Source organism: Acomys minous (assembly GCF_964271855.1).
Source record: "Acomys minous genome assembly, chromosome: 7".
NCBI classification, from domain to species: domain Eukaryota; kingdom Metazoa; phylum Chordata; class Mammalia; order Rodentia; family Muridae; genus Acomys; species Acomys minous.
Window position 1 is genome coordinate 102,209,142 of NC_140488.1, and position 72,089 is coordinate 102,281,230.

General features: G+C 40.8%; 3 protein-coding genes and 1 pseudogene across 4 annotated transcripts in view; 2 read left to right on the forward strand and 2 right to left on the reverse strand.

Annotated features, from left to right (window-relative positions):
- The window catches only part of LOC311601806 (uncharacterized protein), a 7,084-nt gene extending 2,523 nt beyond the window's left edge, over positions 1–4,561 (forward strand). Inside the window, exon 3 of the mRNA XM_084789537.1 lies at positions 3,835–4,561. Coding sequence (XP_084645663.1) covers positions 3,835–4,543 — 709 coding nt within the window. The 3' untranslated portion in view covers positions 4,544–4,561. The remainder of the gene's footprint in view (positions 1–3,834) is intronic.
- An 8,274-nt stretch (positions 4,562–12,835) lies between these two features.
- On the reverse strand, positions 12,836–39,670 carry LOC311602032 (ubinuclein-1-like; annotated as a pseudogene). The gene is made up of 3 exons: positions 39,602–39,670; positions 16,230–16,956; positions 12,836–15,919 (listed from the first exon to the last, which is right to left on the reverse strand). The product of its transcript is annotated as a ubinuclein-1-like (transcript).
- A 258-nt stretch (positions 39,671–39,928) lies between these two features.
- On the forward strand, positions 39,929–41,754 carry LOC311602033 (uncharacterized protein; the record flags this gene model as incomplete). The annotated part of the gene is made up of 2 exons (XM_084789738.1): positions 39,929–40,043; positions 41,091–41,754. The coding sequence occupies exons 1-2, from the start codon at positions 40,015–40,017 to the stop codon at positions 41,752–41,754; spliced, it is 693 nt and encodes a 230-aa protein (XP_084645864.1). The 5' UTR covers positions 39,929–40,014.
- A 12,237-nt stretch (positions 41,755–53,991) lies between these two features.
- Positions 53,992–60,828, reverse strand: LOC311602470 (uncharacterized protein). Its single transcript, XM_084790600.1, has 2 exons — positions 60,740–60,828; positions 53,992–54,718 (listed from the first exon to the last, which is right to left on the reverse strand). Exons 1-2 carry the CDS (start codon positions 60,766–60,768, stop codon positions 54,010–54,012), a joined length of 738 nt encoding a protein of 245 aa, XP_084646726.1. The 5' UTR covers positions 60,769–60,828; the 3' UTR covers positions 53,992–54,009.
- Positions 60,829–72,089: the final 11,261 nt, after the last annotated feature.

Below are 72,089 nucleotides of genomic sequence, written 5' to 3' on the forward strand. Positions count from 1 at the left end.
GGACAGGTGCTGGGACTTGCTGCTGGACTCTGGGTGGAGCACTGAGAGTGGTATGAAAATGGGGGAAATGGAAGGACCCATAGGGTTGAGGAGCCTCACAAGAAGACAATTACGGCTGAAGATCTGGTCCCACGGGGCCCTGCACACACCGATGCTCCAACTAAGGACAATACATGCAGTGAACCTATACCCCTTCTTCAGATAGAGCACATGGACAGCTCATTCTACACAGTTGTATGGAGATCCAGGACTGCATTTGACTTTAACTCTGGTGCTCCCCGTTTGATCACTTCACCTTGGTGGGGAGGCTTGGTGGCACAAAGGTAAATGGGAAGCAGACAATGAGAATAAGACCTGATAGGCTGTGTCATATGTAGGAGGGGGTAGGTCTCCTCCTGTCAGAGATCCAGGGGAGAGGAATAGGGGAGAAGAGGGATGGAGGATGGGATGGGAAAGAAACAGCCATGGGTTAACAATCCGGATGTAATCTGAATAAACTATAATAAATTTAAAAAGCTGGCAGAGACAGTCACCACACCCCTTACTAGAAGATCCACATGAAGCCTGAGCTCCTCATTGGTTACATCTTTGTAGGTGGCCTAGGTTCAGTTTATGCATGGTCCTTGGGTGATGCTTCAATCTCAGAAAGCCCTTCTGGGCTCTGGTTAGTTGGCTCTGTTGGTCTCCTTGGGGAGCTCCTGTCTTCTCCAGGCCCTCTTTTCCTTACTCCACCCCCACACTTCCTCACTATAATCCTTAAACTTAAACGATACCCAAAGTTTGGCTGTGAGTCTCAACGTCTGTTTCGAAGCACTGCTGCGTGAAGCCTCTTAGAGGACATCTCAGGTATGCTCCAGTCTGTAAGTGTAGCAGAGTATCATTAATAATGCCAGGGGTAGGATTGGTGAAGATCTTTTCCCAATCTGTAGATTATTTCATTCTATTGACAGTGTTTTTTTTTTGCCTTACATTAGCTTTTCATTTTCATGCAGCCCCATTTATTAATTGTAGGTCTTAGAGCCTGAGCTGTTGGTGTTCTGTTCAGGAACTTGTCTCCTGTGCAAAGGAGTTCAAGACTCTTTTCCACTTTCTCTTCTAATAGTTTTAGTATATCTGGAGTTATGCTGAAGTCTTTAATCCAATTGAACTGGAGTTTTGTTCCGGGTGAAAACTATGGATCTATATGCATTTTCTACACATAGATATCCAGTCAGATTTGAATCCAGTTTCCATTGTATGGCTTTAGCTCCTTTGTCAAAGACTGGGTGGCCATAGGAGTTTGGATTGATTTTTGGGTCTTCAATTTTATTCCATTGATCCATCAGTCTTGAAGTCAGGGATGGAGATACCTCTAGTAAGTTATTTTATTGCCTAAGATTGTCCTGGCTATTCTGAATTTTATTGTTTTTCCATATGAAGTTTATAATTGTTCTTTCAAGGTCTGTAAAGAATGTTATTGTTATTTTTGATGGTGATTGGATCTGTAGATTGCCATTTTTAGTATGGAATTCTACCTATGCACAAGCATGGGTAATTATGCCATCTTCTGATATCTTTTCCAGTTTTTTCTTCAGAGACTTGTAGTTCTTGTAATATAGGACCTTTGCTTGCTTGGTTAGATTTATATCAAGATACTTTACTTTTTTTTTTTTTTTTGCCTATTGTGAAGGGTGTACTTTCCCGAATTTCTTTCTCAGGTCCTTTGTTATCTGAGTACAGGAAGGCTACTCATTTTTAAAGTAATCTTGTATCCAGCCACTTTGCTGAATGTGTTTATCAGCTGTAAGTGTTCTCTAGAGTTATCCTGATAGTCGCTTATTCATACTATTATATCATCTGTGAACAGTGACACTTTGAATTTTTCTCTCCAATTTATATCCCCTTGATCTACTCTAGTTGTCATATTTTTCTAGCTAAAACTTCAAGGACTGTATTGAAGAGATAGGGCAAGAGTGGGCAGCCATTTCTTGTCCCTGATTTTAGTGGAATTAATTTGAGTTTCTCTCCCTTTATTTTGATATTATCTTTGTGTGTGTATATTTTAGAATGTTTAGGTATGGGCCTTGTATCCCTAATCTCTCCAAGACTTCCATCATGATGTAGTATTGTATTTTGACAAAGGGTTTTTAAGCAACTAAAGAAATGATCATGTGGTTTGTTTTTTTTTTTAGCTTGCTCATATGGTTTATTACATTGAAGGATTTTCATATGTTGAATGATCCCTGCATCCCTGAGATAAAGCCTACTTGGTAACAGAGGATCATATATTTGGATTGCAAATACTTTATTAAATATTTCAGCATCAATGTTCATGAATTACATTCTCTTTCTTTGTTGAGTCTTTCTGTTCTTTATGTATCAGGGTGACTGTTGCTTCTGAGAATGAGTTTGGTAATGTTTTTTCTGTTTCTACTTTGTGGAATATTTTGAGGACTGTTGGTATCAGTTCTTCTTTGAATGTCTGGTAGAATTCTTGCTAAAAACCATCTGGCCACCTGGTTTTTTTCAGTTGGGAGGCTTTTGAGGATCGCTTCTATTTCCTTAGGGGTAACAAGATGGTTTAATATGCTTGCCTGATCTTCATTTAACTTTGGTATAAATAAAATATTCATAGAAAATCACCCACTTCTTTTAGATTTTCCAATATTGTGGAATACAGAGGTTTGAATTGATTTCTTAAAATTTCCTCTGAGTTTGTGGTTATGTTCCCCTTTTGTTTTCTGATTTTATTAATTTGGATACTCTCCATCTGCTTTTCTGTAGGTTTGGCTGAGAGTTTATCTATCTTGTTGATTTTCTCAAAGAACAAGCTTTTGGTCTCATCGATTCTTTGTATTGTTCTATTTGTTTCAAATTTACTGTTTTCAGTCTTGAGATTGATGTCCTCTACTCCTCCTTGGTGTGTTTGCTTCTTTTTTCTCTAGAGCTTTCAGGTGTGCTGTTAAGTTGGTATTGTGTGATTGCTCCAATTATTTTGTAAAGGCATTGGTACTATGAACTTTCCTATTGTCACTGCTTTCATTGAGTCTCATAAATTTCTTTTTGTTTTTAATTTTTTATTAATTTATTCTTGTTACATCTCAATGGTTATCCCATCCCTCTTATCCTCCCATTCTTCGCTCCCTACCTTTTTCCCCTTATTCCCCTCTCCTATGAATGTCCATGAGGGGGATTTCCTCCCCCTATATATGCTCATAGGGTATCAAGTCTCTTCTTGGTAGCCTGCTATCCTTCCTCTTAGTGCCACCTGGTCTCCCCCTCCAGGGGACATGGTCAAATATGAGGCACAAGAGTTCGTGTGAAAGTCATAACCCACTCTCCACTCAACCGTGGAGAATGTCCTGTCCATTGGCTAGATCTGGGTAGGGGTTTAAAGTTTACCACCTGTGTTGTCCTTGGCTGGTGCCTTAGTTTGTGTGGGACCCCTGGGCAAAAATCTGCCTATCATAATGTTCTACTTGTAGGTTTCTAGGACCCGCTGGATCAACATGACGTCTCCAGTTTCCAGGAGTCCCATAAATTGCAAGTATTCAAATTCATAACCAACAAAGAGTCACACTGCAGCAATGGAAGAACTTGAAGCTGACTGTGAAATTGTTGTTCAAAGTATCCTACAATCTACTCTTGCCACAATCACAGATCTCAAGGCTTCTTATACATCCTTAACTAGTTGGTAGAAGCCTAATATGTATATAAAACAATTTAAATTAAATGTTGAGACAGTAGGGACCAGTGTGAGTATACTTAGTACTCTGTAACCCATGACACATTCTGCTTTCCGCCCTTACTTTGTGTTCCCAGCTTTATGCTATACTTGTTCTATCTCATCTTCAGGTTTGCTTGGATGAAGGAGTGGATCTTCAGACTGGCTGGCTTCCTTTTCAGCATCTTATCTTCAGGATGCGGAATAATCGTTGCAAGCAGCAAATACTGGCGCCTCTGGGAATTCGACAATGAGAAAGTTCGGCTTGTGTACATCGGACTCTGGGAAGCTTATTACTATCAGGAATTTAACATCTCCAACACTGTGACCAGATTTCTGGTGCACATCCCTATTAACTCAGATTGGACCATGTCACCTGAATTTCGATGTGCCCAGATTCTGATATTCCTGGCAATGCTGATAAAACCTCTTGTTGTGATTCTTAACGCAATAGCCATTAGGATCAGCAGTAGCAAAGACCCAGTCCCTAAGAGTCCAATACTGTTCTACAAGTGCTCCATCTTCTTTCTGGTTCTCAGTAGCCTTTGCACCATTATTTCAGTGACCTTGAACCACATAGTAGATCTCTATGGCAAAACCACCCTAGACTTTCCACACACCTTCCCAGTTCACAAAATAGACCTGATAAAGAAGCACAGAACCCTCATGGTCCCATTAGGCTTCCTGACAGCCACCTTGTCACTGCTCGGTGTGATTATGCTTCTTTTTGAGATCAGGTCATTGAAAGCACAGTATAACATGAACGCCAAGCTTCCTTCCAAACCGGTCGACCAAGGGCCTGAAATAAGAGTATTGGTGTTCGCAAGTGGTGGCAGCTGACTTAATGGCTAAATTTTTATGCTGACATGATAACTCCTGTAGTTATCTCCTCATTTCAAATAAAATATCACTTTGATTTTGAGGCTGTGTTTGAATCTCCTCTCTTCCAGTATCCATTGATTGTGTTTCCTCTTTAAAGCTCTTCACATCCTAAACTCTGCTAGACAAGATGATGCGCTCAGATAGTACTAAATTTCTACGGCAAACAAAAATACTGGTAAACAAAAACAGTAGAGTGGAGAGTGGGATATGACTTTCTCACATACACTGGTGCCTCACCTTTGACCATGTCCCCTGCAGGGGGAGATCTAGTGGCACTCAGAGGAAGAACAGCAGGTTACCAAGAAGAGACCTGATACCCTATGAGCATATACAGGGGGAGGTAATCCCCCTCAGTCACAGTCATAGTGGAGGGGAATACGGTGAAAATGGGAGGGAGGGAAGAATGGGAGGATACAAGGTATAGGATAACCATTGAGATGTAACAAGAATAAATTAATAATGGAAAAAAAAGAAAAAGAAAACAGCCTAAGTCAAAGGTCCAAACCAAAGGTGTAAGTTTGGTTGTTAAATTGAAAAACAACACACAGGGATATAAGCATGTACCAGGTTGGAGGCATTTTCGCCGTAAGGTGTATTGACGACACAGGAGTACTTGCAGACATTGGCACCGCTGAAAGTTCTTCTGCTTTCTCAGGGGCAGGAAGGGGAACTGTGCACTGAGGATGCTTCTAACCTCTGAACACATATTAATGTATGGGAGTAGAGGAAATGTCCAGACATTTCTAGTGTGTTCTGATGTGCAAAAGTGATCTCTGTGGGAGCACAGAGTAGGATATGAGCATGGTTGTGGTGTGTGGAATCTCTATGAGGGTTTGACGACTGTACTAGTTATGGCTAAGGCCCAAATGATATCCTTGATCCACACAGTCCTTAAGAGAAACAGGTGTTCCCATTGAAACAATGAAACGCCTTTTTCAAATTGGAGAGATCATGGGGGAGGTGTTGTCTGGAAGCCAGTGTCTGCATCTGCAGGCATAGCTTCTGAATCTCTACGGCTTCCCAGGTGGTAGCTGGAAAATAGTGTTTCCCTAATGGGTAGCTCAAGCACTGGACGAAATGTTCCCTTAGAATGCTATATTTTTACCCTGGTCTTTTCCTTAGTCCCGGTTTTCAGATTTATGTGTGTCATGAGACCTTAGTTAAAGAAGAAGTTAAAGCATCAGCTAAGAAACCTAATGATGAACATGTATTAGACATCCATGCAAACAAATTGGGGAAGCCATGCAGACCAAAGGAGCACGGATAAAAGTATTTGTTGCATGCTAGTGTTGTAAATGAATTTTAATGCCAAACCCCGAGCTTGTGCTGCATGTGAAGATATGAGTGACCTCCCTTCCCCACACACCAAGAAACAGATGAATCATGATTGAAAAAAAATCATGTACATCATATACTAGGATCAGGAAAAATTCAGTCATCCACTGATCCCCAAACCATGCTGTGAATAGAAATAAGTGCTTTAGTTTTTTAAAAGATAATTGATGGGTCAAGTAAACAGAAAGTTTGTATCCCTAAGGGGTTCTTTTTTAGGTGAGGGCCTGCCCATATTTTCTCATATATCTGGTGATTTTTATCCAGAGCAGACTACTTGGATTTTGGATGATGGATGCTCTTAAGTATAAAATATTCCCAGGCAAAATTATTGCCTTCCTTGCAGGGATGATATCTCTTGGTGTAATACTGATTTTCTTGGGACCATAAACAAGCATCTTATGCTTGGGCCCAATGACCTGATATTAGTCCCTACCTGATGGTACAAATAATATCAATTGAATATAAATTGTGTCTGAGTAGTCATCTTTGGTGCCCTGCTCCTTCAGAAACCAGCTGAGTAACCTGGCTTCTTCATGTTTGTATGTAAGCTCATTTCTGGACCTTTTTTCCTAGAGATATCAACTGCACATTTGCATATCAAGTTTCAGTAAGGCAAGGTAATTCCCTTCATGTTAAGGTGGGACGTTAGGGGGACAGCGCTCCCAAGTTAAGTCAAAAGTGTTAGAAATATCCCGCCACATCTCTTAGGAGTCTCACCAAACACCAAGCTACACAACTATAACATGCATCAAGGTCCTAAGTTAGAATCAGATCGTCTCCCTGATTGTACTGTCAATCTCAATTCAGCTATGATCAGTGCAGGATTCTTGATTCTGTGGTGTCCTTGAGCCTCCTGGCTCCTACAATCCTTCCTCCCCCGTCTTCTGCTCAGTTCCATGAGCTCTGCCTCATGTTTGTCTGCGGGTTTCTGTGTTGTTTCCAGTAGTTGCTGGATGAAACTTCTTTGAGGACAATTGGGATGTGCACCAATCTTTGAGTATAGCAGACTATTATCAGGAATCATTTCTTTGACATACTTTGCCAGTTGTGTTTGGTTCTATCCTACGTCTCAGGGCCATATGGGCTCTGGTTTCTCATATTCCAGGCAGTGATAGTGATGAGATCCCTCTTTTGGTTGTACAGAAAGAGATACAGTTTTTTTTAAAAAAGGAAATTGATTAAGACATTTTTGTTTTAATTGAACAAAGCAGTTGAGACACATTAGCCTAGTATTCTTGTTACCCATATACTTGGTTCTATCGTCAATTATTTTTTGTAGTTCACACAGGTCTTAAGCCCACTCGGCAGTATATCCTTTTGAGTTTGGACCAGAAGTAAGAAAACCTGAGCCCCCACTTTGGGTGAGAAGTCCATTTGTAATGAAGGAATGACTTGTGAATGCAAGGTATTTGATGGACTTATGCTATTATCTTGAAGAAAAATTGAAAAATGCTTTATGGACATATCATACCTGATATTATTACTTTTGGCATTGGAGAAATGAGACATTATGATTCTTGCTCTATTCAATGAGAAAATATTGGTGTGACACCTTCAACAAATCATGTGTATGTGATGGTCCCAGAATCCCGAGAGGCTACAAATTCCAGGAAACAGGTGATGTCCAGAAGCCAGGGCTCTACTACACTCTTCCCCTTCTTCTATCACTTCTATTCTTTCCACTTTTTCTACCGTGAAAACACACAAGCCTTGGACGGAGTAATACATATGTCCCACCTAGGCCTGTGCATTCAGTGCGCTTTATCGTTTTCCCTTCAACCAGTTCTGAAACTCCACAGTAAGTAGAATACACTACAAGAAGAAGCCACTCTGACAAAATCACAGGACACTTCTACTATACGGAAATAAACATCACTGCTGTGTAGTGAGCAGTCAGCCGACATGCCATCTTCATTTAGTGGAATGGTCTTGTAACATTTTCACTAGGTCCAATTACCTATTCATTCTCAGAATTTTATTCAAAGGTTTGGCACTGTATGTAAACTGACTTCTGTGCAGCTGACCTGAAATCCAAGCATAAAAGGGACGATTATCCTGTTAATGGGCATGTTAATATTATACTAATGGAGATTTTTTCTTTTGACTGAACAGTCAGGGTTATAACCATAGGTGCCTACCTCCTGCATAAATCAGCTTGCTTTCCTAGGCAAAAGAGAACCATCTTTCCTGTCTGAGGGTCAACACCCACCATGACCCTGGCCATCACAGATCAACCATTATTCAAGAGAATGCAACACAGACATCCTAACAGGCTCAATTTAAGGTTCTCTTATCTAAGGTGACAATAATTTATGTGATTTAAAAAAAAAAGTAACAAACACAGTCAGGCTTCACCACAGTCTGCCAAAATGCCAATTTAGCATGGTGTGGAAGGTATTGACAGAAAGGAGAGATACAAGGTTATAGTCGTTATAGAATCTTGGACCAACATGTGCGGGAGCATCTAAGGACTGCAATTTGGTTCAGACTTGACATTCCTGCAAGGAGGTTTGAGAGGCCACTGAATGACGCTATGGATGTGAAGTATATGCTGCCTATGATATTGGATATGACAGAAAGAAGATAGGTGCCCTGGCACTGAAAGACTAATGCATGTAATGCAGAAAGCTCGAAAGTGAGCTTGCATGATAGATCAAGTAGAGCTTTCTGGAAAACCATGGCTCCTGGAGCCCTTTGAAGCCAATAAACTTCCATCGTATCACTACAGGTCATATGGGAAGCCTCTGTATTCAGTTTATCCTGATGGGTTTATGACTCTTTTAGTCTTATCCTTCCTTACTATGCTCACAAAACTATGTTTTATAATAGTAACGTTTATACTTTACCTTCTTATGAAAAAGTACTTTTTCGGTTTAACAAGCTCCCCCAGTTTAAAAAGTTGCACCAATTCTCCAAAGAAACATTAATTTTGGATCCTCTTAAGAATCCTTACGATTGTGGATAGATTTGGAGATACAATAGACACATTTTGCACTATTACATGCCTTTGTGTCTATGTGCACAAAGGGTGGAATAGAAAGTCTAACACATGATAGAGTTGGGGCAATGTGACAACTCAGTTAATAAGGCTATGTTTATGCCAGACTAATGCCCTGAGTGTGATTACAGGTATAGTGATTAGAGAGCAAGGGAGCCAACTCCTAAAACACTTTCAAGGGAACTTTGTATAATGTAAAAATGGAGTTTGCCTTGTTGAGCAGACCTGACCTTGCTCCTGTATTGTCCTCAGGCCAAACACAAAAGAGTTACATGATGTTACAAACCGCTAGTGTGTAGCCACATAAGGAAAGAGCCTATTCATGCAATGGTATGCTGGACAGTAGCAATCTGAGAATAGTGAGTGAGCTCCTAAAGGAAAGACCCCTGCAGAATCTTTTAAATATTCTTAAAGTGAGCTCTCCAAGGATTCTGACTTTAGGAGCCCCACTACACCCTTGATTGAAGCTACGTGCTGATTCTAATGACGTTGCTAGGTATTTTTTGTTGTTGTTGTTGTTGTTTTTGTTTTTTTGACACTTCCTTCTCTCTGTGACTGGTCATCTCAGTTCTGTCATCAGTCCTTAACTCTCGTACTCTGTTGGTGGATTTTGTGCAATATATTTGCCTGTGGTTCTCCTCTAATAAGTGCAAGCAGACCCACATGGATTTATTCATCTTTTCTGTTGTGATTACAGTCATCGTAATAGCATCACCTGGATGTTACAAATACTACCTTGATTACATATCCCTAAAGTCTGTTCAGCAGTGCATTTACACATACCAGTAAATTCTATGGCAGCACTCTGTATTTAACCTAGGGAAACCACACTCCATGCTAGAGGCCTCCTCCTTCTGACTATCACCACCATTTCCTGGCAGCAATTAGTCAGAGCTGCCATTCCCACAGTCTAATTACAGTCAGTGTCCATCTATGGGCAAGTACAATCATGGATGGTGTGGGAAAGTTGGGCTGATCTAGAAAATGGGGAGCGAACCCTTTAAAAGGGGCTGTTCTTTGAACATGATTCTCCTGATAAAATTGCAAATGTAACATACTACTAAAAGACATTAGGAAGGGAAAACTGAGCCCATCCCATGGAATATGAGAGGATGGACCACTCAGGGACGAGGGGTACTCCAGAGTTTGGTGCATGATGGGAGAATAAAAAGTCTGAGCAGATATCAAAGGAGAATTAACGCCTCTGGGGGTAAATCTCATCCCCTTGATGAGAACTGTGTGTCTGTTCAGATAAAGTCTGTAGCTTTTCTTATAATTTTGTTCTCATAGGGTGGTGATTTTCTCTTCCTGTGTTAATATGCAACTCTAATCTTTTTTTTTTTAACAAATCCTCACATCCGTTGTGCATTTCTGAATTGAGGACTGTGCCTTTTGCAACCTGCTCAGAACACTAACATTTGCTTTCTGTCAGTGACACTCACGTCTGTTACTTTCAGTTCTGAGCAGGTGAGCCCATTTTTGCTCCCAGCCTTGCACATGTCCCTGTCACATTTATCTGGCCTCCTTCCCTCATTTTCTCTTCAACTATAACTTTATTTATTTATTTTTTATTTTTTGCATATTGCCTGGGATTTCTATGTTGATCATACAATCTATATACATTTGCATAATGACTAGATAGCACCCCGTGGCCAAAACTTCTCATGATTCCCTTATAATATGAAAAAAAATGGTCTTTGTATTCCATCCATGAGCCATGGCACAAGCATTCTGCTATAAACCACCACGACCAAAAATGACAAAAATTACGACTAATGCTGTTGCTACTATTACTACTACTACTATTACGATTTCTACTACTACAATTCACACACATACACACACACACACACACAGAGAGAGAGAGAGAGAGAGAGAGAGAGAGAGAGAGAGAGAGAGAGAGAATTCATGAACAGAGAGAGAGGGGGGAGGAAGGGAGGGAGGGAGGGAGGGAGGGAGAGACAGACAGTAAGAAAGTGAAAGTTATTTAATATTGTGATACATCAGGATTTTAAATAGAAAAGAGGTGGATTTGGGACCAATAATTTTGAATGAAGAGTAGACAGAGTCTAGAATAAAGAATAGGAACAAAGCTGCTAGCTTCGTTGTCTCTACAAGATTTTCCAAATTAGATGAAGTGGAATAAAGACTGTCTCAAAATGTAGGTATCATCGTTTAACGGGATGTGTTCCAAGGCCTCATAAGAAACAGAAAGTTAGGTGTGGACCAGCATCCAGTTATATATTTGCAAAACTTCTGATTCTTGGAAAAAGCAACCTCAAGTTAATACTCCAGTGATTTCTCAGCTATGATGGAGTATTCCTTTAAATCGATAGCCAAAACAAAGCTTTCCTTCCATGAGTTGCTTAAGTCAAGTATTTATTTATTTTGGAAACCTGAAAACAATTTATTGAGTTGCTTTACACAACATTAACAATTTCCACACCACCCCTAACACCAACATAGTTTTGGCACAAAAGCCACAGCCTCTCGCACACCTAAGAAATGGCCATGCCTGGTTAAGTGCTCAGAGACTTGCACCCACCAAAGAAACCCTGGCATCCCACTGATCTCGCTCTATCCCCACCCCTTGCTTCAGCGTGGCCTCAGGTCTCCCTGGACGCGGCTGTTAAAGTCATTCCCTCTTTCATTACCACAAATAAAGCATAAACAAGGGAAAGAAATCTCATAAACTACCCATCAAAGAAATATTCCCCTGAGGCAAGAGGCATCGCTAGATTCCTAAAGATGAGGGCATCCTGCTCTACCTGAATACAGAGTGGCACATGGGCAGGAGTGAGCACCAAAGGGGTGGGGTGCTGGGGCCTGTGGGTTGATGGGCAGAGGAGCCTGGAGAGTTCCTGCTGCTCAGCTTTGCTGGTGGCCTCAGTTCAGCTTAGGGCTCAGCTATACAAATCTCTTCTTTGCTTCTTCTTGCTACTACCTAAGACCATTTTGTAAACAAACTGGAAATCCAAGTTGCAAAAAAAAATATATGTGTAGTAAAAGGATAAGGAGTCCACTTGGCCTAATGTGGAAACAACTGTTTCCTCCATACAAAAGGAGTCAGAGCAGAGGCTGGACCAAAGAGCTGACAAAGGTCTTCCTCTCAGTAAGGTAGAAAGGTAGCCACCTCCACAGGAATGGAGACCTACTAAGCTCCATATCCTGAGTCAGGAACCAAAAGCAGTCAACCAGACCCACTGTGTGGCACATTTACAGGAAAGGCAAGAGCCCTCCAAGTCCATATGAAATAGCCACTGGGTGAGTATGACAGCCTAATGCTGGGAGCTCTGCAGTCACTATCTTTGTCCATTCTCCAGGCCCTCTGCCCATCACCCCTAAGCCCACACAGAAGCTCTCTGTCTAGAGAGCACCAGCACCCCGGACCTGTTCTCTGCGGCAGATGCTTCAGAGAGGCCTGTCCTGCGGCTCTGCCAGAGAGAGAGAGAGAGATTTCAAAGAATAAGACAAAGTGGAATGCCTACCTGTGGCCTGGAAGCCCTGGGCCCTCAGACACAGAGGGGAAGGAGCTCCCCTGCAGTCCACCTGCAGCAACTTGAGAAAAACAAAACAGAGCTGTAGCTCCATGGCAACCTGGGGTGTGGGGGCTCAGATGACTTTCAAGTCAGGATGGCACAGGTTATGATGTGCAGTCATAAAAACCCAGTTAAATGAAACTGTCTTAAATACTGATTAGCTTTAAAAAAAAAAAAAAGATCTCCATCTCAGATCCACTCAGTGGGCTGAATGGATAGGTGCAAGTTGTCAAAGTCTACTCCACCAAAAGGGCACTGGAATTAAGTCTTCCTATGATGTGAGGAGTGAAGAGCAGTCCCACTCTATCCAGTGCATTCAATGGTAATCAAGACAACAGCCCAAGATACGTGTCTTTAAAAACCTGCCATGATTGTTGAATCTATAAAGATATTTTTCTCTATAAGAGCTTCACTGTCATGTTTGGAGGAGAAACTGGCCCCTACAACGAGCACACATTTGGTGTTCTTAGCACTTTTCAAGGTCTCCCACATGTGGCTCTGGCCTGGCTCTTGTCCTCCTGAGCACACAGCCTGAGGACGGGACGGAATCACAACCATCCAGTGATTCTACTGTGGCCAGAAGGAATCCCTGACCAGGAGAGAGCTTTGAGATACTCAACCCAAATGCCAGGAGTTAGGTAGATCTAGATCCCAGTAGCCAACAGACCCGACACAGGAGCTCATGCACACTGTGCTTTCCAACACAGTCTAGGCACACTCCCCAGCCCAGAGCTGCCCCTTGATGTCATCCAGTGACAAAGCCACGAGGCCCAGAGCACCAAGTCAGTAAGTGCTTTGTGAGCAGCAGAAGCTGCCCCTTGGTTGGAGGCCCATCAGAAGTGCTAAGAAGTGCTCCAGTTCGAACTCATGCCTACTCCAGAAGAAAAGCAGTGGGCAGGAAGAGCACAGCAGATGTCCGTTACCTGAGACCTACATGTTTGGCTTTCTCCTAGACCTACATCATTTGATCCCATCCTCCAAAGTGGTCACAATTTCCTTGGTGCAACAGGCCCTTTTCCATGAAGCTGTGAAGGATTGTGGCTGAGGCCATGGTGGGAGGTCCCAGGGGGGCAGGGCCTGTGACAGTGGCATCCTTAGAGACTCCTGCTTGGGAAGAGGAGTCTGCACCTGAAGGAGAGCTCATGAAGTGGAAATGGGACAGGGGTTATGATTCCCAGTGAGTTTGAGTTCATAACTCCCGGAAGCTTGGGGCTGTTGGTCTTATATGATGAAGACAGCAGGCCTAAGGGAGAGGTGTTGGACAGCAGCACTGCCCCACCAGTTCCTTTTGGCAAGGAGGTAAAAGATGTCATACTAATAACCGTAGCAGGCTTCAGGGAGTTCAGTAACTTTGCCACTCCCTGGGTCCTACCACCAGAATTTCCACTTGGACCTCGAGGCAGAGCCACAAGGGTCAACTTCTGAGAAACAGGTGGTTTGTTTTTTTTTTTTTTCACAGCAGAACTTGGGGCAGTTGGCCTAGCAGGCTGCCCTGTCGAGGGAGGCTGGATGCCGGGGAGCAAGGTCCCGGAAACAGAGCTCTGCACATGGGCTCCTCCAGAAGAGGGGCTACTAGAAGCAGCCCCATGTTTAGAGACTGAGCCAGCAAATGGGTTAGTCTTATGAGATGGCCCCACAGAACTGGCTGGATGCTGCTTTGCTGGAAGGCTCAGGGCGGTAGAGGATGAGGTTGTCATCTTATGGGAGCTGCTGCTGGAGGTTGGTGAATTTCATGAGGAGGCTGGCATAGTGGCATGGAAGGCCTGGCCTTTGTTTGCTGTCTTTACCAGCTGTAAGAGGGACCGATGACACTGTGGAGAGGTGGCCTTTGGGCCTTGCAGCTTGTTGACAAAGGGGGACAGGGGTGTGAAGCTTTTCTGCTGTTGAGTGACTGCATGAAACACTTTGACTTGGGGGCCAGGCATGGGAGCTGACGCCTGGAGTCCATGAGACGTCCCAGGCAAACTGCGGTGCTTTGCTTTGGACTGCTGCAATTCAGGCATACCTTTGCTAAGGGGAGCCTGGCAGGATAGCTCTATATAGCCAGAACTCTCTGACTTTTTCTCTTGAGTGGACTGCCCCAGTGCTAGAGCCTGTTCAGCCATAAAATTGAGAGGTGACTGAAGAGCATTAGTGGGTGGTGGTGCAGAAGAGCTGGGCTCAGAAGTTCTATTTCTCTTCTGAACACAAAACACCAGCAACTTTTTGTGTTGGTGCTTTAGAGGGTGCAGGCAGTGTGAATTTGGGATCTGTTGGCTGTTCTACAGTTCAATACACCCAGCTTCTTAGACACAGCTTCCACAGAGGGGACTGGATTATGAACTAAGTCTTCATCCAGTGAGTCCTCCAGGGTCACAGGAACAGGGTCAGTGAGGCCACAGGTGACCTGGGATGGATGCTCTCTGCTGGGTGCCCCGGTGCTCTCACCTCCACCCTGATGCTCTGAGAGCAAAATAGTGGGACCTCCAAGCTGTCCTGATGGGTTGGGAACTTTTTTTGTCAGGCTTAGCAGATGATTCCCTCACTTTGATTTTTGAGGAAGCCATTACTTTCTTCTTGGCCAGAAGTGAGGTCAGGTGCCCATGGCCTCGTCAGATCTCCTTCAATAGAGTCCTGGCCTTCACCCAGTCTTTGGGCCGGAGCAGCTTAACCTCAGCATCCAGAAAAGCTTTCACACAGTCCTCCCAGGCCTGGGCCTTGCTGTTCCTTTCCAGATCACGGCTCTCCAGTTTGATCTTCACCATGTGGCACAGAAGTTCCCTGATTTCATCATTCCACTGGAATTTCTTCCAGGGTCCCATAATTCTCTGCCACCCCCCCCCTTTTCTTCCTCTTCCTCTTCATCAGAAGAAAACCATTCTCTCTGCCCCTTGTCTTTTCTTCCTCCAACACTTTAGCAACTTTTGCTTGTGTGTTTGTGTGCTTGGCATTCGTCCTGGTACTTGGCCACCTGCTCAGGTGTTGCCCTACCGATGGCATCCTGGAGCTGCTAGAGTGGCTCTTTGAGGTGTCCACTCTGCTCATAAAGGTGAAGTTTCCAAGCAGGTTTGACCATAGCATGCTTGCTGCAGAGCAGGAATGAAGGCAGATAAGCAAACACTCCAGAAAGGATTTGGCTCGTCAGTTTCCGGGTTTGCACCACTATGTCTAGCAGGATTCCATTAATATCTTGAGTGCAGAACTTCTGTTTGCTCTCCCCCTCAGCGGCTCTGGCAGCCTGAGCCAGCTCCTTAACTTGCTTCGCCAGGGGGTTGGTAGACCTTCAGGGAAGGAAGAGGGCTGCTGAATTCCTGATCCAAACCCACCCCCAATGGAATTGCTTCCATCATCCATTCTCGAAAAGGGCTTCCTTTTAGAGACTCACTGAGCAGCTGCTCCAAGTCCAACTCTGTCAGGGAGCCCATGGCAGCGGCAGCTTGGTGCAATTCATTGTCAGAAGTGGAGCCAAAGAGTGAGAGCAAGCTTCACAGTAGAGTGGAGAGTGGGGTCTGACTTTCACACGAACTCTGGTGCCCCATATTTGACCACGTCCCCTGGATGGGGAGGCCTGGTGGCCCTCAGAGGAAGGATAGCAGGCTACCAAGAAGAGACTTGTTACAGTATGAGCATATACAGGGGGAGGAGGTCCCTCTCAGTCACAGTCATAGGGGAGGGGAGTAAGGGGAAAATGGGAGGGAGGGAGGAATGGGAGGATACAAGGGATGGGATAACCATTGAGATGTAATATGAATAAATTAATAAAATATATTTTTAAAAAAGGAGTGAGAGCAAGGGGTCAGAAGTGCCCTCCAGTTCCCTCAGGCCCTGAGCTTCTATTGGTGACACAGTCACTGGTTTATGGTCCTCTTCCCTCCTTTTCTGAGCCTCTTTCTCCTTCTGAAACTTCTTTAGCATCTCTCTAACACTTAAACACCCAGAGTACTTCCTCTTCTTTTTCTCCTTACTGGCATTGAGGGCTGTGAGGCCGGCTTTGGAAAACTTGGACTTTTTTGATTTCCTCTCCTTGTCGTAAGTGTCATCTTTTTTTCTTCTTCTTCTTCTTTATCTTTTCACCACCTTCCTTCAAATTCTGCTTCTTTTGAGATTTTTCTTCTTTTCGTTCATGAAGTCATCCTCAGATTCTGAAGCTTGTCTAAACTGCAAGGTTCCCAACTTAATGTAAAATCCTCCATACACTGTGGTCCAAGAAGCAGGAACAAGTTCATCATACACTTCAGAGTTATCAATGAAAGAATCTGACTCTTCATAGCCATACCCCATATCAATCAAATCCTGTATTTGGTCTTTCCTGCGTTTCTTTCCACCATATTTTTCTTCAAGTTTCTGTGCAAGGGCATCCACCTTATGCCTTTCTATTTCTCCATCATTGAAAGTATCCAAAACGTCTTTTTTCTTGTCTCCTGGATGAAGGCCTTTCACCTTCCTCTGATGTTCTTCACCAGCTCTGGGTAGAAGAATTCTGGGCAGCATTTGTGATCTTCCAAGCGCTCAGGCGCTGCCTTCGTAAGTGCAGTTGTAAGTTAAGTTCAGCTTTGACTGCTAGCCTTCTGTTCTAGGAGTGAGAATTTCATGCTGTACAAAGTCAGGCTTCAAAGGCTTCTGAGGAATTTAGGGCAGCCGCCCTGCCCCAAGGCAGGTTACAGTTCCCAGTACTCTGTCATCTGTCTTCCAGGTGTCACAACTTACAAAGTGTCACAGTACTTACAAAGACTAACAATGGAAGCTGAACCGGACCAGGGCACACATCTTTGTCCCCAGAGCCATTGCTGACCGCAGATGTCTCCCCGCCCCCCCGTTCCGCCCCCCCCCCCCCCCCCCCCCCGCCGCCAGTCCTCCGGGAACGTCCTCAAGCCTGCCCTGAACCGCAGGGCTGTGGTACTGCTCAGAGGCCTGCTCCTGAGCCCTGCAAGCTGGCCTGAGGAGGGACCTGCACCTTGGCCAATGGCTGGGTCCCCAGGCCTTGGGTAGGGAGCCTCTCCACAAAGAGCTGCTTTCTCTCACCAGCCAGCAGGGGGAGCCGAAATATGCTAAGTCCACTTCCAAGAAAACAAGTCTGGCTACACCAAGGATGCTTGTCAGGGAAGCTGCTCCAGAAGCCAGCAGTCTAGCTGGGTGCTCCTCATCCTACTGGATCTCCCGCCCTGTGCGCAGGCTCACCAGCATATGGGACCTTTGTGGTGCTGGCCTTGGACCTGGACTGGCTTCCAGGGCGCTGGGGTCTGTTAGGGCAGCACCTGGGCTCTGAGACCCATCCGCCAGGCACCTCAGCTCAGGGACGGCCCGGGGCCCGCGTCAGGCTAATGGCCATAAAGGAAGCTGCAAGAAATACTGGAGATGAGTTCAGAGCCCCCAGAAACAGGTGGGTTGCTCAGCTGGCTCCCTTTAGTGCTAGTCTAGCCAAGCCTCCTCCACCATGGCTGCTTTGGACAGCTGATGCTTCCTTGTCACTAGCCAGAGGGCAGAGGGGCTATTTGTTTATTTATTACACAATGCTCTGTCTGCATGTAACCAGCAGGCTAGAAAAGCGCGTCAAATCACATGACAGATGACTGTGAGCAACCACGTGGTGGCTGGAAGATAATAAGAACATAGACATTTTGCTCTCACCACTTTACACTCTTCTGTTACAGGCCCTTAAAAGTGTATTCCTGTCTCCAGGCCTGTTGATTGAGGCATGTAGGCATGTTCATCTCAGAAGCAATGTCCAAAACCTTTCCTTGAAGTCTATTCATGAACCAGCAGAACCAGCAGGTGACTTATATTGCTAATCCCAGTACATGGGAAAAGCTATGAAACTGGCAGAGATATGAATGTATATGCATACAGAGGCTTCATGTTGGCCACAGATCCTCTGTGACTTATTACTAGAGGCAATTATTAGCATGGCATGGAGGAAAATTTGCAGATATCTTACCTCTTCTTATACAATGAGCAGAGAACCAGCCTTAATTGCTCTGTACATCCCGCACACCTCATACAATTATCATGTTAAAACTGTATAATGCTTGTGAGAAATTATGTTTTCAGAGCAAAAGAACCAGACACTGGTGCTGGATCAGACCTGACAGGATTCATTCCTCTCAGCCTGCTGGATGCTGACACCCTGCTTCCTCCTTGCTCCAGCCCCAAGTGCGTATGTCCATCAGAATTGGACAGCTTCCTGGAGAGTGCTGTAGAAAGCTTCTGATCCCATTTGTTCCGGCACTTCAATCTGTCCCACGCAGGACTCATATTAGGCCTGGAATCTCTCAAAATTTAGAAACTGGTCCACAAATGCCATCCCTGTCTTCCTTTACTACTTTCCCCAATTTCATTTGGTCCCCTTCTAAGATATTATTTGCCCCAAATCAGCCTGAAGAAACCTTAAGAGAACAACGTCCCACTCCCTCTAAGGGGGGTTGGGTAGGTTTCTGTTTGTTCTCTTGTTCTACAAATGCTTATTTTCATCAGAAGGTGGTTATAAGTTATTATTGGTCTGATCCAGAGAGAAAAGTAGGCTGAACTCAGCATGTCTCTCTTTCACTTTACCTTTCATCCATACGTAAGGAGATGGGAGCTGAAAAGAAAAAGGGAGTATATAGAAATAGAGAGGGAGGGTAGAAAAAAGGTAGATGATTGAACCTACTCCTTAACTCAAGGCCTTAATTGATAACTCACAAAGAAGATTTTTTTTTCTAAGTCATTGGTTTAGAATTTTGTACATTGATGCAAATCGTGGTCATGTCAAATACTAGTCTAATTTTATCACAAGAATATGTATATCCTAAGTCTAACAGATAGGTATGATTCTATAGATGTTTAAGGTCTTCTAAAGCCTCAGAGACCCTCAGAATATGATATTTAAAGATGTTTTTATTATTCTAAAGTTTCTTTGACAACGAGACAAGTTAACTCCTGGCAAAACCCAGCCATCCTCAAAGAAGCTGATGAGCATCAAAGAACCTCCTTATGGAGTTAGCTTTAAATGTGGCAAACAAGCAACTGGCAAAAATGTCCTCATTTCTGCCACAGACAGAATTCTGCCCAAAAAATGGGCAAGCTTAGATGCAGGCAGAGTCGATGGCCAAACTCTGTCAAGACAGGATAAGCAAGTTCTCAATACTTTCTGCCTCAAGAGTAAGTCAGCTTGAGATATAGGCCTACAAGGCCAAAGACGAGGCTCTAACATTATAGAGTGTGTTGGGTTACCATCGAGGCAGTGAACTGTCTCAGCCACTTTTTTTCACTTTGGAAGTTGCTAACCTGCATTATGGGTTCACTCATGCATTTAAGTTTTATTCTCTCTCAAGTCTCTGAGGCGGGGGTTGAAGATCAGATAGTTTAGGTTTACAATCAAGTTTACTGGTGCAGGGGATAAGATCTTGTATCAAGATAAATGATTAAGGTAATAGATATCAGATATGATAGATATTGATTTTCATTCAGAAATTTAGACCCAACAAGATAGGAAAGATATTTACTTCAAGTTTGACAAATACAAATAGCTAACTCACTATGATTGTAACATTTTTATTATTGATGATTGTCTCATGGCTCTTCCTGCTGTATGTAGTTTGGTGTATTTATGTGTAATAAAATAAATGTATATGTTAAAAACTAAATAAAATTAAATGACAAAAACACCTTTCTAAAAGCAGGATAAACTATGTCCAATTAAAGGCATTTTTAAAACTTATAAAATAGAAACACAATGAAATAGTATCAAACAGGTAGAGAGAATTAATAAAACTGTTCAAAGTCTGAAAACAAACATAGAAGCAATAAAGAAAAGAGTAACTGTGGGAAATCCTGGAGGTGGAAAACCTAGGTAAGAGAACAGGAACTCCAGATACCTGCATCATCAGCAGAATAAAAAAGATGGGAGAGAAAATCTCAAGTTTAGAAGACACAATAAAAGAAATAGTCAAAAGAAAATGTTAGACCTTTGTCAGACGAAGGGTTGGTGAAGATCTTTTCCCAGTCTGTAGGCTGTTGCTTTGTTCTCTTGACAGTGTCACCTGCCTTACAGAAGCTTCTCAGCCTCATGAGGTCCCATTTATTAATTGTTGACGTTAAGGCCTGGGCTGTTGGTGTTCTGTTCAGGAAGTTGTCTCCTGTGCCTATGTGTTCCAGACTCTTCCCCACTTTTTCCTCTAACTGGGTTCATGTCTCTGGTCTTAGGTTGAGGTCTTTAATCCACTTGGACTTGAGTTTTGTGCATGGTGACAAATAGGGGCCTAATTGCATTTTTCTACATATAGACATCCAGTTAGACCAGCACCATTTGTTGAAGATGCTGTCGTTTTTCCATTGAATGGATCTGGCTTCTTTATAATAAATCAAGTGACCACCAAAATATATAAAGAACACAAGAGATTAAACACCACTAAACCAAATAACCCAATAGAGAAATGGGGCTCAGAACTAAACAGAGAATTCTCAACAGAGGAATGTCAAATGGCTGAGAAACACTTAAAGAAATGCCCGACCTCCTTAGTCATCAGAGAAATCCAAATCAAAACGACACTGAGATTCCATCTTACACCCATCAGAATGGCTAAGATCAATAACTCAACTGACACCACATGCTGGCGAGGATGTGGGGAGAGAGGAACACTCCTTCATTGCTGGTGGGAATGCAAACTAGTACAACCACTTTGGAAATCTATCTGGCGCTTTCTCAGAAAAATGGGCATAAGGCTTCCTCAAGACCCAGCTATTCCACTCCTTGGAATATACCCAGAAGATGCATTTCCACACAACAGGAACATATGCTCAACCACGTTCATAGCTGCCTTATTCATTATAGCCAGAACATAGAAACAGCCTACGTGTCCCTCAGTAGAAGAATGGATAAAGAAACTGTGGTACATCTACACAATGGAATACTACTCAGCTATTAAAAACAAGGAATTTATGAAATTTGTGGACAAATGGATTGAACTAGAAATTGTCATAATGAGTGAGTTCACACAGAAGCAAAAAGAGCTAAATGGTATATACTCACCTATATCGAGACACTAGTCCAAGGTGTACGTCCCTATGAAAAACTGTACCTACCAGAATAGTGGGTAAGAGGGGAGGACATCCTATTGAGACTTTAGGTGTGAGAAGCCTGGGAGGATGAGGAAAAAGAAGGATCCAGCGGGTCCTGGAAAACTACAGGCGAGTCTGGGCCCTGGGGTCCTCTGCAAACTATGGCAACAGCCAAGGAAAAAATAGGCAGTAAACCTTGAACCCCTACCCGGACTCTCCGATGGACAGGACATTCTCCACTGTTGAGCGGAGAAGGAGATCTGACTTTCACACAAACTCTGGTGCCCCATATTGGACCATGTCCCTTGGATGGGGAGGCCTGGTGGCACTCAGAGGAAGGATAATAGGTCACCAAGGAGAGACTTGATACCCTATGAGCATATATAGGGGGAGGAGGTCACCCTCAGTCACAGACATAAGGGAAGGGAGAAGGGGGGGGAAGCAGGAGGAAGGGCGGAATGGGAGGATACAAGGGATGGGCTAACAAATGAGATGTAATATTAATAAATTAATAAAAAATTTTAAAAAAGGAAAATGTTAAGTCCCCAAATGTCCCTCTCACAAAACAGCAAGGAAATTTGAAACATTATGAAAATAACAAGCCTTGGAATAATTTTGAAGACCATCTTTGACACCACACGGTGAAGTGAGGCAGGCCACCATGTTGGTGACATCCAGAGCTAATGTCTCCTGATGCAGGCTGCTACTTAGAGTAGTCAGTGACTAGAAAAATGGAATGAAGGTGGTAAAAGCCATGTACACAGAGACACACAGGCACAAAGACACTCAGACTCTCAGACACACACACACACACAGACACACACACACACACACACACACACACACACACACACACACACACACATACATGTTGTACTGTATTTGATCCCATGGCTAACCCCAAGATTTTGAACTGTGAAGACCTGTTTTTGTTGTGCTAAGCCCTAACATATACCTTTAATCCAAAATTTTTCTGTTTGTTGTAAACAGGTGGGTTCAGATTGGCTTAGCACCAGCGCACATTTTAATCCAAAACCTTTCTGTAAACAGGAGTAAATAAACTTACCCCTAGGTCAAGAGGAAGAGCAAGTGACTAGCTGACAGGGATTAAACATAAAGGAGGCACTTTGAGTTGAAAAGTATTTAAGACAGTGTGGAGAAGAAAAGCCTTTTGGCTTTTTCCTCCTGGTATGTTGGATGAATAGGAACGTAAGCTGTGTGCTTTCTCTGCCACTCTATGCTAGTATGTTTTCATCACAATATCTGAGTCTTTATTGATAAAATAAAATGATTAGGATTTTCTGTATGTGTGTTTGAGCCTCTTTAGCCTAGAGAAGTGGTTCCCAGGAAGGGATGGAGATCAATACTTGATCCTAGGAGACTGTTGACTGGATTATGTCAGAAAATAGGTCCTTGGAATAGAGGGAATGTTTTTTAGTCTAGTAGGTAGATACAGAAACCAGGGATGTTACATGGCATCCTGTAGTGCACAGAACAATTCCTCCAACAGCTGTGTCTGCCTAAACTTCCCAATAGTATTAAACTTGTAAAGGCATGGTATAAAAGCAACTCTCACTGCAACCCTAGAAGAAAAGATGTGTGGGCAGCTTAGATGCATGCAGAGTCAATGGCTGCGCTCTGCCAAGACAGGCTAAGCAAGTCCCCAGCAGTTCCTGCTCTGCGAATAAGTCTGGCAGAGATATTGGGCCAGAAAGCCAAAGTTGGGGTTCCAATGTTATAGAGAGTTTTGGGTGACTGTTCAGGCAGTAAATCATCTAATTCAATATGTTCATTTTGGAAGCTGCTAACCTGCACTGTGCATTCACTCAGGAATTTAAGTTTTATTCCTTCTCAAGTCTCTGAGAGGAAATGAGGGCTGGATAGTATAGTTTTACAATCAAGTTTAGTTGGTTAGGGGATAAGATCGTTTTAGATCAAGATAAAGAAGTAAAGTTATTAGAGTTGAGAGAGGTTAGATACTGAATTTCCTTCAGAAATTCAGACCCACCAAGACAGGAAAGATATTTACATCAAGCTGGACAAATACAAATAGCCAAACCACTATGAATGTAACATTTATAGAACTCATGATTGTCATGTGGTTTTCCCTGGTGTATGTAGTTGGTTTTAAAATAAATGTATTTTAAAAACAAAATGAAACAAAACAAAACAAAAAAACAAAACAAGTGCATTCTGAATGGGATTTGGGGAGATTTATCATGGTTCTTGTCAAACTGACTGTTGCAAGGAAAAAAAGGAAGTTCACAGGCCTATTAGACTCTCTGTATGTTAGTTAGACACAGAATGTGTATATATTAGCAAAGAATGTAGCATGGGGTGACATGGGCTGCTTGAATGAATCAAATGAAACTGAATATTCAGTGTAGTGGGTATGTATGATTTCTGAGGTGTTTATCAGATTTGAACACCAACAAAAGATTTCAAGCAGTACATAAATCATAATGGGTTTACATTCTATTTTTTTAAGCAACTGATTACAATGCATATATAAAAATGTTTCCCAATACCCTCACATATCAAATGTTTTACATATTATGAGTGAAAAAATTATTTCCATGAGACTACATACATTTGTAACTAAGCAACTCAATATAGATTAACAAAGTATAAGCAAGCAATGTAATTTCCTCAGTCAGTTTCTTTTTACTGTCAGGCTGCAGTTTGAGGTTACAAAGAAAGTATCAATTATATTATAAAACTTTTTCTTTTTTGTGTGTGGTTATTTTTTAAATTTTACTTTATTAATTTATTCATATTACATCTCAATGGTTATCCCATTCCTTGTATCCTCCCATTCCTCCCTCCCTCCCTCCCATTTTCCCCTTACTCCCCTCCCCTATGACTGTGACTGAGGGGGACTTTCTCCCCCTGTATATGCTCATAGGGTATCAAGTCTCTTCTTGGTAGCCTGCTTTCCTTCCTTTGAGTGCCACCAGGTCTCCCCCTCCAGGGGACATGGTCAAATATGAGACATCAGAGTACGTGTGGAAGTCAGACCCCAATATCCACTCAACTGTGGAGAAAGTCCTGTCCATTGGCTAGATCTGGGTATGGGTTCAAAGTTTACTGCCTGTATTATCCTTGGCTGGTTCCATAGTTTGAGCGGGACCCCTGAGCCCAAATCTGCCTATCATAATGTTCTTCTTGTAGGTTTCTAGGACCCTCTGTATCCTTCTACTTTGCCATTCTCCCATGCTTCTCTCATCTAGAGTCTCAAAAGGATGTCCTCCCCTCTGTCCCAGTTTACTGGTAAGTGAAGACTTTCATGGGACATGCCCCTTGGGCTAGTATGCAGATATAAGTGAATATATACCATGTGAGTCTTTCTGCTTCTGGGTTAACTCACTCATTATGATCATTTCTAGTTCAATCCATTTGTCCACAAATCTCAGGAATTCCTTGTTTTTAATAGCTGAGTAGTATTCCATAGTGTAAACGTACCACAGTTTCTTTATCCATGCTTCTACTGAGGGACATTTAGGCTGTTTCCATGTTCTGGCTATTATGAATAAGGCTGCTATGAACATGGTTGAGCAAATTTTCTTGATAAAACTTTTTCTTCATTCTTTTTAGTTAATATAGAATAAGAGCCTCTGAGAAAACTCTGTGGTACCCTGTGCTGAGTACTTTTCTATCCCCTTTACATAAATCATGCTTGATTATAGGAGGTGGCCACAATAAGCTCCATATCTCCCACTTCTTGGAATCTCGGCTAGGGTGGTTCTTATAGACTCCCTGTGCATCTCCTATCCTAGGTTTCTGACAGGTCCCAGAGATGTGACCAGTTCCAATTTCCCTTCTCTCATACAGGCCTCTCTCCCCTGATCTCCCTACTGCTACTCCTGATCTCTTCTCCTCTACCCAACCACTGTCTTACCCAGTTCCCTACATCTATCCACCTCCAATGTCTATTTTATTTTCCCTCTCGAGTGTGATTCAAACATTATCCCTTGGGTCCTCCTTGTAACTTAACTTCTTTGTGTCTTTGGATTGTGGCATGATTATCCTGTGCTTTATGGCTAATATCCAATTGTAAGTGAGTACATATCATGCATGTCTTTCTGGGTTTAGGTACCATAATCAGGATAATATTTTCTAGTTCCACCCATTTTCCTGCAAATTTCAATATGCCCTTGTTTTTGATAGCTGAGAAGTATTCCATTGCATAAATCGACCACATTTTCCTTATCCATTTTTTGGTTAAGAGACATCTAGGTTGTTTGAAGTTTCTAAATGTTATTAATAAAGCTGCTATGAACTTAATGGATCTGGCATCCTTATGTTATGGTGGAGCATCTTGTCCGTATATGCCCAGGAATGGTAGAGCTATTCCCAATTTTCCGTGAAACTGGCAGATTGATTTTCAAAGTGGTTTTATATATTTTCATTCACTCCAGAAATAGAGGAGTGTTCTCTTTGCTCTACATCCTCTCCAGTATGTGCTGTCGAGTGAGTTTTTAAACTCAGCCATTCTGAAGGGAGCACGGTGGAATCTTAGGGTCATTTTGATTTGTATTTCCCTGATGACTAAGGATGTTGAACATTTACATGTTTCTCAGCTATTCAAGATTCCTCTGTTGAAAATTCTGTTTAGTTCTGTACTTCAGTTTTAATTGGATTCTTTGGTTTGCTGGTGCTTAATTTCTTGAGATCATTATATAGTTTGGATATCACCTCTCTGTCAGACATAGGATTGAGGAAGTTCATTTCCCATTCTTTTGGCTGCCATTTTCCCCTACTGACAATGCCCTTTGCCTTACAGAAGTTTTCCAGTTTTATGATGTCTCTTTTATTGTTGATTTTGGATCTTGAGGTGTTGGTGTTCTACTTAGTAAGTTATCTCTGTGTCAATGAGTTCAAGGCTATTTATTCCCAACTTTCTCTTCTATTAGTTTAGTGTACCTAGTTTTATGTTGAGGTCTTTGATACACTTGTATTTCAGGTTTTCTCAGGGCAATGAATATAGATATATTGAGTTTTTCTACATGCAGACCTCCAGGTAGACCAGCACCATTTGATGAAAATGTGTTCCTCTTTACATTATATGGCCTCTTTTCAAAATTCAGGTGTCTGTAGGTGTGTAGATTTATTTGTGGGTCTTCAATTCATTCCCATTGATCAACCTGTCGCTTTATATGCCAATAACATGCAGTTTTCAATACTATTGCTCTGTACTACAAGGTGAGATCAGGGATAGAGATATCTCCAGAAGGTCTTTTACTTTGTAAGATTTTTTCCTAGCTATTCTATTTTGTTGTTGTTGTTGTTTTTGTTTTTTCATACAGAGTCGAGAATTATACTTTCAAGATTTCTAAAGAATTGTGTTGAAATTTTGATAGGAATTTCATTACTCTGTAGATTACTGTTGGTAAGATGGCCATTTTTACTATGTTAATCTTTCAAATCCATGAGCACAAAAGATCTTTCCATTTTTTCATACCTTCTTCATTTTATTTCTTTACAGACTTGAAGTTCTTGTCATACAGGTCTTTCTCTTACTTGGTTAGTATCACAATGAAATATTTATTTTATTTATGGCAATTGTGAAAATTTTTGTTTTTGTAATTTCTTCCCCAGCCCATTTATTACTTGTATACAGAATGGCTACTGATTTTTTAAGTTACTTTTGTATCCAGGTCTTTGCTGAAAGTATTTCTCAGCTGTGGGAGGCCTCCAGTCAATTTTTTTGGTTGATTATGTATACTATCTTATTACATGCAAATAGCGATACTTTGATTTCTTCCTTTCTACTTTGTATCCTCTTAATCTACTTTACTTCTCTTACTGGTCTATGTATGTCTTCAGGTACTATATTGTAGAGATATGGAGATAGTAGGCAGCATTTTCTTGTCCCTGACTTTAGTGGAATTTCTTTGTGTGTGTGTGTGTGTGTGTGTGTGTGTGTGTGTGTGTGTGTGTGTGTAACTTATGTTCCCTTTATTCTGTTTTTGTTTTTAATCCAACATGACTGATGACATTACTTATTGGGAATTTTAGCAAGAGGCTCTTATTCTCAGTGTCTCCATTCGCTCGCTGCCGTCCCAGCTGAGTTATTTGAATAGTGGAATTTCTTCTTGAGGGATAAAGATTGTTCCCATGATCACTGTTTATGCAGGTCCTAAGCATGGCTGTTGGAATCCCTGGAACCCGGCAGAAGAAATGTTTATCTACAAGTCTAGCCACAGTGTGAATTTAAACTTCCACGTTTCTTCCGTGTCCTGTTGCTGGTTAGAAAGACAGGAAATTTATGGGGACACAAGAAGAGAGAGGAATCTGGTTGAGATCTTTTGCCAGGAGAGAAGAAAGAATTCTAGCATATCCAACAAGCCCTGAAGCCCTGTATTCCTTCCCAGAAATAGGAATTCCCTTAGGAATCCCACCAGAAAGCCCATTTACAAAAAGAGTTCATGTCCTAAGCCATGTGTAGCTCTAGTGGGTTTTGCCTTGACCTTATCTTATAATTATCTTTTTTGTGTGTGTGGTCAAAACTGCTTTTTTTATTAATTTATTCATATTCCATCTCAGTTGTTAGCCCATCCCTTGTATCCTCCCATTCCTCCCTTCCTCCCATTTCCCCCCTACTCCCCTCCCCTATGTCTGTGTCTGAGGGGGACTTCCTCCCCCTGTATATGCTCATAGGGTATCAAGTCTCTCCTTGGTGACCTATTATCCTTCCTCTGAGTGCCACCAGGCATCTCCATCCAAAGGACAGGTTCAAATATGGGGCACCAGAGTTTGTGTGAAAGTCAGATCTCCTTCTCTGCTCAACAGTGGAGAATGTCCTGTCCATCGGCTAGTCCGGGTAGGGGTTCGAGGTTTACTGCCTATATTTTCCTTGGCTGTTGCCATAGTTTGCAGAGGACCCCAGGGCCCAGACTCGCCTGTAGTTTTCCAGGACCCGCTGGATCCTTCTTTTTCCTCATTCTCCCAGGCTTCTCACACCTAAAGTCTCAATAGGATGTCCTCCCCTCTTACCCACTTTCCTGGTAGGTACAGTTTTTCATAGGGACGTACACCTTGGACTAGTGTCTCGATATAGGTGAGTATATACCATTTAGCTCTTTTTGCTTCTGTGTGAACTCACTCATTATGACAATTTCTAGTTCAATCCATTTGTCCACAAATTTCATAAATTCCTTGTTTTTAATAGCTGAGTAGTATTCCATAGTGTAGATGTACCACAGTTTCTTTATCCATTCTTCTACTGAGGGACATGTAGGTTGTTTCCAAGTTCTGGCTATTATGAATAAGGCAGCTATGAACATGGTTGAGCATATGTCCCTGTTGTGTGGTAGTGCATCTTCTGGGTATATTCCAAGGAGTGGAATAGCTGGGTCTTGAGGAAGCCCTATTCCCATTTTTCTGAGAAAGCGCCAGATGGCTTTCCAAAGTGGTTGTGCTAGTTTGCATTCCCACCAGCAATGAAGGAGTGTTACTCTTTCTCCACACCCTCGCCAGCATGTGGTGTCAGTTGAGTTATTGATCTTAGCCATTCTGATGGGTGTAAGATGGAATCTCAGTGTCGTTTTGATTTGGATTTCTCTGATGACTAAGGAGGTCGAGCATTTCTTTAATTGTTTCTCAGCCATTTGATGTTCCTCTGTTGAGAATTCTCTGTTTAGTTCTGAGCCCCATTTTTCTATTGGGCTATTTGGTTTGGTGGTGTTTAATTTCTTGAGTTCTTTATATATTTTGGATATTAGACCTTTGTCAGATGAAGGGTTGGTGAAGATCTTTTCCCAGTCTGTAGGCTGTTGCTTTGTTCTCTTGACAGTGTCACCTGCCTTACAGAAGCTTCTCAGTCTCATGAGGTCCCATTTATTAATTGTTGATGTTAAGGCCTGGGCTGTTGGTGTTCTGTTCAGGAAGTTGTCTCCTGTGCCAATGTGTTCCAGACTCTTCCCCACTTTTTCCTCCAACTGAATTAATGTCTCTGGTTTTAGGTTGAGGTCTTTAATCCACTTGGACTTGAGTTTTGTGCATGGTGACAAATAGAGGTCTAATTGCATTTTTCTACATGTAGACATCCAGTTAGACCAGCACCATTTGTTGAAGATGCTGTCATTTATCCATTGAATGGATTTGACTTCTTTGTCAAAAATCAAGTGGGCAAATGTGTGTGGATTCATCTCTGGGTCTTCAGTTTGATCCCATTGATCCACTAGCCTATTGCTGTGCCAGTACCATGCTGTTGTAATTAATGTTGCTCTATAGTACAACTTGAGATCAGGTATGGAGATTCCTCCAGAGGATCTTTTATTGTATAGGATTGTTTTTGCTATTCTGGGCTTTTTGTTTCTCCATATGAAGTTGAAAATTGTTCTTTCAATATCTTCAAAATATTTTGTAGGTATTCTGATAGGGATTGCATTGAATCTGTAAATTGCTTTTGGTAAGATGGCCATTTTTACTATGTTGATTCTTCCGATCCACGAACAAGGTAGATCCCGCCATCTTTTGATGTCATTTTCAATATCTTTCTTCAGAGTTTTAAAGTTTTTTTCAAATAAGTCCATCACTTGCTTGGTTAGGGTTATTCCTAGATATTTTATATTGCTTGTGGCTATCGTGAAGGGAATAATTTTCCTAATTTCTTCCTCTGCCTGTTTGTCATTTGTATATAGGAAAGCTATTGACTTTTTTGAGTTTATTTTGTATCCTGCGAATTTGCTGAAGGTGTTTATCAGCTGTAGGAGTTCTCTGGTGGAATTTTGGGGGTCACTTATATACACTATCATATCATCTGCAAATAGGGATAATTTTACTTCTTCCTTTCCCATTTGGATCCCCTTGATCTCCTTTTGATGTCTTATTGCTCTGGCTAGAACTTCAAGAACTATATTGAAGAAATGTGGGGAAGTGGGCAGCCTTGTCTGGTCCCCAATTTTAGAGTGATTTCCTTAAGTATCTCTCCATTTAGTTTAATGTTGGCTATTGGTTTGCTGTATATAGCCTTTATTATGTTTAGAAAAGTGCCTTGTATTCCCGATCTCTCCAGAACTTTAAACATAAATGAGTGTTGGATTTTGTCAAATGCTTTTTCTGCATCTAAAGAGATGATCATGTGGTTTTTCTCTTTCAGTTTGTTTATATGGTGGATTACATTGATGGATTTCCATATGTGAAACCATCCCTGCATGCCTGGAATGAAGCCTACCTGGTCATAGTGAATGATGTCTTTGATATGCTGTTGTATTCGCTTTGCGAGTATTTTGTTGAGTATTTTTGCATCAATGTTCATAAGAGAAATTGGTCTGAAATTCTCTTTTTTTGTTGGGTCTTTGTGGGGTTTAGGTATCAGTGTGACTGTGGCCTCATAGAAGGAGTTTGGTAATATTCCGTCCATTTCTATCTTTCGGAATAGTTTGAATAGTATTGGTATTAGCTCCTCTTTGAAGGACTGGTAGAATTCTGCGCTGAAACCATCTGGCCCTGGGCTTTTTTTGGTTGGGAGACTATCAATAGTTGCTTCTATTTCTATAGGCGAAAAAGAGCTATTTAATTTGTTTATCTGGTCTTGGTTCAATTTTGGTAAATGGAATTTGTCCATCTCCCTTAAATTTTCAAATATTGTGGCATAAATGTCTTTGAAGTAGGTTCTTATGATTCTTTGTATCTCTTCTGTGTCTGTTGTTCTGTCTCCCTTTTCACTTCTGATTTTGTTAATTTGGATAGTGTTTTTTTGTCTTTTAGTTAGATTGGCTAACGGTTTGTCTATCTTGTTAATTTTCTCGAAGAACCAGCTCTTGGTTTTGTTGATTCTTTGGATTGTTCTCTTTGTTTCTAATTTATTGATTTCAGCCCCGAGCTTGATTATTTCCAGGCATCTACTCCTCTTGGGTGTTTCTGCTTCTTTTTTTCCTAGAGCTTCCAGATGTCTTGTTAAGTTGTTTATGTGGGATGCTTCCATTTTCTTTTTAAAGGCACTTAGTGCTATGAATTTTCCTCTTAGCACTGCTTTCAATGTGTCCCACAAATTTGGGTATGTTGTTCCATCATTTTCATTGAATTTCAGGAAGTCTTTTATTTCTTCCCTTATTTCTTCCGTGTCCCATGTGTCATTAAGTAGAAAGTTGTTTAGTTTCCGTGTGTTGGTATGCTTTTTGTTATTTCTATTGTTGTTGAAGTCCAGCCTTAGACCATGGTGATCTGATAGGATACAAGGTATTATTTCAGTCTTCTTGTATCTGTTGAGGTTTGCTTCGTGACCAACTATGTGATCAATTTTAGAGAACGTTCCATGGGGTGCTGAGAAAATGGTATACTCCTTTGCATTTGGGTGGAAGTTCTGTAGATATCTGTTAGATCCATTTGATTCATGACATTGGTTAATGAGGTTATTTCCTGGCTTAGTTTTTGAATCAAAGTCCTATCCTTGAGTGAAAGTGGGGTGTTGAAGTCTCCCACTATTAATGTGTGGGTATCGATGAGTGGGGCAAGCTTTGTTAATAACTCTTTTACAAATGATGGAGCCCTTGTATTCGGAGCATAGATGTTCAAAATCATGATGTCTTCTTGGTTGACTTTACCTTTGATGAGTATGAAGTGTCCATAGTGGAATTTCTTCCAGTTTTTCTCCATTTATTTTGATTCTGGCCATAGGCTTAGTGCATATTGCCTTTATTATTTCTAAGTTCCTTCTATCCATGATATTTCTTAAGACTTTTAATAAAAGGGTTGTTGGATTTTTCCAAAAGATTTTCAGCCTCTAAAGTGATTGCTGATCATGTGGGGTTTTTTCTCAATTTGTTTACATGTTGTTGGACTTTTGTATTTTTAAATACCATTCCATCTCTCAGATAAAGCCTACTTGATCATAGTGGATGATGATTTTGATGTATTCTTGGGTTTGGTTTGTCAGTATTTTATTGAGTATTTTTGCATCGTTCTGGATAAGAGATATTGGTCTGAAATTCTCCTTCTTTGTTCGTCTTAGTGTGATTTAAGCATCAGGGTGACTGTGGCCTCATAGAATGAATTTGACAATTCTCCTTCCAATTTTAAATTGCGTAATAGTTTAAGGAATATTGTTATTAGGTCTTCTTTGAAAGCCTGGCAGAATTCTACACTGAAACCATCTGGCCCTAGGCTTTTTTTGGGTTGGGACATTTTAATGACTTCTTGTACTTCTTTAAGGTTATATTGTTAAAGTCATCTTGATTTAACTTTGACAAACAGATTTTATCAAGAAATTGTCCTATTCATTTAGATTTTCTAATTTAGTGCCCTAAATGTTTTTGAAGTAAGGCCTAATAATTCTTTGGATTTCCTCAGTGTCTGTTTTAGTCCTCCCTTTTAATTCTGATTTTGTTAATTTGGATACTGTCTTTCTTCCTTGTAGTTAGCTTGGCTAAGGGTTTATCTATCTTGCTGATCTTCTCAAAGAACCACCTTTTTTCATTGATTATTTATATTGTTTTTGTTCCCAATTTATTGATTTTAGTCCTAAGCTTGATTATTTTTTGCTGTCTACTCCTCTCAGGTATGTTTCCTTCTTTTTGTTATAGAGGATTCAAGTGTGCTCTTATGCTCCTATATGAGAACGTCCCAATTTGCTTATGAAAGAAGGCACTTGGTGCTTGGAAATTTTTTTTAGCACTGCTTTCTTGTGCTCCATAAGTTTGGTATATTGTGCCTTCATTTTCATTTAGTTTAAGGATGTCTTTAATCTCCTTCATGATTTCTCCCCTGACCCAATGGTCATTGAGTAGAGAGTTGTTCAGTTTCCTTGAGATTGTAGGCTTTCTGTTATTGTTCAAGTCCAACTACAATCCATGGTGGTCTGATAAGATACAGGAGGTTATTTCAACTTTCTTGTATGTGGTGAGTCTTGCTTTGTGACAGACTATGTGGTCAGTTTTAGATATGGGTCTGTGAGGTGCTGATAAGGTATATTGTTTTATGTTTGGATAGAAAGTCCTATAGATATCAGTTAGGTCCATCTGATTCTTCACATTGGTCAATTTCATTCTTTCTCTATTCAGTCTCTGTCTCTGTGACTTTTCCATTGGTAAGAGAAGGGAGGTGATTTGAAGTCTCCTACTATAAATGTGTGGAGTTCTGGATGTGACTTAAATTTGGGTAATGTTTCTTTCAGGAATGAGGGTGCCCTTGCATTTGAGGCATAGATGTTCAGAATTGGGATGATATCTTTGTTGATTTTTCTTGATGAGTATGAAATGTTGTTCCCCATCTCTTTTGACAAATGTTGCTTTAAAGGCTATTTTATTAGATATTACAATGGCTATTCCAGATTGCTTCTTGGGTCAGTTTTTTGGAATTTTTTTTCCATTGCTTTCCTTTGATAGAATGTCTATCTTTGTTGCTGAGGTATGTTTGTTGTATGCCGAAGAATGTTCAGTCCTGTTTACACATCCATTCTGTAGGCCTATAACTTTTTATTGCAGAATTGAGTCTATTGATATTAAAAGATATTAATGACCAATAATTATTAGTTCCTGTGTTATTTAATTATTTTTGATGTTTGTGGTGTTAGTGTTTGTGTGCTTCCCTTTTTTTGTTTTTGTTAGTGGAGAATTATTGATTTCCTTTGTTTTCTTGGATGTAGGTAGCCTTCTTAGGTTGGAGTATTCCTTATGGTATTTCCTGTAGGGCAGGATTTGTTGGTAGATATTGTTTAAATTTCTTTTTCTCTTGTAATATGTTGTTTCCTTATCAGGCTTTGATAAGTATAGTAGTCTATGTTGGCATCTGTGGTTTCCTAGGGGCTGCCAGACATCTGTCCATGGCCTTCCAGCTTTTACAGTCTCTTTTGAGAAGTCAAGTACAATCTGACAGGTCTGTTTTGTATGTTAGTAGGTCTTTTTCCCCTGCAGGTTTTCTTTCTTTGTTCCCTGGATTTAATGTTTTCACTATTATATGGTGGGAAGATTTTGTTCTCTGGTCAAAACTAATTGGTGTTCTGTATGCTTCTTATATGTTTACAGGCATCTGTTTTTAGGTTGGGGAAGTTTTTTTCTATGACTTTTTGAAAATATTTTGTTTTTTAATTTTTCTTTGTTTACTTTACATCCCAAATATACCTTCCTCCCTCATAGCCTCCCACCTTCCCTAATGGTGCCTCCTTCCCTCCACTAGTCCTCAAAACAGGGAGCCCTCCTCCACTAACATCTGACCTCAGCCTAGGAAGTCTACCCTGGGGGCCAAATCCATACAATGAAAAAATGATAACATCTTCAACATATGATGCTGTTTAAACTGGATGTATACATGTAGAAAAAAGGCAAATAGATCCATGTCTATTACCCTGCACAAAACAAATTCCAAGTGGATTAAAGACATCAACATAAAACCAGTCACTTTAAATCTTTTAGAAGAGCAATTTGAGAAGAGCCTTGAGCTCACAGGTACAAGAGAGAACATCCTGAACAGAACAAAGGACTTATGTCCAAAAATATATAAAAACCTCAAAAAATTAAACAATATCAAACTAAATTATCCTATTTTAACCTGGGTACAGAGCTAACCAAAGGATTCTCAACAGAGGAACCCTTAAAGAAATGTTTAATGTTTTTAGTTATCAGGGACATGCAAATTACAATGGGTCTGAGATTCCATCTTAACATATACCAGAACAGCTAAAATAAAAAATTCATGTGACATCCCATGTTGGCAAGGATGTGGAGAAAGGCAAACACTCCTGTACATCCAGTTTGGATACTAATGTGGCACTTTCTCAGAAAATTGGGAAGAGTGCTACGTCAAGACCCAGCTATACAACACCTGGGCATATAGCTGAAAGATGCTAAACCATACAACAAGGAGATTTGCCCAATTATGTTCATAGCAACCTTATTCATAATAGCCAGAATGTAGAAATAACTTAGATGTCACTTAACCAAAGAATGGAAAAAGAAACTGTGGTACACTCATACAATGGAATAGTATTCCGCTACTAAAGACAAGAAAATCTTGAAATTTGCAGGTAAATGGAAGAAACTAGATATGATCATCCTGAATGATGTAATACTGAACTAGAAGGACAGGCATGGTACATACTCATTTATTAGTGGATATTAGCCAAAACTTGATCTCCTCTGAGAGACTCCAACTAGTGGTGGATTGGGATGGATGCTGGAACTCTGGGCAGAGCACTGGAAGTTTTAGGGACGAGTGGGGGGATGGAATGTCTGAGAGGGAGCAGAAGCTCCACAGGGCATGCGGATCTGGACACAGGGGTTCCTGCATAAAGTGAAGCACCAAGCAAGGATAGAGAATCAATGCCACCTGTTAATTTTTAACCAATTCTCTACGTGGTCTTGGGGGTGAGGACTGCTGTTGGACCTCTTAAACGCACTCTGGTGTCCACGATTTGGTCACTGCCTCTTGGCAAGACAGGTGTTTGTAGGCACACAGAGGAAGGGGATGCAGGCTATCCTGATGAGGTCTTATAGGCTGTAGCCAGGCAGTGATGTGGGAGGACCCCCTTATCAGAGGTCTGGGGAAGAGAATTGGGACAGAAGAGGGAAGGAAGGTGGGGATGGGAACATACAAGGGAGGGGATAACAATCAGGATGTAATGAAAAAATATAATAAATAAAATATACATTAAAAAGAAAAATTGTGTACTTTTCTGAATTTCAAATTGTTCCTCAAGATTTTCTACATCAGGAACACTGACAAAAATATCTTAACTTAACCTCATGAAACAATACATTTTTCCAAATTCTTTTTTTTCTCTTTTTTCTTTTTTTATTAATTTATTTTTGTTACATCTCAATGGTTATCCCATCCCTTGTATTCTCCCATTCTTCCCTCCTTGCCATTTTCCCCTTATTCCCCTCCCCTATGACTGTTCCTGAGGGGGATTACCTCCCCCTTTATATGCTCATAGGGTATCAAGTCTCTTCTTGGTAACCTGCTGTCCTTCCTCTGAGTGCTACCAGGTCTCCCCCTCCAGGGGACATGGTCAAAGGTGAGGCACCAGAGTATGTGAGAAAGTCATATCCCACTCTCCACTCAACTGTGGGGAATGTCCTGTCCATTGGCTAGATCTGGGTAGGGTTTTAAAGTTTACCGCCTGTATTGTCCTTGGCTGGTGCCTTAGTTTGAGCGGGACTCCTGGGCCCAAATCTGCCTATCATAATGTTCTACTTGTAGGCTTCTAGGACCCTCTGGATCCTTCTACTTTGCCATTTTCCCATGCTTCTCTCATCTAGAGTCCCAGTAGGATGTCCTCCCCTCTGTCCCAGTTTACTGGTAAGTGAAGGCTTTTGTGGGACATGCCCCTTGGGCTAATATGCAGATATAAGTGAGTATATGCCCTTTGAGTCTTTCTGCTTCTGGGTTAACTCACTCATTATGATCATTTCTAGCTCAATCCATTTATCACAAATTTTGGGAATTCCTTGTTTTTAATAGCTGAGTAGTATTCCATAGTGTATATGTACCACAGTTTCTTTATCCATTCTTCTACTGATGAACACTTAAGCTGTTTCCATGTTCTGGCAGAAGAATTTGGGTAAAGTAGATGCCAGGCCAGACTACTTTACCCAAATTCTTTCTAAAAATTGTAGTCATTGTTAACAATCTATATCTCTAAATGCTTTTTAAAGGTGGTATTTGAATCATTAATCTTTTCTATTAGTAATGCCAAAAAAAGATCAAACACTATTATTGTGTGTGTGAGAAAGAGTTCTACACCCCACTCTTAACAATGGGAAGATCATACAGACAGAAGCGTAATATAAATAATGGCACTAACAGTCATTATTACACAATTGAAATTAACAGATATCTACAGCACATTCCAAACAAACACAAAAGGGTATTCCTTTTTCTCAGCACCTCATGGAACATTCTCCAATACTGACCACATAAGCAGTCACCAAGAAAGCTTCAACATATATAAGAAAGTTTGAAATAACCACATATAACTTATCAGGCCACCATGGATTAAGCTGGTGTTCAACAACCACAGGAACAACAGAAAATCTTGAAACTCATGGAAACTGGACAACTCTCCATGCAATGAATACTGGGTCAAGGAAGAAAGAAATTGAAGACTTTCTAGAATACAACAAAATTAGTGTACAATATACCCAAATTTATAGAATACAATGAAAACCATTAACCAAGAGGAACATTCATAGCATCATGTGCCTTAGTAAAAAAATTAATGAGATATCATACTAATGACTTTACAGAAGACCTGAAATCTCTAGAAGAAAGAGAAGCAAACACACATAAGAGGAGTAGCCTGCAGGAAATAATCAAAGTCAGGGCTGAAATCAATAAATTATAAAGATATAAGTGCGAAGAATCAATGATACCAAGAGTTGGTTCTATAAGACAATGAACAAGGGAGAGAAACCTTTAGCCAAACTAACTGAAAGACAGAAAGAGAATATCCAAATTAACAAAATCAAACAGTAAAGGGGGCAAATAAAAATAGACAATGAGAAAATCCAAAGATCAACAGGTCTTACTTCAAAAACACATTCTCCACAAAATTGGAAAGTCTAAATGAAATGAATGATTTTCTTGATAGGTAACATATACTAAAGTTAAATAAAGATCAAGTAAACTAATCTGGTTAGTGGAGGAAATTTTAAAGTAGGATTGAAATCAGGCTGTGTATTAGGAAATGCTCAGGACTCTGAATCTACTCTATAGTGAAAAGAAGAGCAATTTACTCTAGACCCAATGAAATGGAAGCTTAACCCAGGACACTGCTGAAGAAGTTTCTTGCTTCTGGAATTCACCCTCCTAGGGAAGTACCTCCCTGTGGTATTCACACACAAGATGTCATCAGCCTAAGCTTCGGGGAACTTATAACATTCACTGATATTTACTCCAAGAATCAGACAGGTTTTGGATGTATTTCTTCCCCATGTTCCACTCTGATGAGGCCAAAACCAACCAACAAGCCATCATCTTCATCATCATCATCATCATCATCATCATCATCATCATCATCATTTGTTTTTGCATTCCACAAATTTCTAAATGCTTCATATGCAGATTCACCAAATCTCTTGTCCCTCACAATTGGTGGATCAGGATAATCAGTTGTATTTCTCTGTTTAAGTTTGTTAAAATAGTTCAAACCATGAGCTTCTAGTTCTCTCTGAGATTCCGTGAGAGGCTTCAGTAACTGGAGGAGAGTCCAATAACTATAGGTGTGGCAAATTGGGAAGTCTTCTCAGGTATCTCAAAAAAGAATACTACTTATGCATTTATTGCTCTAGATTAACTTCTTGCAGCAAAATCTTTATTCATCAGGATTCTTAAGGGTATCAGAATTTATTTCTCTTTTTCTCTATGCAATTTGTATGTATGCATGTATGTATGCATGCTGTACAAATGAATGTATGACTGAATGTCTGATCAATCTCCATCTGTCAATATCTATCTATCTATAATGGATGAAGGCAGTATTTTAGAGTGGATTACAGGGTGTGGGCCAGCAGGTCAAACAATGGCTGTCTACAAAAGGACAAAGTGTGAAGTAGTTGTTCTGTCAAAAAGTCTACATGTCTCAACTAGGCTTAAGCACATTCTACAATCAGAAAGTAAGCTTCAGTGCCAGTGAGGGAATGGGTTTGTAGTGAGAGTGAGAGCGAGCAGACAAACATAACAAGCTTCCTTCCATGTTCTTTATATAGGCTGCCAGCCAATGATGTGGTCCAAATTAAGGCTGGATCTTCTCATCTCAAATGATCTCTATTAATGAAATGTCTACTCACACCAAAGATCTGGTTAAAAAGTGACTCTTTGTATTTCAAAGTACTTAATAAAGAAAACTGCCCCCTACATGTATGACCAGTGCTTTTAGGTTAATTTCTGATGTGCTCAAGTAGACAACAAAAGCAAATTTTCACAGGGTTCTAATAAGTTACAGTGGGTATTTGATGAATGACATTAATAACAAACTCATTTTTAAAGACTTCACTCTAGCATTTGATCCGTAACCACTGGAACCTTGCCGTTGCTTGGAACACTCAGCCTAGCCCTGATGGTCATGGAAACTTGAGAATGTGTACAGTAACATTTCTCTTATGGTGGCAGTCGCCAATATTTGGACTTTCTAGAAGAGAAAAAAAAAGGAAAGAGTTTTTTGTTTTCCATGTGATTTTCATTACTCACCTTCACTATCCCAGGAAAGAGAATGCCAAGGAATGACTCTGACATATAGATTAGGCTGATTTTGGACATTACTTCCATTTGAGTAATTCCTGATGAACATCAGTGCCAAATAGCCAAGTGTGTGAATGGTAAGCTTCCAGGGCCTGGGCTGTATACATGAAATAATTGTGTGGGTAACATTGGAGGGTTACTAATATCCTGAAGTATTAAACAAAGGTTCAAACTAAGCAAAGCGTGAGTGATGAATTCAGAGGTTGGTTAAAGCCCAGGAATCAGCAAGGCTTTTTTCTGAGCAGGAGTATGTGCCTAACAGAACTTCTTCCACTCAGGTACTTCAGCTCTTCATGTGACTTCCTCTCTGATCAATATTTCCAGTGACTCAGAAGAAGACTGGTGATATTTGCATCTTCAAAATGGATGCCTTCACCTCCCACACTAAAAGGTACAAACTTCAAATATGACATGCAATGCCTTTCAACTGTGTTCTTTAAAAAATGTAGACTCTACCATTGGGGTTCAGACAAGAACAGCATCACATGCTGCCAAGATAGCTCATTTGTCTGGTAAAAAAGTACTCTCTTTCCTTCCTTAATTTATGATTCAAAGCATACTTGTCCTGCAGTTCATTGCCTCGAACTGTATATATACCTCAATTTTTATCCCATACATTGTATCCTCCCACTCCTCCCTCCCTCTCTCCCTCCCAGTTTCCCATTACTCCCCTCCCCTATGACTGTGACTGAGGGGGACTGCCTCCTCTTTATATACTCATAGGGTATCAAGTCTCTTCTTGGTACCCAGCTATCCTTCCTCTGAGTGCCACCAGGCCTCTCCATCCAGAGGAAGTGGTCAAATGTGGGGCACCACAGTTCATGTGAAAGTCCGTCCCACCTCTACACTCAATTGTGGAGAATGTCCTGTCCATTGGTTAGAACTGAGTGGGAGTTCAAAGTTTACTGCATGTCTTGTTCTTGGCTGGTGCCATACTTTGAGCAGGACCCCTGGGCCCAGATCTGCCCATCATGATATTCTTCTTGTAGGTTTCTAGGACCCTCTGGATCCTTCTATTTCCTCTTTCTCCCATGCTTCTTTCACCTAGAGCCCCAATAGGATGTCCTCAATTCTACCCCATTTTCCTGTGTTCACTTACCAGGATACTGCAAACTCTTACTCCACCAATAATTTCAAGTATAGAAATTCATAATTAACAAATAGCAACATAGCAGCAATTGAAGCATACTGTAAAATTATTGTTAAAACGTCATCCTAAAATCTGGACTCTTGCCACAGTCATATATCTCAAGGCTTCTTATCCATAGTTAACTAGTATTAAGAGTCCTAATTTTTATATAGACCGCTTAAATAAAATTTTGTGACAGGAGGAGCAAAGTGTGAGTACTTAGTACTCTGTAAACTATGACACATTCTCTTTCCCACCCTTCCTTTGTGTAGCCCTGCTTGATCTGTACTTGTACTATCTCATCTTCAGATTTGCTGGAGTGAAGGAGTGGATCTTCAGACTGGCTGGCTTAGTTTTCAGCGTCTTATCTTCGGGATGTGGAATAATCCTTGCAAACAGCAAATACTGGCGTCTCTGGGAATTCGACGACAAGATGGTTCAGCTTGTGTACATCGGACTCTGGGAAGCTTATTACTATCGAGAATTTAACATCTCTGGTACTATGACCAGAATTCTGGTGCACAGCCCTATCAACTCAGATTGGACCGTTTCACCCGAATTTCGATGTGCCCAGACTCTGATATTACTGGCAATGCTGATAAAACCCGTTGTGGTGATTTTTAGCTCAGCAGCCATTAGGGTCAGCATTATCAGTGCCTCGGTCCATAAGATTCAAATACTGTGCTACAAGTGCTGTATCCCAATTCTGTTTCTCAGTAGCCTTTGTACCATTATTTCAGTGACCTTGAACCACGTAGTAGATCTCTTTGGTGAAACCACCCTTGACTTTCCACACAACTTTCCAGTTAACAAAGTAGATCTGATTAAGAAACACAGAACTGAAGTGGTCCCATTAGGTGTCCTGACAGCCACTTTTTCCCTCGTTGGTGTGATTATGTTCTTTTTTGAGGTCAGGTCATTGAAAGTACAGTGTAACATGAAGGCCAAGCTTTCATCCAAACAGGTGGACTAAAGGCCTGAAATAAGGGTGTCGATGTTTGCAAGTTGTAGCAGGGGACTCCATGGCCAAATTTCTGCATTGACATAATAATTCATGAAGTTATCTTCTCATTTAAAATAAAGCATCACTTTAATTTTGAGGCTGTGTTTGGATCTTATATCGTGTTGTACATGTTGATTATGTTTCTTCTTTTAAGGTATTCACATCCTAAACTGTGTAAGACAAGACAATGTGCTCAGGCAGTGACAACTTTCTCTGGCAAGCAAAAACTCTGATGAAATGAAAATTCCATGATTCAAAAGACCAAACAAATTATGATGTTTGTTGTTAAAGTGAAAACACAACACACAGGAATGTAACCATATATCATGTTGGAGACACTTAAGTCCTATTGTGTATTGTGGGCAGAGCAGTGTTTCCAAAAGTGGCACGGCTGAAAGTCCTGCTTTTATGGGTATGGGGGGCAGAAGGAATGGGAACTATGCACTGAGGATGCTTCTAACCTCTGATGATATATTAATTTATAGGAATAGAGGAAATGCCCAGGCATTTCTAGTGTGTTCTGATGTGCAGAAGTGATCACTGTGGTAGCAACTGAGTGGGTTATGGGCATGATTGTGGTGTATTGAATCTCAAGAATGGTGAGAGGGTTATACTGAAGATGGGTAAGCCCCCAAAGGGTGTCCTGGATCCATTCAGTCCCAAAGAGAAACAGGTGTTCTCATTGAGTCAATGAAAAGCCTTTTCCAGATTGGAGAGATAGTGGAAGGCGATGGCGTCTGGAATTCAGTGTCTGTATCTCTAAGCAGAGCTTCTGACTCTGTGTGTCTTCTCAGGTTGTAGCTGGAAAATAGTTTTTCCTAATTGGCAGCTCAACACCTGCAGGATGTTTTCTCTTAGAACGTTTTATTTTCACTTTGGTCTTTTTTCCTTAGACACAGCTTTTGGACTCTTATGTGGGATGAGACCTTAGTGAAGGAAGAAGTTAAATCATCAGCTAGGAAACTTAAGTATAAAAATGAATTAGACATCCATGTGAAAGGTTTGAAGAAGGCATGCATACCAGAGAAGCACTGGTAAACATTGTTGCTGCATGCTCATTTTTAAAATGGAGCTTAATGCCAAATCCCAACCTTGTGCTGCATGTGAAGCAAGACCTTTCCTCCTTTCCCAACACACTAAGGAAGAGATGAACATGACTGGAAAAAAATCAAATACATCTGTTGGGATCAACAACAGATTCAGTAGTCCAGTGGTACCCAAACCACATTGAGAGTAGAGAGAAGGGCTTTAGTGTTAAAAAGATAATTGATTGGAGAAAGGTAGCAGAAAATTTGCATCATTAAAGAGTCCCTTTGAAGGTGAAGGCATACCCATATTTTCTCAAGTATCTGGTGCTGTTTACCAGAGCATAGCACTTGGATCTTTTGGCAAGGATGTCCTTACTCAAGGACACAGCATTCCCGGGTAAAATTATTGCCAACTATGCAGGCATATCTCTTGGGGAAATATTGTTGTTCTTGGAATAGAGGGTCATCTCCAGTTTAGGACAATGCCTGGAGACAGCAACATAGTTATCGTAAGGCTTTCCTTCATGACTAGTATTCATGTAAAGTTTTATGAAAGTAGCTTATGAGATGTGAAAGCTTTTCTGGATGCTGAGGTTAAGCTGCTCCGGCCCAAAGACTGGGTGAAGGCCAGGATTCTAAGGAGATCTGACGAGGCCATGGGCACCTGACCTCACTTCTGGCCAAGAAGAAAGTAATGGCTTCCTCAAAAATCAAAGTGAGGGAATCATCTGCTAAGCCTGACAAAAAAAGTTCCCAACCCATCAGGACAGCTTGGAGGTCCCACTATTTTGCTCTCAGAGCATCAGGGTGGAGGTGAGAGCACCGGGGCACCCAGCAGAGAGCATCCATCCCAGGTCACCTGTGGCCTCACTGACCCTGTTCCTGTGACCCTGGAGGACTCACTGGATGAAGACTTAGTTCATAATCCAGTCCCCTCTGTGGAAGCTGTGTCTAAGAAGCTGGGTGTATTGAACTGTAGAACAGCCAACAGATCCCAAATTCACACTGCCTGCACCCTCTAAAGCACCAACACAAAAAGTTGCTGGTGTTTTGTGTTCAGAAGAGAAATAGAACTTTGCAAAGCCCAGCTCTTCTGCACCACCACCCACTAATGCTCTTCAGTCACCTCTCAATTTTATGGCTGAACAGGCTCTAGCACTGGGGCAGTCCGCTCAAGAGAAAAAGTCAGAGAGTTCTGGCTATATAGAGCTATCCTGCCAGGCTCCCCTTAGCAAAGGTATGCCTGAATTGCAGCAGTCCAAAGCAAAGCACCGCAGTTTGCCTGGGACGTCTCATGGACTCCAGGCGTCAGCTCCCATGCCTGGCCCCCAAGTCAAAGTGTTTCATGCAGTCACTCAACAGCAGAAAAGCTTCACACCCCTGTCCCCCTTTGTCAACAAGCTGCAAGGCCCAAAGGCCACCTCTCCACAGTGTCAACGGTCCCTCTTACAGCTGGTAAAGACAGCAAACAAAGGCCAGGCCTTCCATGCCACTATGCCAGCCTCCTCATGAAATTCACCAACCTCCAGCAGCAGCTCCCATAAGATGACAACCTCATCCTCTACCGCCCTGAGCCTTCCAGCAAAGCAGCATCCAGCCAGTTCTGTGGGGCCATCTCATAAGACTAACCCATTTGCTGGCTCAGTCTCTAAACATGGGGCTGCTTCTAGTAGCCCCTCTTCTGGAGGAGCCCATGTGCAGAGCTCTGTTTCCAGGACCTTGCTCCCCGGCATCCAGCCTCCCTCGACAGGGCAGCCTGCTAGGCCAACTGCCCCAAGTTCTGCTGTGAAAAAAAAAACCACCTGTTTCTCAGAAGTTGACCCTTGTGGCTCTGCCTCGAGGTCCAAGTGGAAATTCTGGTGGTAGGACCCAGGGAGTGGCAAAGTTACTGAACTCCCTGAAGCCTGCTACGGTTAGTAGTGTGACATCTTTTACCTCCTTGCCAAAAGGAACTGGTGGGGCAGTGCTGTTGTCCAACACCTCTCCCTTAGGCCTGCTGTCTTCATCATATAAGACCAACAGCCCCAAGCTTCCGGGAGTTATGAACTCAAACTCACTGGGAATCATAACCCCTGTCCCATTTCCACTTCATGAGCTCTCCTTCAGGTGCAGACTCCTCTTCCCAAGCAGGAGTCTCTAAGGATGCCACTGTCACAGGCCCTGCCCCCCTGGGACCTCCCACCATGGCCTCAGCCACAATCCTTCACAGCTTCATGGAAAAGGGCCTGTTGCACCAAGGAAATTGTGACCACTTTGGAGGATGGGATCAAATGATGTAGGTCTAGGAGAAAGCCAAACATGTAGGTCTCAGGTAACGGACATCTGCTGTGCTCTTCCTGCCCACTGCTTTTCTTCTGGAGTAGGCATGAGTTCGAACTGGAGCACTTCTTAGCACTTCTGATGGGCCTCCAACCAAGGGGCAGCTTCTGCTGCTCACAAAGCACTTACTGACTTGGTGCTCTGGGCCTCGTGGCTTTGTCACTGGATGACATCAAGGGGCAGCTCTGGGCTGGGGAGTGTGCCTAGACTGTGTTGGAAAGCACAGTGTGCATGAGCTCCTGTGTCGGGTCTGTTGGCTACTGGGATCTAGATCTACCTAACTCCTGGCATTTGGGTTGAGTATCTCAAAGCTCTCTCCTGGTCAGGGATTCCTTCTGGCCACAGTAGAATCACTGGATGGTTGTGATTCCGTCCCGTCCTCAGGCTGTGTGCTCAGGAGGACAAGAGCCAGGCCAGAGCCACATGTGGGAGACCTTGAAAAGTGCTAAGAACACCAAATGTGTGCTCGTTGTAGGGGCCAGTTTCTCCTCCAAACATGACAGTGAAGCTCTTATAGAGAAAAATATCTTTATAGATTCAACAATCATGGCAGGTTTTTAAAGACACGTATCTTAGGCTGTTGTCTTGATTACCATTGAATGCACTGGATAGAGTGGGACTGCTCTTCACTCCTCACATCATAGGAAGACTTAATTCCAGTGCCCTTTTGGTGGAGTAGACTTTGACAACTTGCACCTATCCATTCAGCCCACTGAGTGGATCTGAGATGGAGATCTTTTTTTTTTTTAAAGCTAATCAGTATTTAAGACAGTTTCATTTAACTGGGTTTTTATGACTGCACGTCATAACCTGTGCCATCCTGACTTGAAAGTCATCTGAGCCCCCATGCCCAGGTTGCCATGGAGCTACAGCTCTGTTTTGTTTTTCTCAAGTTGCTGCAGGTGGACTGCAGGGGAGCTCCTTCCCCTCTGTGTCTGAGGGCCCAGGGCTTCCAGGCCACAGGTAGGCATTCCACTTTGTCTTATTCTTTGAAATCTCTCTCTCTCTCTCTGGCAGAGCCGCAGGACAGGCCTCTCTGAAGCATCTGCCGCAGAGAACAGGTCCGGGGTGCTGGTGCTCTCTAGACAGAGAGCTTCTGTGTGGGCTTAGGGGTGATGGGCAGAGGGCCTGGAGAATGGACAAAGATAGTGACTGCAGAGCTTCCAGCATTAGGCTGTCATACTCACCCAGTGGCTATTTCATATGGACTTGGAGGGCTCTTGCCTTTCCTGTAAATGTGCCACACAGTGGGTCTGGTTGACTGCTTTTGGTTCCTGACTCAGGATATGGAGCTTAGTAGGTCTCCATTCCTGTGGAGGTGGCTACCTTTCTACCTTACTGAGAGGAAGACCTTTGTCAGCTCTTTGGTCCAGCCTCTGCTCTGACTCCTTTTGTATGGAGGAAACAGTTGTTTCCACATTAGGCCAAGTGGACTCCTTATCCTTTTACTACACATATATATATATATATATTTTTACAACATGGATTTCCAGTTTGTTTACAAAATGGTCTTAGGTAGTAGCAAGAAGAAGCAAAGAAGAGATTTGTATAGCTGAGCCCTAAGCTGAACTGAGGCCACCAGCAAAGCTGAGCAGCAGGAACTCTCCAGGCTCCTCTGCCCATCAACCCACAGGCCCCAGCACCCCACCCCTTTGGTGCTCACTCCTGCCCATGTGCCACTCTGTATTCAGGTAGAGCAGGATGCCCTCATCTTTAGGAATCTAGCGGTGCCTCTTGCCTCAGGGGAATATTTCTTTGATGGGTAGTTTATGAGATTTCTTTCCCTTGTTTATGCTTTATTTGTGGTAATGAAAGAGGGAATGACTTTAACAGCCGCGTCCAGGGAGACCTGAGGCCACGCTGAAGCAGGGGGTGGGGATAGAGCGAGATCAGTGGGATGCCAGGGTTTCTTTGGTGGGTGCAAGTCTCTGAGCACTTAACCAGGCACGGCCATTTCTTAGGTGTGCGAGAGGCTGTGGCTTTTGTGCCAAAACTATGTTGGTGTTAGGGGTGGTGTGGAAATTGTTAATGTTGTATAAAGCAACTCAATAAATTGTTTTCAGGTTTCCAAAATAAATAAATACTTGACTTAAGCAACTCATGGAAGGAAAGCTTTGTTTTGGCTATCGATTTAAAGGAATACTCCATCATAGCTGAGAAATCACTGGAGTATTAACTTGAGGTTGCTTTTTCCAAGAATCAGAAGTTTTGCAAATATATAACTGGATGCTGGTCCACACCTAACTTTCTGTTTCTTATGAGGCCTTGGAACACATCCCGTTAAACGATGATACCTACATTTTGAGACAGTCTTTATTCTACTTCATCTAATTTGGAAAATCTTGTAGAGACAACGAAGCTAGCAGCTTTGTTCCTATTCTTTATTCTAGACTCTGTCTACTCTTCATTCAAAATTATTGGTCCCAAATCCACCTCTTTTCTATTTAAAATCCTGATGTATCACAATATTAAATAACTTTCACTTTCTTACTGTCTGTCTCTCCCTCCCTCCCTCCCTCCCTCCCTCCCTTCCTCCTCCCTCTCTCTCTGTTCATGAATTCTCTCTCTCTCTCTCTCTCTCTCTCTCTCTCTCTCTCTCTCTCTCTCTCTCTGTGTGTGTGTGTGTGTGTGTGTGTGTGTGTGTGTCTGTGTGTGTGTGTGAGTTGTAGTAGTAGAAATCGTAATAGTAGTAGTAGTAATAGTAGCAACAGCATTAGTCGTAATTTTTGTCATTTTTGGTCGTGGTGGTTTATAGCAGAATGCTTGTGCCATGGCTCGTGGATGGAATACAAAGACCTTTTTTTTTTTCATATTATAAGGGAATCATGAGAAGTTTTGGCCACGGGGTGCTATCTAGTCATTATGCAAATGTATATAGATTGTATGATCAACATAGAAATCCCAGGCAATATGCAAAAAATAAAAAAATAAATAAATAAAGTTATAGTTAAAGAGAAAATGAGGGAAGGAGGCCAGATAAATGTGACAGGGACATGTGCAAGGCTGGGAGCAAAAATGGGCTCACCTGCTCAGAATTGAAAGTAACAGACGTGAGTGTCACTGACAGAAAGCAAATGTTAGTGTTCTGAGCAGGTTGCAAAAGGCACAGTCCTCAATTCAGAAATGCACAACGGATGTGAGGATTTGTTAAAAAAAAAAAAAAGATTAGAGTTGCATATTAACACAGGAGGAGAAAATCACCACCCTATGAGAACAAAATTATAAGAAAAGCTACAGACTTTATCTGAACAGACACACAGTTCTCATCAAGGGGATGAGATTTACCCCCAGAGGCGTTAATTCTCCTTTGATATCTGCTCATACTTTTTATTCTCCCATCATGCACCAAACTCTGGAGTACCCCTCGTCCCTGAGTGGTCCATCCTCTCATATTCCATGGGATGGGCTCAGTTTTCCCTTCCTAATGTCTTTTAGTAGTATGTTACATTTGCAATTTTATCAGGAGAATCATGTTCAAAGAACAGCCCCTTTTAAAGGGTTCGCTCCCCATTTTCTAGATCAGCCCAACTTTCCCACACCATCCATGATTGTACCTGCCCATAGATGGACACTTACTGTAATTAGACTGTGGGAATGGCAGCTCTGACTAATTGCTGCCAGGAAATGGTGGTGATAGTCAGAAGGAGGAGGCCTCTGGCATGGAGTGTGGTTTCCCTAGGTTAAATACAGAGTGCTGCCATAGAATTTACTGGTATGTGTAAATGCACTGCTGAACAGACTTTAGGGATATGTAATCAAGGTAGTATTTGTAACATCCAGGTGATGCTATTACGATGACTGTAATCACAACAGAAAAGATGAATAAATCCATGTGGGTCTGCTTGCACTTATTAGAGGAGAACCACAGGCAAATATATTGCACAAAATCCACCAACAGAGTACGAGAGTTAAGGACTGATGACAGAACTGAGATGACCAGTCACAGAGAGAAGGAAGTGTCAAAAAAACAAAAACAACAACAACAACAACAAAAAATACCTAGCAACGTCATTAGAATCAGCACGTAGCTTCAATCAAGGGTGTAGTTGGGGCTCCTAAAGTCAGAATCCTTGGAGAGCTCACTTTAAGAATATTTAAAAGATTCTGCAGGGGTCTTTCCTTTAGGAGCTCACTCACTATTCTCAGATTGCTACTGTCCAGCATACCATTGCATGAATAGGCTCTTTCCTTATGTGGCTACACACTAGCGGTTTGTAACATCATGTAACTCTTTTGTGTTTGGCCTGAGGACAATACAGGAGCAAGGTCAGGTCTGCTCAACAAGGCAAACTCCATTTTTACATTATACAAAGTTCCCTTGAAAGTGTTTAAGGAGTTGGCTCCCTTGCTCTCTAATCACTATACCTGTAATCACACGCAGGGCATTAGTCTGGCATAAACATAGCCTTATTAACTGAGTTGTCACATTGCCCCAACTCTATCATGTGTTAGACTTTCTATTCCACCCTTTGTGCACATAGACACAAAGGCATGTAATAGTGCAAAATGTGTCTATTGTATCTCCAAATCTATCCACAATCGTAAGGATTCTTAAGAGGATCCAAAATTAATGTTTCTTTGGAGAATTGATGCAACTTTTTAAACTGGAGGAGCTTGTTAAACCGAAAAAGTACTTTTTCATAAGAAGGTAAAGTATAAACGTTACTATTATAAAACATAGTTTTGTGAGCATAGTAAGGAAGGATAAGACTAAAAGAGTCATAAACCCATCAGGATAAACTGAATACAGAGGCTTCCCATATGACCTGTAGTGATACGATGGAAGTTTATTGGCTTCAAAGGGCTCCAGGAGCCATGGTTTTCCAGAAAGCTCTACTTGATCTATCATGCAAGCTCACTTTCGAGCTTTCTGCATTACATGCATTAGTCTTTCAGTGCCAGGGCACCTATCTTCTTTCTGTCATATCCAATATCATAGGCAGCATATACTTCACATCCATAGCGTCATTCAGTGGCCTCTCAAACCTCCTTGCAGGAATGTCAAGTCTGAACCAAATTGCAGTCCTTAGATGCTCCCGCACATGTTGGTCCAAGATTCTATAACGACTATAACCTTGTATCTCTCCTTTCTGTCAGTACCTTCCACACCATGCTAAATTGGCATTTTGGTAGACTGTGGTGAAGCCTGACTGTGTTTGTTACTTTTTTTTTTAAATCACATAAATTATTGTCACCTTAGATAAGAGAACCTTAAATTGAGCCTGTTAGGATATCTGTGTTGCATTCTCTTGAATAATGGTTGATCTGTGATGGCCAGGGTCATGGTGGGTGTTGACCCTCAGACAGGAAAGATGGTTCTCTTTTGCCTAGGAAAGCAAGCTGATTTATGCAGGAGGTAGGCACCTATGGTTATAACCCTGACTGTTCAGTCAAAAGAAAAAATCTCCATTAGTATAATATTAGCATGCCCATTAACAGAGTAATCGTCCCTTTTATGCTTGGATTTCAGGTCAGCTGCACAGAAGTCAGTTTACATACAGTGCCAAACCTTTGAATAAAATTCTGAGAATGAATAGGTAATTGGACCTAGTGAAAATGTTACAAGACCATTCCACTAAATGAAGATGGCATGTCGGCTGACTGCTCTCTACACAGCAGTGATGTTTATTTCCGTATAGTAGAAGTGTCCTGTGATTTTGTCAGAGTGGCTTCTTCTTGTAGTGTATTCTACTTACTGTGGAGTTTCAGAACTGGTTGAAGGGGAAACGATAAAGCGCACTGAATGCACAGGCCTAGGTGGGACATATGTATTACTCCGTCCAAGGCTTGTGTGTTTTCACGGTAGAAAAAGTGGAAAGAATATAAGTGATAGAAGAAGGGGAAGAGTGTAGTAGAGCCCTGGCTTCTGGACATCACCTGTTTCCTGGAATTTGTAGCCTCTCGGGATTCTGGGAACATCACATACACATGATTTGTTGAAGGTGTCACACCAATATTTTCTCATTGAATAGAGCAAGAATCATAATGTCTCATTTCTCCAATGCCAAAAGTAATAATATCAGGTCCATAAAGCATTTTTCAATTTTTCTTCAAGATAATAGCATAAGTCCATCAAATACCCTGCATTCACAAGTCATTCCTTCATTACAAATGGACTTCTCACCCAAAGTGGGGGCTCAGGTTTTCTTACTTCTGGTCCAAACTCAAAAGGACATACTGCCGAGTGGGCTTAAGACCTGTGTGAACTACAAAAAATAATTGACGATAGAACCAAGTATATGGGTAACAAGAATACTAGGCTAATGTGTCTCAACTGCTTTGTTCAATTAAAACAAAAATGTCTTAATCAATTTCCTTTTTTTAAAAACTGCATCTCTTTCTGTACAACCAAAAGAGGGATCTCATCACTATCACTGCCTGGAATATGAGAAACCAGAGCCCATATGGCCCTGAGACGTAGGATAGAACCAAACACAACTGGCAAAGTATGTCAAAGAAATGATTCCTGATAATAGTCTGCTATACTCAAAGATTGGTGCACATCCCAATTGTCCTCAAAGAAGTTTCATCCAGCAACTACTGGAAACAATACAGAAACCCGCAGACAAACATGAGGCAGAGCTCATGGAACTGAGCAGAAGACGGGGGAGGAAGGATTGTAGGAGCCAGGAGGCTCAAGGACACCATCAAGGACACCACAAAATCAAGAATCCTGCACTGATCATAGCTGAATTGAGATTGACAGTACAATCAGGGAGACGATCTGATTCTAACTTAGGACCTTGATACATGTTATAGTTGTGGAGCTTGGTGTTTGGTGAGACTCCTAAGAGATGTGGCGGGATATTTCTAACACTTTTGACTTAACTTGGGAGCGCTGTCCCCCTAACGTCCCACCTTAACATGAAGGGAATTACCTTGCCTTACTGAAACTTGATATGCAAATGTGTAGTTGATATCTCTAGGAAAAAAGGTCCAGAAATGAGCTTGCATACAAACATGAAGAAGCCAGGTTACTCAGCTGGTTTCTGAAGGAGCAGGGCACCAAAGATGACTACTCAGACACAATTTATATTCAATTGATATTATTTGTACCATCAGGTAGGGACTAATATCAGGTCACTGGGACCCAAGCATAAGATGCTTGTTTATGGTCCCAAGAAAATCAGTATTACACCAAGAGATATCATCCCTGCAAGGAAGGCAATAATTTTGCCTGGGAATATTTTATACTTAAGAGCATCCATCATCCAAAATCCAAGTAGTCTGCTCTGGATAAAAATCACCAGATATATGAGAAAATATGGGCAGGCCCTCACCTATAAAAGAACCCCTTAGGGATACAAACTTTCTGTTTACTTGACCCATCAATTATCTTTTAAAAAACTAAAGCACTTATTTCTATTCACAGCATGGTTTGGGGATCAGTGGATGACTGAATTTTTCCTGATCCTAGTATATGATGTACATGATTTTTTTTTCAATCATGATTCATCTGTTTCTTGGTGTGTGGGGAAGGGAGGTCACTCATATCTTCACATGCAGCACAAGCTCGGGGTTTGGCATTAAAATTCATTTACAACACTAGCATGCAACAAATACTTTTATCCGTGCTCCTTTGGTCTGCATGGCTTCCCCAATTTGTTTGCATGGATGTCTAATACATGTTCATCATTAGGTTTCTTAGCTGATGCTTTAACTTCTTCTTTAACTAAGGTCTCATGACACACATAAATCTGAAAACTGGGACTAAGGAAAAGACCAGGGTAAAAATATAGCATTCTAAGGGAACATTTCCTCCAGTGCTTGAGCTACCCATTAGGGAAACACTATTTTCCAGCTACCACCTGGGAAGCCATAGAGATTCAGAAGCTATGCCTGCAGATGCAGACACTGGCTTCCAGACAACACCTCCCCCATGATCTCTCCAATTTGAAAAGGGCGTTTCATTGTTTCAATGGGAACACCTGTTTCTCTTAAGGACTGCGTGGATCAAGGATATCATTTGGGCCTTAGCCATAACTAGTACAGTCGTCAAACCCTCATAGAGATTCCACACACCACAACCATGCTCATATCCTACTCTGTGCTCCCACAGAGATCACTTTTGCACATCAGCACACACTAGAAATGTCTGGACATTTCCTCTACTCCCATACATTAATATGTGTTCAGAGGTTAGAAGCATCCTCAGTGCACAGTTCCCCTTCCTGCCCCCGAGAAAGCAGAAGAACTTTCAGCGGTGCCAATGTCTGCAAGTACTCCTGTGTCGTCAATACACCTTACAGCGAAAATGCCTCCAACCTGGTACATGCTTATATCCCTGTGTGTTGTTTTTCACTTTAACAACCAAACTTACACCTTTGGTTTGGACCTTTGACTTAGGCTGTTTTCTTTTTCTTTTTTCTTTTTCCTTTATTAATTCATTCTTGTTACATCTCAATGGTTATCCCATACCTTGTATCCTCCCATTCTTCCCTCCCTCCCATTTTCACCGTATTCCCTTCCTCTATGACTGTGACTGAGGGGGATTACCTCCCCCTGTATATGCTCATAGGGTATCAGGTCTCTTCTTGGTAATCTGCTGTTCTTCCTCTGAGTGCCACTAGATCCCCCCCTGCAGGGGACATGGTCAAAGGTGAGGCACCAGAGTATGTGAGAAAGTAATTTCCCACTCTCCACTCTACTGTTTTTCTTTACCAGTATTTTTGTTTGCCGTAGAAATTTAGTACTATCTGAGCGCATCATCTTGTCTAGCAGAGTTTAGGATGTGAAGAGCTTTAAAGAGGAAACACAATCAATGGATACTGGAAGAGAGGAGATTCAAACACAGCCTCAAAATCAAAGTGATATTTTATTTGAAATGAGGAGATAACTACAGGAGTTATCATGTCAGCATAAAAATTTAGCCATTAAGTCAGCTGCCACCACTTGCGAACACCAATACTCTTATTTCAGGCCCTTGGTCGACCGGTTTGGAAGGAAGCTTGGCGTTCATGTTATACTGTGCTTTCAATGACCTGATCTCAAAAAGAAGCATAATCACACCGAGCAGTGACAAGGTGGCTGTCAGGAAGCCTAATGGGACCATGAGGGTTCTGTGCTTCTTTATCAGGTCTATTTTGTGAACTGGGAAGGTGTGTGGAAAGTCTAGGGTGGTTTTGCCATAGAGATCTACTATGTGGTTCAAGGTCACTGAAATAATGGTGCAAAGGCTGCTGAGAACCAGAAAGAAGATGGAGCACTTGTAGAACAGTATTGGACTCTTAGGGACTGGGTCTTTGCTACTGCTGATCCTAATGGCTATTGCGTTAAGAATCACAACAAGAGGTTTTATCAGCATTGCCAGGAATATCAGAATCTGGGCACATCGAAATTCAGGTGACATGGTCCAATCTGAGTTAATAGGGATGTGCACCAGAAATCTGGTCACAGTGTTGGAGATGTTAAATTCCTGATAGTAATAAGCTTCCCAGAGTCCGATGTACACAAGCCGAACTTTCTCATTGTCGAATTCCCAGAGGCGCCAGTATTTGCTGCTTGCAACGATTATTCCGCATCCTGAAGATAAGATGCTGAAAAGGAAGCCAGCCAGTCTGAAGATCCACTCCTTCATCCAAGCAAACCTGAAGATGAGATAGAACAAGTATAGCATAAAGCTGGGAACACAAAGTAAGGGCGGAAAGCAGAATGTGTCATGGGTTACAGAGTACTAAGTATACTCACACTGGTCCCTACTGTCTCAACATTTAATTTAAATTGTTTTATATACATATTAGGCTTCTACCAACTAGTTAAGGATGTATAAGAAGCCTTGAGATCTGTGATTGTGGCAAGAGTAGATTGTAGGATACTTTGAACAACAATTTCACAGTCAGCTTCAAGTTCTTCCATTGCTGCAGTGTGACTCTTTGTTGGTTATGAATTTGAATACTTGCAATTTATGGGACTCCTGGAAACTGGAGACGTCATGTTGATCCAGAGGGTCCTAGAAACCTACAAGTAGAACATTATGATAGGCAGATTTGTGCCCAGGGGTCCCACACAAACTAAGGCACCAGCCAACTTTAAACCCCTACCCAGATCTAGCCAATGGGCAGGACATTCTCCACGGTTGAGTGGAGAGTGGGGTATGACTTTCACACGAACTCTTGTGCCTCATATTTGACCATGTCCCCTGGAGGGGGAGACAAGGTGGCACTAAGAGGAAGGATAGCAGGCTACCAAGAAGAGACTTGATACCCTATGAGCATATATAGGGGGAGGAAATCCCCCTCATGAACAGTCATAGGAGAGGGGAATAAGGGGAAAAAGGTAGGGAGCGAAGAATGGGAGGATACGAGGGATGGGATAACCATTGAGATGTAACAAGAATAAATTAATAAAAAATTAAAAAACAAAAAGAAATTTATGAGACTCAATGAAAGCAGTGACAATAGGAAAGTTCATAGTACCAATGCCTTCACAAAATAATTGGAGCAATCACACAATACCAACTTAACAGCACACCTGAAAGCTCTAGAGAAAAAAGAAGCAAACACACCAAGGAGGAGTAGAGGACATCAATCTCAAGACTGAAAACAATAAATTTGAAACAAATAGAACAATACAAAGAATCGATGAGACCAAAAGCTTGTTCTTTGAGAAAATCAACAAGATAGATAAACTCTCAGCCAAACCTACAGAAAAGCAGATGGAGAGTATCCAAATTAATAAAATCAGAAAACAAAAGGGGAACATAACCACAAACTCAGAGGAAATTTTAAGAAATCAATTCAAACCTCTGTATTCCACAATATTGGAAAATCTAAAAGAAGTGGGTGATTTTCTATGAATATTTTATTTATACCAAAGTTAAATGAAGATCAGGCAAGCATATTAAACCATCTTGTTACCCCTAAGGAAATAGAAGCGATCCTCAAAAGCCTCCCAACTGAAAAAAACCATGTGGCCAGATGGTTTTTAGCAAGAATTCTACCAGACATTCAAAGAAGAACTGATACCAACAGTCCTCAAAATATTCCACAAAGTAGAAACAGAAAGAACATTACCAAGATCATTCTCAGAAGCAACAGTCACCCTGATACATAAAGAACAGAAAGACTCAACAAAGAAAGAGAATGTAATTCATGAACATTGATGCTGAAATATTTAATAAAGTATTTGCAATCCAAATACATGATCCTCTGTTACCAAGTAGGCTTTATCTCAGGGATGCAGGGATCATTCAACATATGAAAATCCTTCAATGTAATAAACCATATGAGCAAGCTAAAAAAAAACAAACCACATGATCGTTTCTTTAGTTGCTTAAAAACCCTTTGTCAAAATACAATACTACATCATGATGGAAGTCTTGGAGAGATTAGGGATACAAGGCCCATACCTAAACATTCTAAAATATACACACACAAAGATAATATCAAAATAAAGGGAGAGAAACTCAAATTAATTCCACTAAAATCAGGGACAAGAAATGGCTGCCCACTCTTGCCCTATCTCTTCAATACAGTCCTTGAAGTTTTAGCTAGAAAAATATGACAACTAGAGTAGATCAAGGGGATATAAATTGGAGAGAAAAATTCAAAGTGTCACTGTTCACAGATGATATAATAGTATGAATAAGCGACTATCAGGATAAATCTAGAGAGCACTTACAGCTGATAAACACATTCAGCAAAGTGGCTGGATACAAGATTACTTAAAAAAATGAGTAGCCCTCCTGTACTCAGATAACAAAGGACCTGAGAAAGAAATTCGGGAAAGTACACCCTTCACAATAGGCAAAAAAAAAAAAAAGTAAAGTATCTTGATATAAATCTAACCAAGCAAGCAAAGGTCCTATATTACAAGAACTACAAGTCTCTGAAGAAAAAACTGGAAAAGATATCAGAAGATGGCATAATCACCCATGCTTGTGCATAGGTAGAATTCCATACTAAAAATGGCAATCTACAGATCCAATCACCATCAAAAATAACAATAACATTCTTTACAGACCTTGAAAGAACAATTATAAACTTCATATGGAAAAACAATAAAATTCAGAATAGCCAGGACAATCTTAGGCAATAAAATAACTTACTAGAGGTATCTCCATCCCTGACTTCAAGACTGATGGATCAATGGAATAAAATTGAAGACCCAAAAATCAATCCAAACTCCTATGGCCACCCAGTCTTTGACAAAGGAGCTAAAGCCATACAATGGAAACTGGATTCAAGTCTGACTGGATATCTATGTGTAGAAAATGCATATAGATCCATAGTTTTCACCCGGAACAAAACTCCAGTTCAATTGGATTAAAGACTTCAGCATAACTCCAGATATACTAAAACTATTAGAAGAGAAAGTGGAAAAGAGTCTTGAACTCCTTTGCACAGGAGACAAGTTCCTGAACAGAACACCAACAGCTCAGGCTCTAAGACCTACAATTAATAAATGGGGCTGCATGAAAATGAAAAGCTAATGTAAGGCAAAAAAACACTGTCAATAGAATGAAATAATCTACAGATTGGGAAAAGATCTTCACCAATCCTACCCCTGGCATTATTAATGATACTCTGCTACACTTACAGACTGGAGCATACCTGAGATGTCCTCTAAGAGGCTTCACCCAGCAGTGCTTCGAAACAGACGTTGAGACTCACAGCCAAACTTTGGGTATCGTTTAAGTTTAAGGATTATAGTGAGGAAGTGTGGGGGGGGAGTAAGGAAAAGAGGGCCTGGAGAAGACAGGAGCTCCCCAAGGAGACCAACAGAGCTAACTAACCAGAGCCCAGAAGGGCTTTCTGAGATTGAAGCATCACCCAAGGACCATGCATAAACTGAACCTAGGCCACCTACAAAGATGTAACCAATGAGGAGCTCAGGCTTCATGTGGATCTTCTAGTAAGGGGTGTGGGGACTGTCTCTGCCAGCTTTTTAAATTTATTATAGTTTATTCAGATTACATCCGGATTGTTAACCCATGGCTGTTTCTTTCCCATCCCATCCTCCATCCCTCTTCTCCCCTATTCCTCTCCCCTGGATCTCTGACAGGAGGAGACCTACCCCCTCCTACATATGACACAGCCTATCAGGTCTTATTCTCATTGTCTGCTTCCCATTTACCTTTGTGCCACCAAGCCTCCCCACCAAGGTGAAGTGATCAAACGGGGAGCACCAGAGTTAAAGTCAAATGCAGTCCTGGATCTCCATACAACTGTGTAGAATGAGCTGTCCATTTGCTCTATCTGAAGAAGGGGTATAGGCTCACTGCATGCATTGTCCTTAGTTGGAGCATCGGTGTGTGCAGGGCCCCGTGGGACCAGATCTTCAGCCGTAATTGTCTTCTTGTGAGGCTCCTCAACCCTATGGGTCCTTCCATTTCCCCCATTTTCATACCACTCTCAGTGCTCCACCCAGAGTCCAGCAGCAAGTCCCAGCACCTGTCCTGATCCCCACTGAATGGAGGCCCTCAGAGGACATCTATGTAGGGCTAATATCCACTTATAAGTGAGTATATACCATGTGTGTCTTTTGGCGTCTGGATTATTTCACTTAAGATGATCATTGGTAGTTCCATCCATTTGCTTACAAATTTCAGCATTTCCTTGTTTTTAATAGCTTAGTAGTGTCCCATTATGTAAATGTAGCACAGTTTCTTTACCCATTCTCTGTTAGCTTTTTGATGACTTTCCCCTGGTGAGACTGCCTTGCCAGGCCACAGGGAAAGAAGACATACTCAGTACTGATGCAACTTGATGAGCTATTGTGAATTAGAAGTGGGGATCCAATTTTTTAAGAAATACAGGAAACGGAAGGGACTGGAGGGTGATGAGGGATTCAATTATGACCAGGATGTGAAGTAAATAAACTTATTAATGAGAGAGAGAGAGAGAGAGAGAGAGAGAGACAGAGAGAGACAGAGACAGAGAGAGAGACAGAGAGAGAGAGAGAGAGAGAGAGAGAGAGACAGAGACAGAGACAGAGACAGAGACAGAGACAGAGAGACAAAGACAGAGAGAGAGAAAGACAGAGACAGACAGAGACAGAGACAGAGACACAGAGACAGAGACACAGAGACAGAGACACAGAGAGAGAGAGGGGGAGGGAGGGAGGGAGGGAGAGTTAGAGGGGAGGGAGAAAGTTTGTAGTATCATTGGTGATGATGCTTGCTGGGTCTTTCCTTACAAAACTGCACAATTATGTATAGTTTTAGTAAGTCATGAGGATGAATGCTCAGATTATTGCAGTGGATTATTGTATGATCTTTACCATAGTATTTTGAAATGTATATAATCCTTTAGAAGGAAGAAGCAAAACCAAAAACATTGTATGCCATTTATGTCAAATAAATACATACATGACTTCTTTAAATATCTGCAAATATATGAATGTAAACACTCAACAAAAATGAAAGTTCAGTATACCAAGGATAATGGAGAAAATACCATCATAATTACTTTCATATATCCTAAAGAGTGATCATTTCTTTAGAAAGATATAGAAATGTTTCCAAAATAAAAGTACCATTACCACAAAGTTTAATTTCTTTTTGTAATCAAATAAGGATAAATTTTGGGGGTACCGTGATGGCTGCCTACTCCATGTGAGGTGCAATGTTCAAAGGCCATGATCACAGAAATATAATGTATGTGTGTAAAAAGATGAGTAATCCACCTCTGACCATGTCCCCTCGATGGGGAGACCTGGTGGCACTCAGAGGAAGGACAGCAGGTTACCAAGAAGAGACTTGATACCCTATGAGCATATACAGGGGGAGATAATCCCCCTCAGGAACAGTCATAGGGGAGGGGAATAAGGGGAAAATGGGAGGGAGGGAAGAATGGGAGGATACAAGGGATGGGGTAACCATTGAGATGTAACAAGAATAAATTAATAATAATAAAAAAAAGAACTTGAAAAAAAAAGATGAGTAATCAAGACTATGTGAATTTTGCATATGCTATTTATTCAATATTTCACCTTGCAAAAATTGACTTCATTTGCGTGCAACAGATAAAGTATGCTGAAGTATTTGGGTAAACCAATATTATCTTAGACACCATACTCACATTTCACATTAATATTATGAAGCAACATATTTGGATCGGCTGTAATTGCAAATGTTTGAATGTAGCAACAACCAAAGGGAGAAAAATGTGGTGGCATGTCTTAATAAGCCACATAGCAGAAAAGAAGAAGGTGATTATCATCAGTCACCTAAGCCTGTGGATAATACCATTGCTGTTAGATGCATGGAAAGCTGAGGTGCCTCCAAAAGGGATCTCCTTGGTTGCAGCCATTACTACCGACTACCCAATGTTACAGAGTTTTCTGTGGAATGTGCTTCTTAAAGGGGTGAAGTTACTAGATTTTGCCTGAGAGATTGTGTCAAGATGGCTAGGCAGCTGATGGTGGACTGGGTATTGGGTATCCAATGATGATCTTATGCATGCCAAGGCAGGTCTGAGGCAGTGGACTGAAGGGCCAGTATGATTTGAGGTAAAAATCAAAGAAGGTTGGGGAATGGTTTCATGCCAGACAAATGAGCTATCTTCACAGGATGTGGTACTGCACTTTCCTGAGTCTTATGTGTAGATACAACCTTTCTGTACAGAACCAAGTAGAAAGACTCCATGTGTCATATTTCAAGTTTTTACCTTTTATTGTTTGAGGTGAGGCCATCCATTTTGAAGATGCCAATATCAACAATCTTCTTCTAGGTCACTGGGAACATTGATCAAAGAAGAATTCACACGAAGAGAGGAAGCACCTAGGTGGAAGAGGTTCTGTTTGGCACATGCTCCGGCTTAGAAAAAAGCCTTGCCGACTCTTGGGCTCCCAGAAACCTTTAAATTCATAGCTCTAGTTCAAACCTACTTCAGGATATTAGTGACACCCACATGTTACACACACAATTATTAGCCTCATTGTGTACATAGGGAAATAACACAGAGTGGCTAATTCAAATGCACATCAATGAGTAACACAGATGTGTTCAATACAGGCTTAATATTCACAGACAGGGCTTTCTGGCCCTTAGATTCTTCAGCAGAAAGTACTTAAACGGAAGAGATGTCCAAAAGTAATCTAACCTGTATGTCAGAATCCTTCTTTGACATTCTCTGTCAAAGGATAGTGAAAGTAAGTAATGAAGATCACATGGAAAGCAAAATACTTACCTTTTTATTTCTCTTCTAGGAAGACCAAATGTTACCAACTGTCAACCTTAAGAGAGATAAGATACTGTACACATTCTTATGTTTCCGTGACAACTACAGCTAGGTAACAATTCCTGAGAAATACAAAGGTTCCAATGAGCACACAGGAAATGTCAGAGTGAAGTCTTAAAAGTATTTTGTTATTAAAGTCATCCATCAAATAACCAATGTAATTTATTGGGACTCTTTGAAGACTATTCTTGGTAGTCCACAGGAACATATCTGAAATAAACCTCAATAGACTGTTCACACCAGTGGAGGATTTCTTTTCCTTTACTCAATCCTTTGAAGTACGAGCACTCATTCCTTTTTAAAGATATAAATTCAACTATTTTACCTTATCTCTATATGCAATCGTATCTATCTCTTCTGCCTAAGTTGTTCATTCTCGTGATAAAAATAAACTAGTATTTTATACTACCCTGATTTGATCAACTGGTCTTCAAAAACCTTAGAGACATACAGATTATGGCATTAAATTTTTTTTATTATTTTAAGGATTCACTGACAATGAGACAGGTTAAATCCTGGCAACACTCAGCCTACCTCTAAGAGGATGATAAGCATCAAAGTACCTCATTATGGATATGGCTTCAAATGTGGCAAACAAGCCACTGGGCAAAATGTCTTTGTTTCTATCACAGACAGAATTCTGCCGAAAAACAGGGCAAGCTTGAATGCAGGCAGAGTCAACAGCCAACCTCTGCCAAGACAGGGTAAACAAGTCCTCAATAGTTCCCGCCTCATAAATATGTCTGTCAGATATATTGGGCCAGAAGGCTGAAGATGATGCTCCAGTGTTAATGAGTTTTGGGTGACTGTGCAGGCAGCAAACTGTCTCCGTCATCTTCTCATTTGTGAAGCTGCTAACTTGCATTCATGGTATATATACTCAGGTAATTAATTTCATTCCTTCTCAAGTCTCTGATGGAGTTGCAGACCAGATTGTTTAGTTTTACAATTAAGCTTAGTTGTTTTAGGGCTTAAGATGCTTTTAGGTCTAGATAGATATTTAAGTTGATAATGATGAGATATAATAGATATAGGTTTACATTCAGAATTTTTGACTCATCAAGATAGGAAAGATATTTTCTTCAAGGTTTTCAAATACAAATAGGCAAAACACTAAGAATGTAACATTTATATAATTATTGATTGTGTCATGCTTCTTCTTGCTGTAGGTAGTTTACTATGTTATGTGTGATAATATAAATGTATGTATAAAAATAAAAAATATTTAATTAAAAAATTAAAAGAAAAAGAAAAAATATATAAATTCAAATTTTTATAATAGACATGGTAATAAAGGCAGGAAGCAAATCATTTATTTTCTGGTATTATCTATAGGCTGAGAATCCAATTTATGACTGAGTAGAAAGGATGCAGGGTTTAAGTCTCACTGACTTATAAGTAATTTTTATACATAACAACATTTGAAAGTGTCCAGGTAATTGGCATCAAGCTGGAAGATAACTTGAGGAATCCTTCCTACTACTCAGTAAAAGTTTTTTATAGATTCAAGTAACCCACAACCTAGACAATAGAGTAAGACAAAATGGTATGGGGCATGTGGCTTTGTGCATATTGACTAAGCCATCCCAGGTAACATCACAATAAAGTATCAGTGGACATGTAAGAATTGCAAAACTTAAGAGACCACACATGTCAGTCTAGAGTACTCTACCTATCAAAACTCCTAATAAACCTACATGGAGAAAACAAGATATTCCCTGACACACACAAATTTAAACAAAACCTATCAACAAATCCAGTCCTAAAGAAAATAGTATAAGGAAAATTCCAACACAAAGATGCTAACTACAGCCAGAAAAATGCAGGAAATATATACTATATTTTCTGGCATATAAGACAACCCCCAACTTTAACTTTAAGTATTCCAGATAAAATATAGAGTTTGCAGCCAGAGACTACTGTACAGTGTGTACATTGGAAGAGTGGTAGTCTTATAGGATGAGTATATTCCAAACCTGATATTTTAACTGGAAAACTTAAAGTTGGGGGTCATCTTATATGCCAGAAAATACAGTATAACTCCATTTTAACAAGACAAAACTCAGGAAAACAAATGAACATACTACCAAAACCCACATCAAAATAAGAGGACCTAAAAGCCACTCATCATTAATCTTTCACCACATCAATGGTGCCAAGTCTCCAATACAAAGTGACAGACTAACAGAATGGATGAATAAACAAGACCCAACATTCTGCAGCATACAAGAAACACATTTCAGCCACAAAGATAAACATTACCTCACAGTAAAGGGCTAGAAAAAGATCTTTCAAGAAAACAGACACAAGAAGCAAGCTGGGGTAACCATTCTAATATCTAATAAAAATAGATTCCATTCTAATATCTAATAAAATAGATTTTCAACCAAAATTAATCAAAAGAGATGAGGGAAGACACTTCAAAATCATCAAAGGAAAACTTAACCAAGATGACAGCACAATTCTAGACATCTATGCCACAAATACAAGGACACCCACATTTGTAAAAGAAACATTAATAAAACATAAGCATCACACAGATCACAACATATTAATAGTGGGAGATGTCAACACACTGCCTTTCAATAAAGGAGAGATCAACAAAACAGAAGTTAACCAAAAAATAATGACACTAAAAGATGTCATGAATCAAATAGTCTTAACAAATATCTACAGAATTTTCACCCCAACACAAAAGATTATGCCTTCTTCTCAGCACCTTAGAGAACCTTCTCTGAAATTAACCATATAGCAGGTCACAAAGCAAGCCTCAACAAATACAAAGGGTTTGAAATGATACCTGTCAGACCTGTCAGACCACATAGATTAAAGCTGGACCTCAACAACAGAAATAACAAAAGGCCTATACATACATGGAAATTGCACAACTCTCTGTTCAGTGACAACTGGGAAAGAAAGAAAGAAATTAAGGACATCCAAATTTGTGGGACACATTGAAAGCAGTGCTAAAAGGATAGTTGATAGCATCAGAGTAGGGGTTCAATGTTTACTACTTGTATTGTCCTTGGGTAGTGCAATAGCTTGAGCCGACCCCCTGGGCCCCGATCCACCCATCAAAATGTTCTTGTAGGTTTCTAGGACCCTCTGGGTCCTTCTATTTCCCCATCTCCTATATTTGTCTCACCTAGTCCCAGTGGTATATCCTCACATATATCCTGGTAAGTGAAGACTTTGATGGGACATGCCTTTTGGGCTAGTGCCCAATTATAAATGAGTATATACCATGTGAGTCTTTCTGCTTCTGGGTTAACTCACTCATTGTGATCATTTCTAATTCCATCCATTTGTCCACAAATTTTGGGATTTCCTTGTTTTTAATAGCTGAGTAGTATTCCATGGTGTAAATGAACCACAGTTTCTTTATCCATTCTTCGACTGAGGGACATTTAGGCTGTTTCCAGGTTCTGGCTATTATGAATAAAGCTGCAATGAACATGGTTGAGCAAATTTTCTTGTTGTGTGGAGGAGCATATTCCAGGTATATTCCAAAGAATGGCATAGCTGAGTCTTGAGGAAGCACTATTCCCAGTTTTCTGAGAAAGCACCAGATGGATTTCCAAAGTGGTTGTACAAGTTTGCATTCCCACTAGCAATGAAGGAGTGTTCCTCTTTCTCCACATCCTCGCCAGCATGTGGGGTCACTTGAATTTTTGTTCTAAGCCATTCTGATGGGTGTAAGACTGAATCTCAGAGTCATTTTGATTTAGTCTGATGACTAAAGACATTGAGCATTTCTTTAAGTGTTTCTCAGCCATTCGATATTCTTCTGCTAAGAATTCTCTGTTTAATTCTGAGCCCCATTTCCCAATTGGGTTATATAGTTTGGTGGTGACAACACTGCTCTTTATCTAGTCTTCTTTGCTTATGCTGTTACTATGCAACTATGACTCCTTGGACACCACAGATTAAATGCAATTAACATCAAAATGCCAACATAAATTTTCATAGACCTTACAAGTAAAATTCTCAACTTCTTATGGAAAAACAAAAAATACCAGAATATCTAAAACAATTATGAACAAGAAAGCAACTACTGAAGTTTTCACCATTGCTGATTTCAAGTTGTAGTACAAAGTTATAATAATAAAAGTGGCATGGTATTGGCATAAAGTGAGACAAGTTGATCATTGGAGTAGAAGTGAATACCCAAGCATAAATCCTCACACCTGTGATCCCCTGATGTTTCATATGGAAGCCATAAGTACACACTGAAAAGAGACAGTATTTTCAGCTAATGGTGCAGGAAAACTGGATAGCTGCATTTAGAAGAATGCACATAAATGTGTGTTTATCACCCTGCACAAATATCAAGTCCAAGTGGATCAAAGGTCTCAACACAAAACCAGATTCACTGAATCTGACAGAAGAAAGAGTAGGTAATAGCTTTGAACTCATTGAAACAAGAGTAGAAAGTTTTGTGCACACATTAAGATCAATAATTAATTAACAGGACATAATTGACTTTAAAGTTTCAAAAGGCAAAGGATGCTTTCAATCGGATGAAGAGGCAGCACACTGAATGACGCAAGTTTTCACGCACTCAATACCTGATAGAGGACTAACACCCTAAGTTTATAAAGATGAAAAATGTGTAAAAGCCAGAGGGAATGGAGGATACTAGAAGAACAAGGCCCTCTAACTTTACCAAATGAGGGATATATGAGGTCACAGAGAATGAAGCAGTATACCCAGAGCCTGTACATGTCTACAGGAGTTCTTCTGTGTATATATTATAACTTCCATTTTCATAATTTTATTGTACATCTGAGTGTGTGGGTGAGTATTTCTCAGATTTGTGTGCTTTCTCTTGGGGTTCTTTTCCTTTTGTTAGTGTGCCTTGTCCAAATTTGATGTGTCAGTCTTTCTTTTATGTTTTATTATCTCTTTTTATTTATTCACTTTACATCCTGCTTATAGCTCCATCCTTCCTCACCTCCGAATCCATCTCTCTCTCTCTCTCTCTCTCTCTCTCTCTCTCTCTCTCTCTCTCTCTCTCTCTCTCTCTCTCTCTCATCCTTTCTCACTCAGAAAAGGGGAGTGCATCTTCTCATCCACTGCAGCTCACTGATTTTTCTCAGAGCATGTTCTCTTCCCCCGTGACATGGCAAAGCAGTCCAGGCAGGGGGAAGTGATTGGAAAGCTGGCAAGAGAGTCCATGTCAGTGACAGTTCCCATTCCCCTTACTAGAGGACATACATGAAGCCTGAGCTGACCATTGGCTACATCTTTATAAGAGGCCTATGTCCAGTCCATGCAAGGTCCTTAGTTGGTGCTTCAGTCTCATCAGGCCCCTCTGGTCTCTAGGTAGTTGGCTCTGTTGGTCTTCTGTTGAGATTCACCTCCATGTACTTACCTCCTTCTACCCACTTTTCCAAAAGACTGCCTACACACAGTCCAACACTTGACTATGAGTCTCAGCATCTGTTTCAAAGAAGTTCTGGAATACTATGCTAGGCCACTTTCTGCAACCATAGCAGAGTATCATTAATAGTATCAGGGAGTGGTTCTTTCCCATGGGGTGGGTCTTGGACTGATCCAGGCATTGGTAGGCCATTCCCTCCATTTCTGCTCTATATGAGCAACCTTTATCCCTGCACATCTTGTAGGCAGGATGAATTTTGGGTCATATTTTTTGTGAGTGGGTTGGTGTTCTCCTCCCTCTACTGGGAAACTTGTCTGGTAAGAGAGTATCCTCTTCCATCTCTATGGACCTTGCTATTACAAATCTCTTCTAGAGTCCTTCTCATATACTCCCAGGAACCTATCTTGACTTAGGTCTTAACATGTCTTAGAGATTCTTGCACTCACAGTTTCTCTTTTCTCTACAGGCCTATGTCCTCCCATGCCCACTCTCTGCAGGTCTGATATCCACCCTCATATCACGCTCTATGCTCCCTCCCCTTAATTGTTTCCTCTCTTCAACTACTACCGATATGTATTCTATTTCCTCTTCTACTTGAGATTCCTCCCTTGCATTCTTTTTACAAATCTTCTTTGGGTCTGTGCATTGTAGTATGTTTATCCTGACCTACATGGCCAAAAATTCACTTATAAATGAGTACATACCATTTCTGTCTTTATAGATCTGTGTTTCCTCACTCAGAATGACCTTTCCTAATTCCATCGATTTGCCTGAAATTTTCATGATTTCTTTGTTTTTAATGGCTGAGTAGCATTCCATTGTGTAAAAATGCCACTATTTCTTTATCCATTCTCAGCTGAGGAATTTCTAAGTGGTTTCCAGATCCTGGCTATTACAAATACAGCTGCTATGAACATAGTTGAGAAAGTGTCCTTGTTGTATGGTGGAGTGTCTTTTGGGTATATACCCAGGACTAGTATAGCTGGGTCTTGAGGTGGAACTAGTCCCAACATTCTGAGAGACTGCAGAGTGCTTTCCAAAGTGGTTGTGGTGGTGCTGTCCCACTATCAATCGAGGAGTGTTCCCTATTCTTCACAAACTCACCAGCATGTGTGTCACTTGAGATTTTGTTGTTGTTGTTGTGTTTGTTTTGGATTTTTGTCGCTTGAGATTTTGATTTAGCCATTCTGACTTTGTAGGATGGAATAACAGAGCCATTTTGATTTGCATTTCCATAACATTTAAGATGTTAAGATTTCTTTAAGTGCTTCTTGACCATTCAAAATTATTCTGTCTAGAATTCTGTTTTCCTCTATGCCCCCTTATTTTATTGGTTCCTTTTGTTTGTTGTTTAATTTTTGCATTCTTTAAATATTTTGGATATCAGCCCTTTTTTGGATAGAGTAGGATTGATGAAGATCTTTTCCCAATCTGTAGACAGTCATTTCATTTGACAGAGTGCTTTACCTTACAAGAATCTTTTCAGTTTCACAAGGTCCCATTTATTAATTGTTGATCTTAGAACCTGAGCTTTGGTATTCTATTCAGGAAGATGTCTCCTGTGCCAATGAATTCTAAGTTCTTCCCTACTTTCTCTTCTAATAGATTTAGTATATCTGGTGTTGTATTTAGGTATTTGACCTACTTGGACTTGAGTATTGTACAGAGTGATAAATGGGGATCTATTTGAGTTTTTCTAAAACTAGACATACAGCTTCACCAGCACCATTTATTGAAGATGCTGTCCTTTTTCCATTGTATGGTTTTGGTTTATTTGTGAAAATTCAAGGGTCTGTATGTTGTGTGGGTTTACTTCTGGGTCTTTGATTTGGTACCATTTATCAAACAATCTATTTTTATGCCAGTATCACGCAGTTTTTACTATTGTTCTGTAGTATAGCTTGATGTCATGGGTGTAGATAACTCCAGTAATTTTTTTTTTTTTTTTTTTTTTTTTTACTGTATAGGATTGCTTGAGCTATTCTGGTTTTTGTTTTTCTATATTAATTTTAGAATCATTCTATCAAAGTCTGTAAAATTGTGTTGGGGGGCTGGAGAGATGGCTCAGTGGTTAATAGCACTGCCTGCTCTTCCAAAGGACCCGGGTTCGATTCCCAGCACCCACATGGCATCTCACAACTGTCTGTAACTCCAAGATCTCACATCCCCACACCGATGCATACAAGTTAAAATTAAATAAATATTTAAAAATGGATTGGTATTTTGATGGGAATTACATTGAATCTGTAGATTGCTTTTGGTAAGATGGCCATTTTACTTTGTTAATCCTACCAACCTACGATCATGAGAGATCTTTCCATCTTCTGATATCTTCTTCAAATTCTTTCTTCAGAGACTTGAGGTTATGGTTACACAGGTTCTTGACTTGCTTGGATAGAGTTATACTATGATACTTTATATTATTTGTGGCTAGTATGAAGGGTATAGTTTCTCTAACTTATTTTTGTCCCGTTTTTTCATTTGTATACAGTAGGGCTACTGATTATTTTAATTAATCTTGTATCCAGCTACTTTACTGAAGGTGTTTATCAGCTGTAGAAGTTCCCTGGTAGAAGTGGGGAGGGGGTTCATTTATGTATACTATTATATACTGAGAATACCAATGCATTGATTTCTTCCTTTCCAGTTTAAATTCACTTGATATCTTTTAGTTGTCTTATTACTCTAGCTAATACCTCAAGTTCTGTATTGAAGAGATATGAAAAGAATGGGAAGATTTGTCTTGCAACTGATTTTAGTGGAATTGCTTTGAGTTTCTCTCCATTTATAATGAGGTTGGCTTTCAGTGTGCTGTATATAGATTTTACTATGTTTAGGTATGGGCCTTTTATCCTTGATCTCTCTAAGACTTTCATCATGAAGGTGTGTTGTATTTAGTCCAAGGCATTTTCTACATCTTTGGAGACTCAATGCAATGGTTTCAACTGTGCAACTTTGTTAAATCCAAAAAAAATCCATGTAAAATAATTGAGCTTAAAATGGTAAATTATAAATATTATCATTACAAAAGACAGGCTTGGGAGCATAGGAAGGATGGAATAGACTAAAAAAGTCCTAAACCCAACAGGGTAAACTGAAAATAGAAACTTCATATCTACCCTATAGTGATATGGTGGAGCCATCTTAGCATCAAGGGGCTTAAGGAGCCCTGCTCTAACAGGGTGTTCTGCTTACTCTAGCATTCGGCCACTTTCTGGAGCTTTCTGAATTACATGCATTTGTCTTTCAATGACAGAGCACATTTCCTTTTTCTGTCATATCTAATATCCACTGTAGCATAGACTTCATGTAATTTCATGCAGTGTTCTCTCAAGACTTCTTTGTCAGAACTTCAGGTCTGAACCAAACTTCTGTCTTTAGATGTGCTCTAACATTTTGGTACAAGATTCTATTACCACTATGATCTTGTATCTCTCCTTTCTATAATTCAATATCATTTATACTGTGTTGAAAATGGTCATCTGACAGACTGTGGTGAAGCCTAACTATGTTGGATAATTTTTTGACAATTACATAATTTATCATTTTATAGGATATAGGATCCTACTTGAGAAAACACAAGGAAATCTGTGGTTCATTCTCTTGAGTAATGACTGTTCTTGGAGGATTAAGCCCAGTGTAAGTGAAAACTTCTCCAACCTAAAGAAAAAGATTTCTATATACATACAAGAAGCCTATAGAACTCCACAAAGATTGGACCAGAAAAGAAAATCCTCCCACAACAAAATAATTAAAACATTAGGTGTACAGAACAAAGAAAGAATACTAAAAGCTGCAAGAGAAAAATTCCAAGTCATATATACATGGTAATCTATCAACATTACACCTGACTTCTCAACAGAAACTATAAAACCCAGAAGAGGTTGGACAGATTTCATGCAGATACTAAAAGACCACAGATGCCCACCCAAACTACAATACTATACCCACCAAAAATTTCAGTAACGGTAGATGGGGAAATAAGACATTCCACAACAAAACCAAGTTTAAGCAGTGCCTATCCACAAATCCACCCCAACAAACAATGGAAGAAAAACTCAAAGCCAATGAGGCTAATTAAACCCAGGAAAACCCAGAATATAAATAACCCCATACTCACAAAACCAAAAGAAAGGAAACACAGAAACACACACACAAACACACACTACCAACAACAACAGAAAAAACACAGGAACTAACAACCACTGGTCATTAATATCTCTCAACATCAATAGCTTCAACTCCCCAATAAAAAGACACAGGATAACACAATGGATGTGAAATCAGGACCCATCATTCTGCTGCATCAAGAAACACACCTCAGCAATAAAGTTAGACATTTCCTCAGAATAAAGGGCTGTAAAAAAGATTTTCCAAGCAAACAGACCTAGGAAGCAAGCTGGAATAGCCATTCTACTATCTAATAAAATAGACTTTCAACCAAAACTAATAAAAAGAGGTAGAGGAGGACACTTCATACTCCTCAAATATATATATATATATGTAAAATAAAATAAACAAATACTGGGGTTGGATTACATCTCATTGAGCTGTTGGCCAAAGGGTTCCCTTGGGAATCCCTAAACAGCTTAAGCTGTTGAAAGGACAAATAGGTGGCTCTCCACAAACTGACAGCCCAATGGCCCATTGCTGAATTCAATACTTTCACAACTCATTGAAGCATGGAAAAATCCAGCTGATGCCTACATAGAGCCTTCACCACTATGTTCTCACATCTTTGGTACAGGAAGATACTCTACAGACAACCAAAAGAAAAGTAAAACACCAAGACAGCAACAAACCCCTTTACCTACAATTGTGTTCTGACATATGTTAGGGCAGTAGTGGCACAAAGACTGGGAATAACCAACCAACATCTCGTTTAACTTAAGGCCAACTCCATGAGATGGAACCCATACCTAACAATGCTTGAGTGACCAAGAATCAGGGCCTAGATGACCCATGTACCTAGACTAAAACTAAAAATATACTGCAAAAGTGGGGGTGGAGGCACAATGAGTCCTAATGATGTAGATCAGTGCTTTGCCCAGTTATTATCAAAGAAACTTTCTCCTGAAGCAGATGGTAACAAATACAGAGACCCACAGCCAGACATTATGTATACAGTCAGAGACATTGAAAGACTTAGACCTAAAAGGGATGTCTCCCTCAGGGATCAAGGAATCCTAGAGAAGAGAAATTAGAAAGAGTGTAAGAGCCAGGGTGGATGAAGGACACCAAAAAACAAGACTTTAATAAAATAAACATGAACTCTTATGAAGTCAGGGACTAAGGAAACATGTGCATGGCTTGCACTGGGTTGCACCAGGTCCTCTACATATATATGCTGGCTTCCAGTTTAGTGTTTTTATTACATTTTTGAGTATGCAAACA

What these genes read in the sequence shown, in the direction of transcription:
- LOC311602470 (XM_084790600.1), bottom strand. Translation starts at nt 60,768, where the DNA reads ATGGATGGCCTCACCTCAAACAATAAAAG. An exon ending in CTCACCTCAAACAATAAAAG is followed by an intron (nt 54,719 to 60,739) that starts GTAAAAACTTGA and finishes TCTCATCTTCAG; the next exon opens with GTTTGCTTGGATGAAGGAGT.